The sequence below is a fragment of the Aspergillus pseudodeflectus genome (genome assembly GCF_044049435.1).
Source record: "Aspergillus pseudodeflectus strain CBS 756.74 chromosome Unknown BJX68scaffold_114, whole genome shotgun sequence".
Taxonomy (NCBI): Eukaryota; Fungi; Ascomycota; class Eurotiomycetes; order Eurotiales; family Aspergillaceae; genus Aspergillus; species Aspergillus pseudodeflectus.
Genome location: NW_027263890.1, coordinates 1 through 56,879, shown reverse-complemented (window position 1 = coordinate 56,879; position 56,879 = coordinate 1). Strand labels below are relative to the sequence as shown.

The 56,879-nt window shown below is 51.2% G+C and overlaps 22 protein-coding genes and 1 non-coding gene across 23 annotated transcripts; 14 read left to right on the top strand and 9 right to left on the bottom strand.

The window, feature by feature from the left end:
- Positions 1-4,951: 4,951 nt before the first annotated feature.
- BJX68DRAFT_250665 (uncharacterized protein) lies at positions 4,952-5,808 on the bottom strand (the record flags this gene model as incomplete). The annotated part of the gene is made up of 1 exon (XM_071042290.1): positions 4,952-5,808. A coding segment is annotated over one exon (352 nt), but the record flags the coding sequence as incomplete, so codon positions are not given.
- Positions 5,809-5,902: 94 nt separating this feature from the next.
- On the top strand, positions 5,903-6,867 carry BJX68DRAFT_250663 (uncharacterized protein). The gene has a single exon (XM_071042289.1). It carries the CDS (start codon positions 5,965-5,967, stop codon positions 6,562-6,564), a length of 600 nt encoding a protein of 199 aa, XP_070892117.1. The 5' UTR covers positions 5,903-5,964; the 3' UTR covers positions 6,565-6,867.
- A 226-nt stretch (positions 6,868-7,093) lies between these two features.
- On the bottom strand, positions 7,094-8,463 carry hem13 (coproporphyrinogen oxidase; the record flags this gene model as incomplete). Its single annotated transcript, XM_071043785.1, has 2 exons — positions 7,094-8,200; positions 8,251-8,463. The coding sequence occupies 2 exons, from the start codon at positions 8,461-8,463 to the stop codon at positions 7,094-7,096; spliced, it is 1,320 nt and encodes a 439-aa protein (XP_070892116.1).
- Positions 8,464-9,332: 869 nt separating this feature from the next.
- Positions 9,333-9,864, top strand: BJX68DRAFT_273490 (autophagy-related protein 8; the record flags this gene model as incomplete). The annotated part of the gene is made up of 3 exons (XM_071047476.1): positions 9,333-9,422; positions 9,545-9,777; positions 9,831-9,864. The coding sequence occupies 3 exons, from the start codon at positions 9,333-9,335 to the stop codon at positions 9,862-9,864; spliced, it is 357 nt and encodes a 118-aa protein (XP_070892115.1).
- Positions 9,865-10,391: 527 nt separating this feature from the next.
- Positions 10,392-12,231, top strand: BJX68DRAFT_250658 (putative mitochondrial GTP/GDP transporter Ggc1). The gene is made up of 7 exons (XM_071042288.1): positions 10,392-10,693; positions 10,762-10,799; positions 10,865-10,906; positions 10,971-11,084; positions 11,136-11,269; positions 11,320-11,497; positions 11,548-12,231. The coding sequence occupies exons 1-7, from the start codon at positions 10,606-10,608 to the stop codon at positions 11,881-11,883; spliced, it is 930 nt and encodes a 309-aa protein (XP_070892114.1). The 5' UTR covers positions 10,392-10,605; the 3' UTR covers positions 11,884-12,231.
- A 1,504-nt stretch (positions 12,232-13,735) lies between these two features.
- Positions 13,736-17,946, top strand: BJX68DRAFT_273488 (NACHT and WD repeat domain-containing protein; the record flags this gene model as incomplete). The annotated part of the gene is made up of 4 exons (XM_071047475.1): positions 13,736-13,924; positions 13,991-14,154; positions 14,210-15,752; positions 15,802-17,946. 4 exons carry the CDS (start codon positions 13,736-13,738, stop codon positions 17,944-17,946), a joined length of 4,041 nt encoding a protein of 1,346 aa, XP_070892113.1.
- Positions 17,947-18,233: 287 nt separating this feature from the next.
- Positions 18,234-20,567, bottom strand: hsp70 (molecular chaperone Hsp70). The gene has a single exon (XM_071049031.1). It carries the CDS (start codon positions 20,438-20,440, stop codon positions 18,521-18,523), a length of 1,920 nt encoding a protein of 639 aa, XP_070892112.1. The 5' UTR covers positions 20,441-20,567; the 3' UTR covers positions 18,234-18,520.
- Positions 20,568-21,814: 1,247 nt separating this feature from the next.
- On the top strand, positions 21,815-22,310 carry BJX68DRAFT_259905 (histone H2A.Z-specific chaperone CHZ1; the record flags this gene model as incomplete). The annotated part of the gene is made up of 2 exons (XM_071043784.1): positions 21,815-21,980; positions 22,126-22,310. The coding sequence occupies 2 exons, from the start codon at positions 21,815-21,817 to the stop codon at positions 22,308-22,310; spliced, it is 351 nt and encodes a 116-aa protein (XP_070892111.1).
- Positions 22,311-22,556: 246 nt separating this feature from the next.
- Positions 22,557-23,843, top strand: BJX68DRAFT_250649 (SNARE domain- containing protein). Its single transcript, XM_071042287.1, has 4 exons — positions 22,557-22,845; positions 22,906-23,103; positions 23,200-23,293; positions 23,362-23,843. Exons 1-4 carry the CDS (start codon positions 22,835-22,837, stop codon positions 23,563-23,565), a joined length of 507 nt encoding a protein of 168 aa, XP_070892110.1. The 5' UTR covers positions 22,557-22,834; the 3' UTR covers positions 23,566-23,843.
- Positions 23,844-24,169: 326 nt separating this feature from the next.
- On the bottom strand, positions 24,170-27,086 carry BJX68DRAFT_250646 (putative microtubule binding protein HOOK3). The gene is made up of 3 exons (XM_071042286.1): positions 25,211-27,086; positions 24,758-24,883; positions 24,170-24,640 (listed from the first exon to the last, which is right to left on the bottom strand). The coding sequence occupies exons 1-3, from the start codon at positions 26,897-26,899 to the stop codon at positions 24,446-24,448; spliced, it is 2,010 nt and encodes a 669-aa protein (XP_070892109.1). The 5' UTR covers positions 26,900-27,086; the 3' UTR covers positions 24,170-24,445.
- A 159-nt stretch (positions 27,087-27,245) lies between these two features.
- Positions 27,246-28,171, bottom strand: BJX68DRAFT_250639 (uncharacterized protein). The gene is made up of 4 exons (XM_071042285.1): positions 27,853-28,171; positions 27,766-27,793; positions 27,698-27,707; positions 27,246-27,636 (listed from the first exon to the last, which is right to left on the bottom strand). Exons 1-4 carry the CDS (start codon positions 28,108-28,110, stop codon positions 27,531-27,533), a joined length of 402 nt encoding a protein of 133 aa, XP_070892108.1. The 5' UTR covers positions 28,111-28,171; the 3' UTR covers positions 27,246-27,530.
- A 30-nt stretch (positions 28,172-28,201) lies between these two features.
- Positions 28,202-31,281, top strand: BJX68DRAFT_250637 (putative mRNA cleavage factor complex component Pcf11). Its single transcript, XM_071042284.1, has 5 exons — positions 28,202-29,076; positions 29,180-29,623; positions 29,674-30,377; positions 30,428-30,623; positions 30,674-31,281. The coding sequence occupies exons 1-5, from the start codon at positions 28,909-28,911 to the stop codon at positions 31,088-31,090; spliced, it is 1,929 nt and encodes a 642-aa protein (XP_070892107.1). The 5' UTR covers positions 28,202-28,908; the 3' UTR covers positions 31,091-31,281.
- A 176-nt stretch (positions 31,282-31,457) lies between these two features.
- Positions 31,458-33,000, top strand: BJX68DRAFT_250634 (Gfo/Idh/MocA family protein). The gene is made up of 4 exons (XM_071042283.1): positions 31,458-31,608; positions 31,676-31,696; positions 31,749-32,279; positions 32,362-33,000. The coding sequence occupies exons 1-4, from the start codon at positions 31,575-31,577 to the stop codon at positions 32,934-32,936; spliced, it is 1,161 nt and encodes a 386-aa protein (XP_070892106.1). The 5' UTR covers positions 31,458-31,574; the 3' UTR covers positions 32,937-33,000.
- adk1 (adenylate kinase ADK1) lies at positions 33,001-34,323 on the bottom strand. Its single transcript, XM_071042282.1, has 4 exons — positions 34,020-34,323; positions 33,911-33,963; positions 33,692-33,846; positions 33,001-33,642 (listed from the first exon to the last, which is right to left on the bottom strand). Exons 1-4 carry the CDS (start codon positions 34,180-34,182, stop codon positions 33,234-33,236), a joined length of 780 nt encoding a protein of 259 aa, XP_070892105.1. The 5' UTR covers positions 34,183-34,323; the 3' UTR covers positions 33,001-33,233.
- A 210-nt stretch (positions 34,324-34,533) lies between these two features.
- Positions 34,534-36,486, top strand: rpn8 (proteasome regulatory particle lid subunit RPN8). Its single transcript, XM_071042281.1, has 3 exons — positions 34,534-34,976; positions 35,034-35,305; positions 35,360-36,486. Exons 1-3 carry the CDS (start codon positions 34,793-34,795, stop codon positions 35,963-35,965), a joined length of 1,062 nt encoding a protein of 353 aa, XP_070892104.1. The 5' UTR covers positions 34,534-34,792; the 3' UTR covers positions 35,966-36,486.
- A 509-nt stretch (positions 36,487-36,995) lies between these two features.
- BJX68DRAFT_t162 lies at positions 36,996-37,067 on the top strand. The gene has a single exon. It is a non-coding gene; the product is annotated as a tRNA-Cys (tRNA).
- A 1,600-nt stretch (positions 37,068-38,667) lies between these two features.
- On the top strand, positions 38,668-40,974 carry BJX68DRAFT_36150 (Cupin domain protein). Its single transcript, XM_071049029.1, has 5 exons — positions 38,668-38,825; positions 38,913-39,070; positions 39,128-40,288; positions 40,343-40,591; positions 40,640-40,974. The coding sequence occupies exons 1-5, from the start codon at positions 38,761-38,763 to the stop codon at positions 40,843-40,845; spliced, it is 1,839 nt and encodes a 612-aa protein (XP_070892103.1). The 5' UTR covers positions 38,668-38,760; the 3' UTR covers positions 40,846-40,974.
- Positions 40,975-41,040: 66 nt separating this feature from the next.
- BJX68DRAFT_36175 (TBCB family protein) lies at positions 41,041-42,445 on the bottom strand. The gene is made up of 3 exons (XM_071049030.1): positions 42,381-42,445; positions 41,644-42,204; positions 41,041-41,564 (listed from the first exon to the last, which is right to left on the bottom strand). The coding sequence occupies exons 2-3, from the start codon at positions 42,134-42,136 to the stop codon at positions 41,236-41,238; spliced, it is 822 nt and encodes a 273-aa protein (XP_070892102.1). The 5' UTR covers positions 42,137-42,204; positions 42,381-42,445; the 3' UTR covers positions 41,041-41,235.
- A 590-nt stretch (positions 42,446-43,035) lies between these two features.
- On the bottom strand, positions 43,036-44,679 carry BJX68DRAFT_273476 (uncharacterized protein; the record flags this gene model as incomplete). The annotated part of the gene is made up of 1 exon (XM_071047474.1): positions 43,036-44,679. The coding sequence occupies one exon, from the start codon at positions 44,677-44,679 to the stop codon at positions 43,036-43,038; it is 1,644 nt and encodes a 547-aa protein (XP_070892101.1).
- Positions 44,680-45,048: 369 nt separating this feature from the next.
- Positions 45,049-46,079, top strand: BJX68DRAFT_250614 (uncharacterized protein). The gene has a single exon (XM_071042280.1). The coding sequence runs from the start codon at positions 45,054-45,056 to the stop codon at positions 45,387-45,389; it is 336 nt and encodes a 111-aa protein (XP_070892100.1). The 5' UTR covers positions 45,049-45,053; the 3' UTR covers positions 45,390-46,079.
- Positions 46,080-52,447: 6,368 nt separating this feature from the next.
- On the top strand, positions 52,448-53,888 carry BJX68DRAFT_36060 (MYB DNA-binding domain protein). Its single transcript, XM_071049028.1, has 2 exons — positions 52,448-53,326; positions 53,390-53,888. The coding sequence occupies exons 1-2, from the start codon at positions 52,830-52,832 to the stop codon at positions 53,820-53,822; spliced, it is 930 nt and encodes a 309-aa protein (XP_070892099.1). The 5' UTR covers positions 52,448-52,829; the 3' UTR covers positions 53,823-53,888.
- On the bottom strand, positions 53,721-55,102 carry BJX68DRAFT_36036 (tRNA (carboxymethyluridine(34)-5-O)-methyltransferase). Its single transcript, XM_071049027.1, has 3 exons — positions 54,915-55,102; positions 54,725-54,849; positions 53,721-54,559 (listed from the first exon to the last, which is right to left on the bottom strand). The coding sequence occupies exons 1-3, from the start codon at positions 55,014-55,016 to the stop codon at positions 54,073-54,075; spliced, it is 714 nt and encodes a 237-aa protein (XP_070892098.1). The 5' UTR covers positions 55,017-55,102; the 3' UTR covers positions 53,721-54,072.
- A 306-nt stretch (positions 55,103-55,408) lies between these two features.
- BJX68DRAFT_250600 (uncharacterized protein) lies at positions 55,409-56,754 on the top strand. Its single transcript, XM_071042279.1, has 2 exons — positions 55,409-55,476; positions 55,575-56,754. Exons 1-2 carry the CDS (start codon positions 55,421-55,423, stop codon positions 56,461-56,463), a joined length of 945 nt encoding a protein of 314 aa, XP_070892097.1. The 5' UTR covers positions 55,409-55,420; the 3' UTR covers positions 56,464-56,754.
- Positions 56,755-56,879: the final 125 nt, after the last annotated feature.

Below are 56,879 nucleotides of genomic sequence, written 5' to 3'. Positions count from 1 at the left end.
TTTCGCCCAACGTCTTGCTCCGGGGTATTTCGTAGAAAAGTGAGAAAAGGAGAGAGAGAAGCAGACGAAGTGGAGGGGGGAGAGGGGAAATAAAAAAGTTACTGGGCGGGAGAGAGGACGGGAGCCAGAGGTCCGGGGATTTCGTCTCGAGACTCCGATACGGGCTCGACTGGTATGGGTATGGTATGGCGCGGTACAGCTCGTTGCGCTGGTGGGAGAGGGCTCGACTGCTGGATGATCGTGAGATCACGGGCTGGGAGGGGGGGTGTCGGACAGCCCACCTTGAATCTGGAAGACTAATGAGGGAAAAATACAGCAGTGGAGATCGACGACAATGCCTGTCCACCGTGGCAAATTCCCGTTTGCTCTCCAGGGCATAGGTGAAAGTAATTAGTGCGCTGTAAATGGCCTACAGACTACGAGGTGCAGACGGAGAAGAAAAAGAAATGCAGACCCTTTCCGTTGCTGCAGTCAAGAAATACGCAGCAACAGGCGAGCAACACAAAGCGTTTTCGGCGGCTTCCGCTCCTGGCAACAAAACATCCGCCACAACTTCCAAGTGTTGCGCTGGAGGGCCAGGAACGTCTTCACATGCGACGAGCCCATCAATGTTGTTAATATCTTCCATCCACCCATCTTCAGTTTATGCCAGCATTGGCTGTACAAATACCCTTTGAATGCGCTCGGCCCATGCCGTCAGGGTAAGTTCCTCCATCATGAACAGCGTGTTTGATGCAGCTGGACGCACTCCAAAGCCTGGGGAGCAGGTCAGAGATAAGAGGGCAGCAGCCAATCAGGACACTGGCTTTTCAACCTTTTAACCAAGAAGATTAGGTTTCTCCTACGTCAAGATCCAAGCCAGTGGGGCCAGAAAAGCAAAGCGCTTGTGAGGGGACGCTAGTGGGAACCTGCTGGTATTGGAATTTCACAATATTTTACACGCGTCTCTCGGCAGCGCTGGCGCCGATTCTCTGTTCAAATTATCCTCTGTGGCATGCTAGAGTGCATCGCCCTAGGTGGTCGTTTGAAAAGGCACACGGTGCAACTACTCCGCATGGAATGCTGATTCAGGTCAATTTTCGGTGAGGACCATTCCGTGAACACCCGGTGTATACTCCTAGGCTCGCCGCAACGAGTCTCCATCCGAGTCCATCGGCCCAGGCAACCTTAAACCACCAGTTCCTGTGGTTCAGCCATTGGCTGGCCATGGAATACTAAAAATGTTCAAAAGAAGAAACGAAGAATTACTGCAACTCAGGCATCGAAAGAGAACCGAAAATTAGCCTGAACAGATCAACAAATGGTATGACCCATGTTGATTCTCAAACTCTTGATTGGCGACCCAATGCACTGCTCATGAGACTCAGACAGAACGACCTTTGCGATGGGTCGCAGGCGCAAATCATGGCGTCGACTCGGATAATAATCCAGGAAGGCAGGCAACGGTGTCCTTCGAGGTCAAGCTGTGCGCAGTGAGTCAGACTCGGGAGCCCTCTTGGATTTGCCACCTCAGCCGAGTACTCTGTTTCATGATCTGTGCTCCTTCTTTACCTCCTCCGGACGGTCTGGAAAGTCGACGTGGACAGGAGACTCTGAAGGACGGCAGCCGCTAGCTTAAAGTAAACAAGCGCAGCGTCGACAAAACACTTCGTTCATGCTTCTTGCTTTCTTTTTTTCTTCTTCTCCGCCCTAAACGAGATCAAAAGTCCCGGCTGAATGCATGATTGGACACCATGGCAGTGGGGCAAGTACAAGGATGCAGTGCTTATCCCACCTGTGGTCCCAGGCACTTGGTCAGCATGCATTCTCAACGGGAGTGCACATGGTCAACTCTTCTTCTCCAGGAGGCACAAACAACCTGAACAAAGTCGGACGACACGAAGATACGAAAAAAAAGTAAGCCCGGTTGTCTGAGAATCATCCGTCTTGGCAGACAACGACGCTGGAATCCGCAAGGAGGCAGAGACGCCAAGGCTATGATCGCAGCCTCGCAGAGGAAAGACAATTTATTGAACACGTTGGAGTCGGCTGAGACAGCCAACAATTTATTATTCCGAGTTTACTTCAAAGGAGCCCGAGAAAGCAGACACTTATGTGAAGGGTCCAGCTTCCCCTCTTTTGCGCAGCGTGAACAAACATTGAGAAAATACGGCGAGCACGGAGTAATCTGCGTACGCGGCTGGGCTTAGAAGCTCCGAGCGAAGGCTTGGTGGCTCATGCCATTGATAAAAGTGCACTGGGCAGTTGGTGGTCTCAGGGCAACCGACAGGCGCAAAGGACCCTCCGGCAAGGCGCTCGATTTCCCCTAACAAAAGGACTTGCATACCCCACGCCCAAGTGCATTCCGTCGGGCGATCAGTGGTTACTTGGCCCTTACTAGCCCATACGCAGCTGCGAGCAACATATGTATTTTTGGCACCGCCGCATTGGTCAATTACTGGCACGGAGCGGTACAACGTTACAGCTCCCGCCAGGAGACTCTGCTTCCGACAACGGCCAAGCTGCGCGCTATCCCTTTCCAGTCCGGAACACCCCCCTTTCCTGAGTTTCCTCCCTCTTGTCTTCTCCAAATCTCCAACCCCTCCCCGACCGGACTCGTTACCTCCTTTAATCTCCGAGGCGTCAGCCAGGGCTTCCCCTCTTCTCCTCCCCCGAAATCGGGGCCCCGAGCCGCATTTTGTCTTTCAAAGAGGGATCCGGATTGGCCCGTTGGGCTTTCCCCAGCACATCCCTCCGAGCCATTGACTCACCCCCTTCAAGTGAATTCAGCTTGACTTGCGACAATAATCTCACTTGTCTTCACCCGATGCCAAATCAAACGGCATTGGCATCCATAGTTAGACGCCTCGACTTGATGTCGTAAATCCATTATCTGTTGTCCATGACGACGGGTTCCCCGGCCAGCCCTCCACGCCGGTGGAAGCCCCGGCCAATAGGTGGCCTGCAAATTCAAAACCCCGGGAAAGTCGCTGAGCGGTCCGTTCAATACGGGAAACCCGTACGAGTAATTACGAAAATAGATGAACTTGGAGTCTTGGACTCGACTCGACACTGCATCCTTCGGGTGACTCGAAGCTAGGATTCCCGAGCTTGATAAGAACTCTGAGATTTCAGATGATAATAATAATACATAAAGCAAACCACTTCCATTTCCCCCATGCCGGGTCGTGTGTCCCTTTCCTACTGGGCACTAACTCACTAATCTGCTCAGTGTTCGGAGCAACAGCAGCGCAGCACACCAGCAGGATGGATCTATTATTGTTTCTTGCTGATTGACTCTATCATGATTGGGCCTCGCAGTTGCTACCCCATATCCACCGCTTTCCCCCGTATCCAACTGCCTGCGGTGCTACGATGACCGGAAGCGGCCTTGCTTCGAGTTGCGACTGAAAAGCGTACTCCGACCACTGTCCAGTGTCCAGCAACATACGACGATTACATGACCCACCAGCAACAACGGGTTCAGCGTTGCCTGACCAAATTTTCTCTTGATGGGGTGACTCGACGCTTGGAGAGAGACAATCATGGAACCCAAGAAGGCACCCAATTTCCAAGCGAAGTCGCTCTGCTCCTAGCCTCGACTCTCACGCTCCGGCTGCAGCGTCTCAGTGGTGCTCGCATCGGGTGCGTCTGCGCAGCCATCACATGACGGGCGGAGATGCCAATGCTGCCCTCTCTCCGAATTTACCCGATATCCTCTCCTCGGTCTTGTCCGCTTTAGGTTCACCGACTGCGTCCGCGCAGGTGGAGTGAGAGGCTGCAAGAGGTCGGGGAAAATCGGGAAACGATCAAACGGCCGAATACCGGACTTCTCGCCCTGTTTGCAAGAGGGACGCCTGCCTTGTCCGCCACGCACAGCGTCACCGAATGGCCAAGTTGCCAGATTGCCAATTAAACGAGGGCCTTTATTCAAACGACTATGATGGGTCTTCCTGCTACTCCGGTACCCGAGCTTGAAATGGAGTTACCCAACGGGCAATCAAGGATGAACAGGGCAGCAGCGGTCTCCATATGGCATTCAGCTGGCCGTCTAGGGGCTGTCATGTCTAGTAGTATATGCCCAACCCAGCCGCGAAGGCCGTTAGAAGCTCGACTCCAACTTCGAAGTCTCAGGTTTGTGGGATTTCCCCTTGGTCTTCATCGAGTGCGCTTCGTCTTCTCGTTCTCGTGTCTCACAACAAAAGCACCAGGCGAGGGTCTAAGGAAGGAGGATTCAATGCAGAGGCCCATTACTATTTTCTGACTGCAGCAAGCCCCCTGCTCATCATCTACGATCCATCACTAGCTGCAGAAGAGTTTTCTCAAACAAGCGCGAGTGCACGCGACTTTTGGCTCCTTCTTTGTTCTCCAGATGCGCGGTGAAAGAAAGGCAAAATCTCCCAGTTCCATCGACTGCCTACAAGGACAGGGCTGCAAACCCTACGAGCAAGACGGTAAGATAACTGCTTGGGGCTGCTCTGTAAGCGACAGTTGGTGTGCGATGTTGATTACAGTACTCCAACGATAATAAATTGAGAGCCAAAGTCTTCCTCTTTGGGTAATCCAATCCGAGTTGAGAGTGGATATGAGAGCTCCTTGCCACTTTCTCAGGTGCTGTGATACAGTGGCTCGAACTCAGTAAGTGACCGGTGACTATGATTACTGACAGACTTTACTTTTACAACATTGCAGAGAGGGTCAAATCATCACTTAGTAAATCTTGTAGACTCCGAGAGGATAGCCCTATGTCATTCAGAAGCCAAGGCGTTCTAGCACATCCAAAGCTCAACTCCCAGTCAGCACCTAGTCAAATCAAAATCAAATCCAAACCCAATCATCGTACTCCAATATAATCGATTGTCCATGAGACAGGATATGTAGCTATCCATCACAGCCAAAAGTAGGGCAATTAGGCCTTGACTTCCCCGCGCCGAGCCTAAATCCACCGCTTAACTTAATTTCTGACGGGGCTCGCGGATCTTTGTTTTGATCCTCAGCAAAAGCCAGCAACCGCATTTCAACACGGCAACCGAGGCCAGACATTGTCGCCATCTCTCTTTTCAATCGTTTCTTATTTACAGCGAGGTGGAAATTGATGCTGCCGGGCGGCTTTACGACCTATTGAATTGGAAGTGAGGGCGAAAGTGCTTTGACACCGCCTGCCTGTGAGGCGACGAGGAGACGAGATACAGAGTGTCAATTGAAAGGATAGGAAGGCTATCGACCATATGGACTGCATCTAGGTCTCCCTTATTGAGCAATCCTCCTGCTAGTCGCCTATCTACCGAACAACCCTTCTGAGAGTTCGCAAAATGCTCTCCCTTCCGCTCCTCGCACCACGCGACGTACGTCCCTCATCTCCCACTACCAGTCTACCCAATCCTACATGACAGTAATACTGAATCAAACTTGAAAATCCAGTCCCACGACCTTTGGTTCGGCCCCCGCACACCGCAACCGCACCTCACTGAACCATCTCAATCCTCGAACCCCACCTCCGCAGCGCACGTACACGCCCAAAACCGCCGGCATGGAACATCGCAGTACCGCGCCGGGACCACAGCTACGCACGCGGGCGGCATTGGCGCCCCGAGCGCCCTAAACCCGAGCGACACGCTCGCGTCGCTGGTCCTCGAGGAGCGGGCGCTGCGCGCACGCAAGAATAACATTGCATCGTTTGGGTGCTCGTGGATCAAGCCGGCAGGGTGTCCGAAGACGATGCTGGGGATGAAGGAGGAGGAGGCGGAGCGCGAGGAGGCAGCCGCGGCGGCCGATGCGGAGTTTGCGGCTGCTGCTGCGGCCGCCGCCGCGGCTGGGGGTGAAGGCATGGATGAGGATGGGGAGGAGGGGGAGACGGGGATGGAGAGGGATTTAGATGCGGATATTCCGGATGCGGAAGTGGAGGGGGAGGGTGATGAGGAGGGGCTTGTTGAGGATGGGGAGGAAGGGTTGGAGGAGGATGAGGCGGTTGATGAGGAGGGGTATATGGAGCGGGATCTCGACGATGATATCCCCGAGGAATTCGCGGATTACGATGATGACGACGAGGAGGATTTCGATAACCAGCCGGACTTGGACGACGAGATTCCCAGTGCCGATGAAGGGGTCGAGTACATGAGCGAGCTGGAGCACGAAGAAGAAGAAGAACAGCGCGATTTAGACGACGACATCCCCGAAGCCGAGGAACCCGGCGAAGAAGAAGAGTGGCAGCACACCGACACAGACGCCGAATTCGACGACGAGGAAGACGAAGTCAGCTTCACACAGCATCCCTTTCGCACGAGCACGGCGAGCAGCAGTGCACGCGGTCTCCCACCGGTGCGCGAACGAGTACGCGAGACAGAAGCGCAGAGACGCTTCCTGCAGCGCTGGAGCGGAGGCGGCGATGCCTTTGATACGAGCACCATGAGCGTGAGCATGATGGTCGACGAGTACGACCGTGATCACCACAATGACCATGGACGAGCTCTCCGCGCGTCTCTGGCGAGCCAGACGAGCCGGCGGAGCTCCGGGGGCACCAGTGTCTTTGGACGGTTCCCGAGACGGCGGGGGCGGACGATCCCGAGGGATAGTCTCGAGTATTAGCCCTCACATACAGCCTCAGGGTCCATTCATTGGCCCTTTGGCTATTGTGTCGACATGTGGCGAACCAGGTCAGTGCTCGTATGCTTTTTTTGTTCCGGTTTCTGTTCGAAAGTGTTTTATATCTTATTGCTCTCTACGGGATGTACCGGTCTGGAATGGGTAGGAGTTTGTTTCGCAAGGGAGGTGCATGGTTGGAGTTCGTGTTTATGGCCAGAGGTATTGCCAGGCTTATAGCGAGCCTTATATTTATAGAAAGCACGTGTATCATTAGACGTTCAAGCAATCGACCATGATGCCTTAGAGGGTACCCCAGCTTCCGAGGTTTCTACCATGGCTGATCTCCCCCAACGAGGGGTTGACAATATAATTATGCCAACTATCGTCGGATATACAGCTGAATACATTGACGGCAATTGTCTCAGCATGTGGTGTCGACACAAGCTACAGTGGGCCCCAAACAGAATCATTTATTTTGGTATCATTTAGCTTACATATAGTACATATACAAAATATCTAGCTTTTAGAGAATCTAAACCCACTGCCGGGGATGCTTAAGAACATCAAGCATCTCCTTCTCAGCAGTCTTGTCCTCGACCGCCGTCTCCTCATCCTCGGCGTGCCCCTCGGTCCGTGTACCCGACACAGGATCCATGTACGCCCATGACGCAGTGCGGGGTAGACTCATGAGGATACTCTCGACCCGGGCGCTCGGGGTCCTCAATCCGAAGCTCGTACCGCGGTCGTAGACGAGGTTAAACTCGACGTAGCGGCCGCGCCGGAGTTGCTGCCATTCCTTCTGCGCGGGTGTGAATGGCATGTCCTTGCGGCGCTCGACGATCGGAGTGTAGGCGGGAAGGAAGGAGGCGAGGCAGTCCGAGACAAAGGAGAAGAGGGTCTCCTGCGGGTTTTGAGAGGAGGTGGAGGAGCTTTGGAGGAAGTGGGCGTCGAGGTCGTCGAAGAAGATACCTCCTATGCCGCGGGATTCGCGGCGGTGTGGTATGTAAAAGTACTTGTCACACCACTCTTTGAACTTTGGGTAGTAGGTTGCGTCGTGACGGTCGCAGGCGTCTTTGATGGTTCGATGAAAGTGCTGAGCATCCTCGGGGAAGAGGTAGCTCGGAGTAAGGTCAGTGCCGCCTCCAAACCACCAGTTCTTGTCGCCGTTCATGGGATCCTTCGGGTCTGAGGTCTCGAAGTAGCGGTAGTTCAAGTGGACCGTCGGAGCCATGGGATTATGAGGGTGCAGAACAAGGGAGAGGCCAGCCGCGAAAAAGTCTAGCGAGTCAACATCGGCGCCGACGAAAGACTTGTGGTCGGCTCGCATTTTCTCAATGGCAGGGCGTGGTAGTTCTCCGTAGACAATGGAGACATTGACTCCGGCCTTTTCAAAAACATTGCCGTCTTGCAGAACGCACGAAATACCTCCTCCACCATTAGGACGTGTCCAGGTGTCCTGCTGGAATTGCTTTCCATCAATCCGGCTGAGTTCCTCCACGATCTTCTGTTGATGGTCCTTGACCAATTTCTCCATACGCAGTCGCATCGGCGAGTTTTCGCTGATGACGGCCTTTTCCTTCAGAACCTTGTCAATCTCCGCAATTGACGGCGCGTCGAGGTCAGTCACTTCTCCTGTCATCTGCGCCGTAGAGTTAGAAAGGTTATCAGCTGCGCGAGTCGGAGTAGTACCATGGAATAAATAAGCGCTCCAATGAACGGAATCCCAACGGCTAATCGTAGGTACGGACGCCAAACAGTAAATTCCTCTTTTTCGGGCTTCGGCTGCTGCGAGTAGTACCTGCGGAATGGCCCTTGAACGTTGCTCGGTCTGCGACAGCTTGGTGCTGAAATCTGTCGCAGCGACCTGCGGAGGGTCATACTATATGACCGAGGTAGAGCCATCTTCCAGGCGGTTCTTCGGGAATTGGCTGATTCGCCGAAAAATCAGGTGGTTTCGCTCACGCTTGCTCCGGTAATGGGACCACCTGAAGCCGAACAATGGCGAGGAACAAGTCGTTGCAGGTGAACCAACCGAGTATGGGACCACCTCGGAGAATATGACTGAAGTTTGCACTGTTTGCTAGTCATATGTGTTTGCACTGTTTGTCTTGGTCAAGGGCCAGTGACTTGTCAAAGAGTGAGACTCAGACTGAAGAATGAGGCTCAAAGGTGAGTCAGATTCGAAGATATCGTCCGTATAACTGGCCACTCGCTGTCGAGGACGATGACTCTGCAAGAACCGTATCCTCGTTCTTCGAATCGGGATGACTGCAGTCTGGAACAGCTTCTCTAGCCGCTGATCAAGTGGAGGCTCCAGCCGTAGCACCGGAACTCCAAAAGTGGGCAGGTCCACATACATACTCAGCCATCATGACTACGGTCACTGAGCAAGTACATCACATCCGCGTGAAGATATGACGGGATATTTCGACTGTCATTTGAGCGACAGAGCGTCTTTTGAGTATCTTCATCTGACCAATTGTGGCACATGACCGTGACTCACGTGTGGGGCTTCACCGCCTCCGCCCCCCGTGATCCGCAGTCTTATCAGCCATCTTGTCTTAGTAACATGACGCGGGGCTCAGCTTCATCATCTCTGCCTTGAACCTTCAGTCATCTTCCATCCATCTTCCATACCTACATCCCGACTTCATCGTCATCAGCAGCACCTTAACTATCTTTTATCAGCCTACTCAGCTACAACTGCTACTTTTCTGACCGACGAGTCTGAACTTTCGTTCTCCCTTATCCATATCACGAGCTCCACAACAATGCGTTCCAAGTTCAAGGACGAGCACCCCTTCGAGAAGCGCAAGGCAGAAGCTGAGCGCATTCGAGCAAAGTATGCCGACCGCATCCCGGTATGTATCTAATCTTATATCCATCTCCCAGCATCCTTTTTGATTATTTGTGTTGTGCTTCGTCGAAACCTGCTCCCGTTCACCGCTTGTTCCACATACTAACCTGTGTTGGCCATCCACAGGTAATCTGCGAAAAAGTCGAGAAGTCAGATATTGCAACGATCGATAAGAAGAAGTATCTGGTACCCGCAGATCTCACCGTCGGCCAGTTCGTCTACGTTATCCGCAAGCGTATCAAGCTGTCCCCCGAAAAGGCCATCTTCATTTTCGTCGATGAAGTCCTGCCCCCAACGGCTGCTCTTATGAGCAGCATCTACGAAGAGCACAAGGACGAGGACGGTTTCCTGTATATCACGTATGTTCCCTCTGCTATACTTGTTCGGCCGCGGCTGCTAATCTACATAACAGATACTCCGGCGAGAACACTTTCGGCGACTGCTAGGCTCGGACCTCCCGTTGTCTTCCATGTAATTGTCCGCATCGTCAAGACGTCTCGTTTTGCAAGATCATGCTTTCGTTCCCGGTATAAGCTCGGTCGGCCCTAGGATGAGGCAGTTAGACGCGCGGTGACTCCGTATACGCAGGCGTTTTTCCAGGAGTTGTATGCTTTTCTTTATGGATTCTTGGCGGATTTTCTTTGCAGTATTCTAACGATCAAATGGCACAACGTTCGATGCAGTCCTGTTCTTAGTTGCGCTCTAATTCGGGATCAAGCTGTAGCCTTAGTCTGAATAGCTAGGCTTGGTACCACTCTAGTACTAGAATGGAATCTTGAACCACTTACTATCGCCAATAGAGAGACCTTATCTAAATAGTTCCTCTCTGATGTCCTTGGGCATCTTTCAATGGTTATGGCGGATAATCGTCTCCGAGTCTCCGACCAGGTCCCGGAACTAATCCTACAAAGGACTAGCGTAATTCTTGGCCTTCAGGGCCGATCCAGTGTCGAAAAAGTTCCCGTCGGGGCTGCGATCTCGCTCTCATCTCTTCTTCGGCTGGTTTGCTTGCGTCTTTTTTTTCCCTCGTTGACTACGATCTTCGCTTTTCACGGCTCTGGTTGTCGGATCCTTTCTTCTTGGGTGCTTTTCCTACACTCTCATTTTTATTGCTTTCCGTCTCTCCGCGAGAACAGAAAATTATAAAAACGTTTGGTCATACGACTTGAGAACAAACGAAAATCAAAATGTCTCCTGCTCTTGCTCACGCCGGTGCTGGCGCTGCCTCCAAGGATGTCAAGAGGGAATCCGCGACTGCTCGTCTTCTCGGTTCCGGTATGTGTGCTGCGTGCCTTTCTCTACCTCAATGTCTCTCACATGGCGGATTGACTGACAGCCATTAGGAACCGCTGGTATTGCGGAACTCCTCGTCTTCCACCCTGTACGATCTCAATTCCGAACAATTCACCGCATATATCGCCATTCGGCATGCTAATTTTCTTCAAGGTTGATACCACGGCGAAGCGTTTGATGAGCAACCAGACCCGAGTAAGCTACCGCAATCGCCGTCGATGATGGGGGAATTCGATTGACTGACGGAACTATAAAATAGATCGCGTCTGCCAGCGCTTTCAACAAGGTCGTCTTTAGGGAGTTCGCCGACGCGCCTGTCGCCCGCAAGTTCACTTCTCTCTTCCCAGGTCTGGGTTACGCCGCTGGATACAAGGTTGGTGCGGAACAGAGCTTTCTCGGTTGTCGTTGACTCACACCACCCCAGGTTCTCCAACGTATCTACAAGTATGGTGGCCAGCCATTCGTTCGCGACTACCTGGCTAAGCACCACGGCTCCGACTTTGATAATGCATTCGGAAAGGGTACTGGCAAGGCTATCATGCACGCTACTGCTGGAAGGTACGTACTCGTGGTGCATGGGGATACTTTTCATTTTTAACAATAACCAGTTTGATCGGTATCGGTGAAATTGTCCTGCTGCCCCTCGACGTGCTCAAGATCAAGCGCCAGACGAACCCCGAGGCCTTCCGTGGCCGTGGTCTCTTCAAGATTATCTCTGACGAGGGTATGGGACTGTACCGTGGCGCTGGCTGGACTGCGGCTCGGAACGCTCCTGGGTCTTTCGCTGTATGTTCTCAACACCCTTGCTTGCTTCAAAGCGATACTAACAATAATAGCTTTTCGGTGGATCTGCTTTCGCCAAGGAATACATCTACAGCCTCAAGGACTACAACGCTGCTACATGGGGCCAGAACTTCGTCGCCTCCATCTGCGGTGCCAGCGCTTCTCTCGTCGTTTCCGCTCCCCTCGACGTGATAAAGACCCGTATCCAGAACCGCAACTTTGAGAACCCCGAGTCCGGCTTCCGCATCGTTTCCAACATGCTCAAGAACGAGGGCGCCACTTCCTTCTTCAAGGGCCTCACTCCCAAGCTGCTGATGACGGGACCCAAGCTCGTTTTCAGCTTCTGGCTGGCTCAGACGTTGATTCCTGCTTTTGGCCAGGTTGTATAAATGCGCGCTCCGAGAACGACAATTTTCTAGATTTCACGGAAAGCGATATATGATATATGGAGTTTTAATAGCACGTCTCTTCTTTCTCGTTCGGTTCGACTTTCAGGCTGTTCGGTGTGCTACGATAGAGCCTTTTATTTCTTGTATTTGATAGACATTTTTATCTTCCAGCTAGGCGGGTTCGTTAGGATATCTAAAACAATCATCTCCTCTTAATTCCTATACATTTTCGGCGGCTTTGTACAGTCATCCATCTGTCCACATGAGTCTCGGGCTTCCGAGAAGTCACGTGAATAAAAATGACTAGTACGAAATGAAGCTTTCAGTCAAGCTCTGGAAATTTCCCTGAGCTATCTCCACAGGAACTATTCAAGCGTCTCTTCCTCAGGCTACAAATAATATAAAGCACTCCGTACCTCATTCCATTCTCAAAAGATTCCTGACTTAAGCAAGCAAACAATTCACGACTACCCAAGTCCTTCCCTCCCATCTTTTCTCCCTTTGGCTACTATCTTCGGGTTCCAACACACCCACAAAACTATATACAATGCCGGTCTATTTGATATCCAAGTAAGTCCTGACTCTCTCTTCCTACTCTAGCAGTTTTTGTATCCTCATTTCTTCAATCAAACTCGACCCCCATTTCCACGGTCAAACTGCACCAAGCCAAACTCAAAGCTTCCTTTTCCACTTCCCACTTATTCGCCTCCATTTCGCATGCATCCCAATTCAAACTCCACCGCCATCCTCATATGCACCCTACAATCCCAACCCCCTTCCCTCTCCCAGCGTAACTCACCGCACTTTCTCCCCTCCAATAACCCCCTCAAATCAAAAACTCACAAACAACCCCAAAACCAGAGCCGCGGACCCCCTCTTCGCCATGACAATCGGGGCCTCGGCAGCCCTAATCCGGATCCGGCGCGAAGAGAGGGAGAAGCATCCCGAGCGGGCGGGGGAGATTGGGTTGGGGGCTGTGTTTGGTACGGGGGCGGAGAGGCTGGGGAGGTGGTGGAATGGGGATTTTGATGGGAATGCTAGTGGTGCTGCGGGGGCTGCGAAGTGATTGCTTAGAATAGTACTCCGTACTTACTAGTCGATGTCATCGGGATTTAGCATGGTTGCAAGGTGGCCGGGAGTTTTCTGATCATGACTGCCCAAAGAGATATAGTACCATCCTTAGGTGGGACATTGGCAAGGGGCGAAGTGATTTATTCCCGGATTGTTCTGTCCGAAATATCAGACGTCCAGCGAGCCCTCGACTATGAAGTACTTCAGCCTTAGGGCTCCTTGATGCCGGAATAGCAATTCCACGAGAGCGGTTAAGAGCAAGCGCGCAATTTACTGATCTTTTTGAAACCTTTTGGGGTTATGCAAGTGCACCGGAGTCAAAGATCATTGGATGATAGTTGTTTGACGGGCCCAGCGCATATTGAGGATCAACGAATTCAGAACACCCTCTTCGTTTTGACTTTTGAACTCCAAAGTATAGAGGTGATACTTGTAGACTTCGACATAAACTACAATGCAAGCACTTGAATTGGTCCTCTTATTTTTTTTTTTTTATGAAAGCTATCCTGGACGTACTCTTGTATAAGCAGATACTAAGTGGTCTCTTGATACTCCAATCATAGATGATATCACATCTCTAGCCTCGTTACAAGCGCTTGCCCCTCACCACAAACGCGTTGGGCAGGACAAGTTAAAAAAACACCTGTATTTCCCTGTGCCTTCCATAATTTGTATCTTAAATTGTATTTTAGAACTCTCTTGTCTCATGATCTGAAGATTCTCAACGTCGATCGTCAAGTCTTCACGCCAAATACGCGAATGCGTTCAGTCATATACTGCGATGGATCCTGGGGCCATTACTGGCCTCGTTGTGCTGGCAGTGCAAGTCGCATCTGCCTGTGGAGAGTACATCAATGAGGTTAAGGATGCATCTGATCAAATGGGTCACTTGAAGAACGAAGTCGTGCTCCTCCAGGATATACTCGAGTCGCTCGAGAAGCTTCAACTGGAGACCCCAGGAGACCAAAGAGTGATTTCCCTCAGTCGCCAACCCGAGTGCTTTGAATAGTGCGGCAAACTACTCGAGGAAGTGCAGAAAAAGCTCAATCCAGGACCTTCTTCAGGTACTCGAGTGTCGGTGATCAAAAACGCATATCGATCTCTGAAATGGCCGCTGGAGAAAAAGAATGTGATGGAGCGTGTCGAGCAAATCCGTCACTACAGCATCACGTTCAGTACCGCCATGCAACTGGAGCAGAAGTGAGTGATACTGCTTTTATTTGTTCTTTTGGTACCATGCTTACTTGTTTGTTAGCCATACCATCAATCGGATTGCATGGGAAATTGATGCACAACGGCTGAAAATCGCGCAAGAAGCAGAGATTGATTTCAGTGAGGACACTATGCAGTGCCTTGACGGGACCAGGGGAGAGCTACTCGACCAAGTTGAGGAATGGGCGAAATCCTCTCAGGGAAAGTGTTTATTCTGGTTGTCTGGAGCGGCAGGGATGGGGAAATCCACGATTTCCCGCACAATATGTCAGCGCCTCAAGGATCAAAAGCTGTTGGGAGGAAGCTTCTGCTTCAAACACGGCGAAACGGACAGAGCAAATGCGAAGAGGCTTTTCCCAACCCTCGCCAAACAGCTGGCGGACAGGGTTCCCAGTCTGAAACCCGAGATACAGCGTGCCATCCATAGCGAGCCATCCATTTCAGACAAAGCGCCTTTGGAACAGTTCAACAAGCTCCTCCTCGAGCCCTTCCAGAACGTGAAGGTTGGTAAAGAAGTGACTTTGGTGCTCGTGATTGATGCACTCGACGAGTGCCACGCAGACGTGGCGCAAAATAACGTCAAGACCATCCTAAGAATATTACCTCGTATACAGGCAATCAAGTGGGTAAAGCTTCGCTTCTTCCTCACCTCCAGACCTGAGCTTGTCGTGCGACTGGGGTTCAAAGAGCTCAAATGTGACGATCTGCGGAACATGAAGCTCGATGACGCTTTGGAAACCGCTCGGGACATTTCAATATTCCTTCACCATTCGTTCGAGAACATCCGTTCCGATTATGGCTTTTCAAGTTCTGTGAAATGGCCTAAACGCGAGGAAATGGACATCCTGCTTGACAAGACGGTGCCGCTCTTTATCTCGGCGGCGACCTTGTGTCGATTCATTCACAACGCTCCCAACCCTAAAAGACGCCTCCAGGACATCCTTGCAGACAAAACCAGCTACGTATCGCAAATGGCCGCAACCTACCTACCGATTTTGAAACAGCTTCTGGTTGGTCAAAGCCGACGAACCATCAAGGACGACGTTATCTTACCGTTCAAACTGATTGTGGGCTCAATCATCCTGCTAGCGACCCCTCTCTCGATCAACACACTATCCGGCCTCCTCGGCCTCGAAGCAGAGGATATTCAGATGCGATTAAATCAGCTTCATTCGGTTCTAAACGTGCCTGAAGATCTTGATTCAGCAGTTCGACTATTCCATCTATCATTCCGAGATTTTCTTCTGGATGAAGAAACCAGGGATACAGACGAGAGCGAGAAATTTTGGATTGATAAAGAGGAGATGCACCAGACCCTGACTGAACGATGTCTTCGGATCATGGATGGCCAGTTGGACAAGAGCATCAGCCCTCAGTTGATTCAGCAACACCCGCCTTCAGAGCTTCAATATGCTTGTCGTTATTGGACTCAGCATTTGGCGCAGTGTCTTGATCCGACAAGTGCATTGAATGACGCAATTTCAGTTCTCAAAGTCCACTTTCTTCACTGGATGGAAGCAATGAGTATCATGGGCCTCATTTCCGAAGTCATCGAGGCGGTTAACCGATTACAGTCTGTGTCTTCTGTAAGTTCCTGGAGTATTCGAATACATCCGCAACCGCTAAAAATAATAGAAAAATGAACAGACAGGAGTATCGGAGTTCCTACACGATGCTCGCCGATTCGTTCTCAAAAACCGGCACATTGCAGAAGCCGCACCGTCTCAGCTATATTTATCTGCGTTGATGTTTTGTCCAACAAGCTCGATTATTAGAGGATTGTTCGCAAACGAGCTGACGGATTGGTCTCTATTCCCCGAAGCCGAAGAGTTTTGGGGTGCGGAGTTACAGACCCTAGAAGGCCATGCTGATGAAGTTTGCTCATTATGTGCCTCATGGGATGGCCAGCGATTGGCTTCTGGTTGCCGAGACGGGACTATCAAACTGTGGGACTCTGCCACAGGGCAGCTGCAGCAAACCCTTTCTGGCCATTCTGATATAGTTAGGTTGGTCAACTTCTCACATGATAACCAACTACTGGTATCTGCGTCAGTTGATGAGATCATCAAGCTATGGGATGCTACTACCGGTGAACTGCAAGAGACCTTTGAGAACCATCCCACTTGGTTATACACTGTTGTTTTCTCACCAGATAGTCAACAGCTCGTGTCATACTCAGAAAATGGGACTATGAATATGAAGATCTGGGAAGCTACAGAAAGAAAACCTTTGCAGACCTTGAAGGAGCGTCCTGGTCCAGTTGACTCAATTGCCTTTTCACCAGATGGTCAGGAAGTAGGTTCTGGATTAGAAGAGCACACTTTCAAGCCCTTGGATTTTGACTTGAGGCAGCGCCTACAGACTCTTGGGGAAGAATCTGGCTCGATTGGGAGTGTTAGCTTTTCCCCAGATGGTCAGAAACTCGCATCCAGCTCAGAGGATGGCATCATCACGCTCTGGGTTCCAACTGCAGATACGCTACGGCCTGTGAAAAAATTCCAATCCAGGGGGCCTGCGTTGCTTGAGTTTTCGCCGGATGGCCAAAAGTTGGCAGCCGCCTCAAATGGCATCGTCGAGTTATGGAATATAGAGAAGGGGGTGGTTGAAGGGACTTGCGATGGCCGGTCTCACAGACCAGATGAACATGGTCGAATAACCTCACTCAGCTTCTCCCCGGATGGCAAACACCTAGCCTTTGACCCTTTCGACAAGACTATTAGGGTCTGGGATTTGACAGATGATCCGCCAAAGATACTTTCAGGTCATACTAGAAGGGTTACCTCATTCGTGTTTCTACCAGGCTGTCAACAGTTGGCATCCGCTTCTGAGGATAGAACCATCAAAATTTGGGACCTTACTGCAGGCAAGACCCAGCAATCCACAAACGAGAAGAGTTTCTCGGGCTCCACCAGGTCAATTGCTTTCTCGCCTGATGGCCAGCAATTGGCAAGTGGTCTCACTGACGGAACCATCAAGCTCTGGAATCTCACCACTGGTGAGATGAAGCCAATTCGGAACGCCCATGATGATGCCGTACAATCTGTTGCATTCTCCGTAAAAGGCTACCACCGACTTGTACTGGCATCTGGCTCAGACACGACAATCAAGCTTTGGGACCCCAAAACGGGTCAGAAAGCGTGGCCCCTCGGCCAGTTGAATTCGGCAGGGGTTCGATCACTTGGTTTCCTACCAGATAACCGACTAGTATCTGGCTGGAGCGATGGAGCCATCAAGGTCCGGAATACCAAAATCTGGGACATCACTACAAGCGATATGACGATCAGGGCTCATGATGCCTCAGTCGAGTCGATCAGCTTCACGAAAGATGGCCTGCTGGTTTCCGGCGCATACGATGGGACCTGTAGGCTCTGGGATCTTGCACGTTCAGCAGACCAACCAGAGCAAGTCTTCGAGGGTGCCGTTGGTGATTTTGATGGGTCAATACGAACAATTTCCATCTCACCAGGAGACCAGCAACTGGCAGGCAGCGCGCCGAACGGGCCTACTACTGTCTGGAACCTCAACCTCTCCAAAGATCTAAAGGATCCGAAGGATCAACGTCGGCAGATACATGAGCGCCATTCGAACTGGGTATGGTCCAAATCCGGAGCTGGGATATCTATACTAGACGGCCAGTGGCTTTGTCTCAACGGTGAAAGGAAACTATGGCTCCCAAAGCAGTATCGCGCCGATTGCATTGCTACTAGCCATGAGAGGATTGCTCTAGGTCATCCGTCTGGGGATGTCTCCTTTATCATGATGCCGCAAGCACATGGTTGATCTACCTGGGATTCGGAAACCTGCACCTTGATGTTGGAATCTCTTTCGAGGAACTCAGGCTTAGATAGTCGCCATCCAACCTCTTGCCTTCTTATTGCTGTACGACATCAGTAGCTACAGTCGACCGCATCACGGCTGCGGATGTCGAAAGAGACTATGCCGGCCACAATTTCTCAAGTCTCTTGAGTCGGAGTTGGCTCGGTCGCATGGGATCTCGCGGAAGCGTATTGATTATGTGCAGTAAGGGTCGTGGCATGAGTGCTGCTGTTGGTATGGTTAATCCCTTTACTATGCAACTACGACTCAGAATGGCTATATACACACTACAGCTTACAACTAGACCACGTAGAAAGGTTTGAAATATTATCTTGTATCATTGGTACCGGAACTTTTCCCTCCCAATCTGCATTGCAGTTCGTGTATCAGAAAACTAGAATCTATGCAATCATTGCGCAAAGAAACCCCATAAGTTCGTAACAAAGAGAAAACGCATAAAATTAAGACAAGGAACCAGTGAAGAAAAGGTCATTAGAGGCCGAATAATAACAAACACGTCTGAAGGCTTTCATTGCGTTTAGTCAAGATCATCGTTCTCCTCGACAACACCATCGCTGCGGGTGGCGCCAGGAGCGGCACCGCCGGGAGCGGCACCAGGCTGGCCTCCAGCAGCAGCGTAAGCAGCGGAGATGATGGGGTTCGCGACAGCCTCAAGCTCCTTCTGCTGGACCTCGTACTCATCCTTGGAAGCAGCCTGGTTGGTGTCGAGCCAGCTGATGACTTCATCAATTTTAGCAGTGACCTTCTCCTTGTCGGAGTCGCTGATCTGAAGCTTGCCCTCTCCCAGAGTGCTCTTAAGAGAGTAGGCGTAGGACTCAAGACCATTCTTGGCCTGAATGCGGGCAGTCTCGGCCTCATCCTCAGCCTTGTACTTCTCGGCATCAGCAAGCATGCGCTCAATGTCCTCCTTGGAAAGACGGCCCTTGTCGTTGGTGATGGTAATCTTGTTGGTCTTTCCAGTTCCCTTCTCAACAGCGGAAACGTTCATGATACCATTGGCATCGAGATCAAAGGTAACCTCGATCTGAGGAACACCGCGAGGGGCGGGGGGGATGCCAGTGAGTTCGAACTTGCCGAGCAGGTTGTTGTCCTTGGTGCGAGCACGCTCACCCTCGTAGACCTGGATAAGCACACCAGGCTGGTTGTCGGAATAGGTGGAGAAGGTCTCGGACTTCTTGGTGGGAATGGTGGTGTTACGCTTGACAAGAGGGGTCATGACACCACCGGCAGTCTCGATACCGACGGAGAGAGGGGCGACATCAAGCAGCAGGATCTCGTTGGTGGACTTGGAAGAGGTGTCACCGGAAAGGATGGCGGCCTGGACGGCGGCACCATAGGCAACGGCTTCGTCGGGGTTAATGGACTTGTTGGGCTCCTTGTTGAAGTAGTCGCGGACGAGACGCTGAATCTTGGGGATACGGGTGGAACCACCAACCAAGACAACTTCATGGACAGAAGACTTGTCGATCTTGGCATCACGAAGGACACGCTCGACGGGGTCCATGGTGCTGCGGAAGAGGTCCTGGCACAGCTCCTCGAAACGGGCACGGGTGATGGAGGTATAGAAGTCCTTGCCCTCCGCAAGGGAGTCGATTTCAATGGAGGCCTGAGCAGCTGAAGAGAGAGTGCGCTTGGCACGCTCGCAAGCAGTGCGGAGACGACGGAGAGCACGGGCATTGTTGGAAATATCTATACCCTGCTTGTCCTTGAAGAATTTGGCGAAGAAATTGACGAGGCGGTTGTCAAAGTCCTCACCACCAAGGTGAGTGTCACCAGCGGTAGCTTTCACCTCGAAGATACCCTCCTCGATAGTCAAGAGGGAGACATCAAAAGTACCACCACCAAGATCAAAGATAAGAACATTGCGCTCGCCCTCGACCTTCTTGTCAAGACCGTAAGCAATGGCAGCAGCAGTGGGCTCGTTGATGATACGGAGAACGTTCAAGCCAGCAATAAGACCAGCATCCTTGGTGGCCTGACGCTGAGAGTCATTGAAGTACGCGGGGACAGTAACGACAGCATTGTTGACAGTTTCACCAAGGAAAGCCTCGGCAGTCTCACGCATCTTGGTCAGAACCATGGAAGAGATTTCCTCGGGGGTGAATTGCTTCGTCTCGCCCTTGAATTCAACCTCAATGACGGGCTTTCCGCCCTTGTCGACGACCTTGAAGGGCCAGTGCTTCATATCAGCCTGAACCTCAGCATCTGTAAAGCGACGACCGATCAAACGCTTAGCATCGAAGACGGTGTTGAAAGGGTTCATGGCGACCTGGTTCTTGGCTCCCTCGCCGAGCAAACGCTCAGTGTCGGTGAAGGCGACGAAGGATGGGGTGGTGCGAGAGCCCTGGTCGTTGGCAATGATATCAATGCGATCATCGCGGAAGATACCCACGCAGGAGTAGGTGGTTCCCAGATCGATACCGACAGCGGGGGCCATGATGACTGTGTGTGTATGTAGGAAGGAGGGGTTCGTTGAAAGGCGGGGTAGAAAGAAATTCGTGAGGCAGGAAGAGCGGGACAAAGAAAGAGACTGAAGGTGATGAGAGGTCTCTGAGAATCTAGTTTCGGGAGAGAATAGAGGGATGTGAAAACTTGAAGATGGGGCAGAGAATTGTGCGAGGAGCGAGGCTGATATACTGGTGGGCGGTGTGTTGCTGCTCCAGCGAAGTTTCTAGCAAGCGACAGCTTCGATGGGCATCCATCGGGTTCGATGGGCTTCTACAAGCGGCGACTCTGGCGGCCGTCAGTTCTGGGCCTTGTGGTTGGTTTGGACCTCCTTCACTTTACTCCAGAGTGGCCCTTTGTTCCAATTCTATTATTTGGGTAGCATCTTCTTGAGTCCTCGCGCAAAATCTCGCCAGACCCAGAAGGTTCAAGTAGATTGAGGGGTAGTAGTTAGTCTATCTATCATGATGACGCTCCGGAGAGAGACGGCAAAAAAAGAAACTACGTGCTGATGACGTAAGGAAGCCTTAGCTTTGGGTTTTCGGGTCCCTTCGATGTTTGTGTTCCACTTCGTCCCAAGGAAACGGCAGATGAATTGATCTTTTTGTCACCCCAGTAACTCTCCCTCGAGCCCACTCTCCGGAGTATGCCTCAGGAAGCACCCATCAGGTTCACCGTTGAGGCAGGCTGCAATCGACCATGTTGGCTTGGATTATTACATCCATGATGCATAAATCACCGACTCTTTGTGGAAGGACACCTTCCGACCTCCATACTTTTAATGATCTGTCCCTCGAACCCAATTGAAGACTTACACATGCTGCAAGGCGTTTGCTTCTCTCTATCTGCTATTAAGACATCAAGATACTGTTCTCGGGCAAATTTGATGCTCTTGTTGAGCCTAATCCAAGCTATCTTCCTAAACTACATCAACCTCGAAGAATCTCAATCCAGCTAACGTAGCCCAACTACAGTAAGAGCTCGCGTCCTCGTTGTTTAGACATTTGTACCACTCTCAGTAGTTTCTCAAGCTTCTTCAAACAACTAATCCAAAAGGAACCTCTTCCTGTGACTGTTCGCAGGAGCCCTGGGCGGTCTGTGATGCCCAGCTTGAAGAGGACAAGCGCTGAGCGCTTCTGATCGGCCACCCCTCGCAGCCAATCAACGCAGCAACCGCCTCCAAAGGTTCGAGTGATTCTCCCTTGCAACAACAGCTGAGCTTCGTCTTTCACTCATTTTTCTCTCCTTAAACTCCTTCCTGTTTATATCCCTGAAATCGCCGTCTCTTCTGCATCCCGCAGCTTCTTCCAAAGCCCCTCCTCCCTCTCTTCAAACTAGACTCCGCTTTATCAACCACACCGCCGCAATGGGTGACAACAATCAATCCACTTTCCCTGGCAACGACCCCGCTGCTTATCCTCCCGATGCTGCTGCTCTGGACAAGGGCAAGGGAAAGGCAGTCGAAGATCCTATGGATGTGAGCATGGACGAGGACGACGATGACAGTGAAAGTGAAGCCGAGGAGCAGGTATGTTGTTGCAATCTAGATTTGAAGAGGGACCACGCTAATCTTCATCATCCAACTTAGATGGCCGATGGTAATGACACCCCAATATTTCACACTCTCACCTTTTCCGGTCTCAATAGACGTTGCAAACTGACTGATGACATTTACAGACGACGATGATGAGGGTGACAACCTCGAGCCCATCTCAACCGATAACATCATCAACGGTGGAAGGCGCACGCGCGGCAAGAACATTGACTTCCAGGAAGCCGCTGAGAGAATCAAGGAGGATGAGATGGACGAGGATGACGATGACGATGAGGACTTTGAGCCCACCGACGACAAGAAGCACTGATTCATTGGGGTATTTACGACATAAACAAGCGAACACTTGGGAACAGGGCGCGACACTCGGATGTTCAAAAGGCGCATGGTCATTGGGGGTTTTCTGATTAACAATCAATTCATGGATCTAATACCGTGGCATATCTGCGATGTTGCATGACCGATGGAACATAATTGCATGCTATCCTAAGAAATAACAACAAACAAATCAAGTCTGGATTTTGACTCGAGGCCTCAACTAAGTAAATGATTTGCCTGGTTCACGTGCCAGGGAGACCCTGTCCGGCGCGGCGTAGGCGCTCATGTGGCAGCCACGGTGTTCTTGAACCAACAATAAACTCGCCGCAAGCAGACACGAATACAGACCGCTCGAGATAAGAATATCAGGCGAGACCATACTACGATCTGGGTTTTCAAATTTTCGCCCATTCATCATGTGCAGCAAATAAGCTGATGGCCTCAATAATTCATCAATAACACGACCCAGTCCACCAACCTCCTTTATCTCCGCCGCATCACATACATAACTCCGCTATGGCTTCACGGTACAGTTTATTACTCTTGACTATCTTACTACGCTTTGGGGACATTCTAACACTGTCCAGCCTTCACCGCCGTGATCCCCGCGCCTCTTCCTCCCTCTTTGATTCCTACGGTGGCGATTCCAGGCCAGCGAGTAGATCCCCGGGCAATGTCGGTGGATATGGTTATGGCGGGTATCCAGGCGCTGGTGCTGGTATCGACAGACCGATGAACGGAAATGGGAGTGGGGGAGGTTATAGGAGTGCGACTCCTAATGCAAAGTTCGTACTTCCGAGCACCGTGGCCGAGTCGTGTGTGCTACCACGTACCCCGGCCTGGAGTCAGATGGATGGAGCTAATGAAGCTGGGTGATGTAGGGGTCATTACTCGGACGCCGTCTTATCACATCTTGAATCGCAGAACGATGAAGAAGTCGAAGGGATTACAGCCAAGGTCAAGATGTTGAAGGATGTGAGTATACTACGAATCCTTGGCTACCCTTCATGTCTCCGAATTGTCGTTGACGTTTGTTGCGCTAGATTACACTTGCAATTGGCGATGAAATCCGTGACACGACACATATTTCGGAGCTGAACGATTCGTTCGAGAACACCCGGACTCGGATTCGTGGGAATATGAACCGCATGCTACGGATGGCGGAGCGCACGGGTGTCGGGTGGAAGGTGTGGATTGGATTTTTCGCGGCTGTGTTCTTGCTCTTCTTCTACGTCTGGATTACTTGATGGCGTTGCCCTCTCCTATACCCTCTTTCCGCCCTGCCATTCGACCGAGCTCCTACCGGCTTACCTGTGTTGCGTACTGCCCCGTTTCGGTTGTGGCATTTAGGGCCTCATACACGCCTTATCTACATCTACCTAATCCTTTCACGAGGTCACGCATTCTAGGAGTTACGTTTGCTGCTTTGAGACTGCATGGCTATCTCGACTGTTCATCTTGCTTTGGGAGATTCCAGTTTACTGTATATAATCGCTAGACAAAAGAGTCTCTGGTTTGATTGAAGCGGAAGTATTACTTCTAGTAAGACCGTACAGCACTAATCATCAAATCTCGTCCTATTCTTCGCTATTTGAATTGCTACACTTTCAGCAAAAGCACAGTGACACTGCCAAACAAAACCTCGCTGTCTTGACACTAAATCAAGCATCATCAAACCCGCAAAAGTACGCTTTTCGAACGATAATCGGCATAAAAATGCAGGGTCGGGTCATCAATGAATCAGAGTGAGTGATCTATGCCCACAAAATCTCTATCAGTCGTAATCCCAGCAGCAATAGAGCTCGGTCAGCCAGCCTCGTTCTGTGCATCTGCGTGAGAAGATACCCACTCCACCTCCATCTACACCTACTACTATATTCTAGCTTGGATCTATGATGAGGGTTGAGACCAAGTACCTAGTATATCCTCATTCTATCTATTACGACCAGTGACAGGTATATCTTTATACACGATTTATGCCCCGGTAATGAACAGCAATGCCGCCGCTAATCTATAAAAATTCAAATGCAAATAGTTGAGGGGTATGCCTATATAACAGAAGGAAATGAACGAAAGGGGGCAAGGAAAAGGGAAGGATTAAGGAGACTAGATCTCTCAAGCGGGCCATCATCGACCAGCGACTGCACTCCGCTGTCTAGCCAGCCAGCCCTTCTGGGCATCGACCAGACCCGCAGACCCATGGCGGTACCTTGAGATTGGGACATTATTGGTGTTGTGTAGCTTGCCCTGTAGCTCGTACCAGGATGAACTCATGAGCGCGAGTTCGCGGGAAAGGGAGTCGATCTGTTTTTGCAGTTCGATCTGTGGTGTTGGCTGGGTTAGCAACAGACAGTACAGGAGAAATGCAGAATTATTGAGTATCTCGCGGACAATATTCGAGGTTGTAAGCGAGATTAGAAAGCAAAACTGCCTGCTCACCTCGCGCTCTTTGCTGATGAGATCTTCATTGTCGCCGTCACTGGCCTTGGCTTCTTCGGCTTCCTCCTCGAGTTGGCTTATCCGATCTCGAAGCGATTTGATCTGTTCGTTTTGTTGGTGAATGTACTATTGAAACACGAGGTCAGCAATTTTTCTTCCTGGTTTCCCTACGTCCAAAGCTAGTGAGGAATTGTCGTCGAAGGTGACCTTGATGGTCACCTCCCCGCGCTCGAACCGAAGACTGGGGCCACGAGAACAAAGCTGAAGGGAAGGGCTCGGGTCTCTTGAGTGCTGCGGTGTAGACACGCGCGATGCTCTCGAGGAAGTCCATGAAGACGACCTTCTAGGAGGTCGTGATGATGCTCTCGGAGAACGACCAGTGTCTCTTCCGCCCAAACTCCACTCATCGTCGACGTGGGTGGATAGCCAATTCTGCAGGAGATGATTACTAACCTGTGCGCGTTGTGCCAGCCTTTCGTGATCCTTCTCTATCAGTTCAGAAATCTGCTTGGTGAGATCCTCCAGTGATTGCTGCAAGGCCTCCGAGCCCTCGCCGGTATGTGAGGTGATGAACTTTGCCAGGCGTTCTTTTGCGTCCTCGACAGGCTTCAACATTTCTTGAATAAGCCTTGCCTTGTCTTCTTCCTGCATTGCCAGGATGTGCTCGTCCATCGTCCCGTCCAACTCTCCCTTGACACTTCCAGCCTGGTCAGTGATTTCAGGCTTGTCCTCTACGCCCAGGGACAGAGTCGATTCCCCTAGACCAAGGGCTTCAAGATCCTGTTGGAGGTTGCCGGACAAGTTGGGTGTAATCGTACCCGTAGTAGGAGTCGGGCTGCGGTTAGAACCATCAAACTCGTAGCTTGTATCCTCCGACTCACCGGGCCCTCCTCTGAGCCGATTCATACCCTCTTCCAGACTGCGTACTCGATTCTCCAGTTGAGCATTTTGGATCTCAAGGACCTGTCGCATATTTCGAGATTCGTGGAGATCCTGTTCGCTTTGTGACAAGGCCTTGCTGATATTCTCGAGTCCTTTTTGCTGCTCCGCCATGAATCTGATTTTCAGGTCACCATTCTTCAGATCTTCTTTGAGTTGCTCGTTTTCTTTCTTGAGCGACTCGTTCTCCTTGGCTACCCTTTGGAGGTCTTCCACCTTTGTGCGCCACTTGATTCCGGCTTCTGCCTGGTTGCGGAGCTTGATATGATCCTTCTTCATCGCGTCATATTCGGACTTTAGATCAGTGTAGTTGTCCTTTACAACACGGAGCGTCTGAACTTCTTTCTCCAACTCATTGTTCTTCTTCTCAACCGAGCCTAGTGCCTCCTCCAAGTCTGCAATTTTGACCTCCAATCTCGAGCGTTCCTGCTGGTGTAACCGCTGTGTGCCAGATTCATAATTGCCTTTGCCGCTCCGGAGGTTCTCGATGCGATCTTTCAAAGTCTTCTCTTTCGTCTCGTGATCCTTGATCACATCTTCTGCTCTGGACAGCGCCTGTTCCTTCTTCGTAACCAGCTGATTCAAGTCGGCAACATCTCGCATGAGACGGTCGTTCTCTTCGATCAGCTTAAACAGGTGTTCCTCAAACTTTAACGGACCATCATCCAGCCAGGGCTTCTTTGTCTCCGACTCTTCAATAATATTCTTCAGCTGATTCGAGTAGCGGTGGTCCAGATTCTCAATCGAGCTCTTTAATTTCCTGTTCAATTCTTCTCGTATTTCGTCCCGAGCCGGATCACCCTCGGATGGCTGCACAGCCGCAGACTGGATGGCAACAAGCACCGCGATAAGGACAAGCTTGAGCAGCTTATTGGTGTCCTTAGCCGAAGTGTTGGTCGCGACCTTTTCCAGGTCCGGCTTCTCGCCCAGCCCATTGGGAATACCTGAGGAGCGTTCCTCAAAATATTGTACCAAGAAATCATAGATTTTGTCCAGATTCACTTTCTTGTGCTCCCAGTTATCGTAGGTGTCCGTATACGGAATGTCGCCGAGCTTATCGGCGTCGATGTGCTGCAAAATCTCCCAAATCACTTTTCCGTCAGACACTTCTTCTGTCGTTGGGACGGTCTCCTCGACGAGCTCGCTGTTGCTGATCCATGCCAGCAAGGCTTTGGTTTCCGTGGCCGTACGCTGGTACTCCATCTCGGCGACTCGGCGACGCGGGGAGCGGCGAGGGGGAAGGAAGGGGTAAACGTGGTGGTCGATGTCAGGAATGCTCGTGCGTAGAAGGACGTTCCTGAATATATGTTTGATTATTCGCGTCCCTCAGCGGGAGAACCAGTCGGGGTTGTGTTAAATGTAAAGAAGTTCGAAGTTCTGACGCGTGAGGGTTGTCGCGATTTCGAGATTAGGCTCTCGGCAGTTCCGCAGGAGTACGGAGTACTAGGATTGGGGTACTTCAGGGATCTTCAGAACTCCAAGATGTCAAAACTCTTCAACCATCAAATTAGAACAGGGGCTGAAGTTAATCTACGGCATCGAAACGAAGGCTTGGTCTAGGGTTTTATATCTTGCATTCAAGGGGATTTACAAAGGTGATAAAGGCCATAGTCCTGACAATCGACAAAGGTCATTCAGCATTCTCCAGTTCCAAAACGCCTTGAAAGAATCGTCCTTGCCTGAAGTATAGCCAGGCTAGACAACAGTGTCTCTGTTCCAGTAGACCGTCCAAACTCCCGTCGTTATTCATTATAATGTACCCAGAATTCCCAGTCATTCATGTGCTCGTAACAAAGCAGGTAGCAAGCGAAGGTGTTGTTCGCTTAGTCTCCCTTCATGATATTGAAACAGGTTGGTCCTGCTCAATCGTCGGTTTGTACAGGGACGATTGTGTGGAAACCTGCTGGATAGCTGCCTCGGGTGCGTCGGCGGCAAATCCCCTGGGAGTGTCAATAAAGGTACCGGATCACCGATAGAAGCAGTAGAGTTGGATTGCCATACTTTATCACCACTAGAAGAAGCATGTTAGCTTGTAGACCCAGGGAACTAACTGATCGGGAATCACTTACAGGAGTATTCATGAGTGATGATTCCGCCCTAGAACAGATTAGGAACCCGTATACCGTGTCTTAACAAGCAGCCAGAATATCACGTACAGCCTTTCTGATGGAATCTTTTGCTTCATCGATAACCGAGTCTGGCGTATCCTTTGGGTAAGTGACGAGCACTGAGTTGGCCAGCGCAAGCGGGAGCAGGGTGAGTGCAAGACCGGCAGAGAGTAGCTTCATGACTATGAGACGCCACAACAGTCGGTAGTTATGGATATAAATCTGGTTTTGCGCGATCGATAGTGTGTAATATGAGCAGCGAGTGGTTGTCGTAGTTGGATGGTGGTGAGGTCGCATTGCATGCATCAATCAGATGACGGCATAAAGCCCGCGGCACGTGACTAGCCACGCTCAGACTTCCGCTTGGTTCTCACCCTCGAACCATCTCACCCTCTCCCCAACTCTCTCTCAACTCCAGTCGGCCCTCATATACTTTGAATTCAGCCCTCCTCAATTATCTTCGAGCTCGCACCGCCCAGTCTCTCTCTTTCGCTCAACATCAACTCGCCATCCTCAACCACGTGTCGTAGTCTCCCCTCTTCGAGCGGATATCCTCCGAGTTTGCGCCTTTGTTCCGCCGCTGAGCCCCCTTGCTAGTTGCTGTCGTTGAAGGAACATTCATCGCGCGGAATCTCATGCGGTAGCCTAACAATCCAGGAGTGGTGGATCATCGCGGGTTTTTCTTTCGTCTTTCGTTTCTCGTTTTTCGGAGATACAGGTGCGGGATTGGCGTCTACGTCCTCTAGTTGTTTTCTCGAGTTGGACCAAGATAGCTAGCAACCATTTTACAAGTTTGGACACCTTTCTCCTTCTCCGAGTTCCCGGAAGACAGGGCGTGAGAATAGAACCACTATTTCCACCTAGTGCAAGCGGAAAACCAAGTCTGCAACAAAGAAAGAGAAGAAGAAAAAGAAGAGCAAGGAGAAAAAACAAGACGAAAAGAGAAGGAAAAAAAAGATAAGAAAAGAAGCATCAAAGCCTGAGAAGAAAAAAGAAAAAGAAGTGCTTGAGACATAAGATACGCTGGGAGGCTGACATCCAGACTGTCTCATCGCGAGTTCCCTTTCATCCTTTCCATCGACCACTTGTGTACTCCTCATCATCATGTCATCCGGGCTGGCCTCCGATGAAGTCGCCGAGGACTACAAGAACTCCTTGGAGGATCTAACTACAAATGACAGGTTTCAGATCAGCAACCTGACTGTCATTGCGAAGGAAAATACGGAACATGCAATGGCCATATCTCGAGTCCTGGAGAATCATATTCGAATAGTAGGTGACAATCTTTTTAGACCCTTTGACTGCGTTTGTTGCTCATGGCGATGCCCCAAGTTGTAGTCCCTTGGCATGAACGAGTTCTAATCTTGCGCTGTAGACACCACCGGCTCAAAAGCTGCCTGCATTGTATGTAGTCGACTCGATTGTGAAGAATGTTGGGACCCCCTACACTCTGTTCCTCGGCCGGAACTTGTATCAAACGTTTATGAACGCCTACACCTTGGTCGACTCGCAAACTCGCAGGAAGTTGGACGAAATGCTGAAGACTTGGAAAGAGCCTGTACCAGGATCTCTAGACACGAGACCTGTCTTTCCTCCTGAGATTACCCGCAGCATCGAGAATGCATTGATTAAAGCTAGAACTGCAGCTCTTCAACAACAACAGGCTCGGGGTCAACAGGATGTTTACAGTCGGGGCCGGGTTGGGACGCCTCCTGGCTGGCCGAACACTTCTACGCCACCTCAGAACGCTGCTCGGTATCCTCCTACCTCCAGCCAGCCTCTCGGTCGGACAGGGTCTGCTAATGGTTACCCGCCTGCGGTAAGTTTGTGTTGGGATTTTGAAGAGACTCATGACCTAACTGTCAATAGGGCGAACAAATGCCCGTCCGCTCCACGCCGACACCCCAGCTGCAACATGATGTTGACCTCTCAACGCTGAATCGGGACGTTGAAGTCCTCATCGCTGCTGCTCGAAATGAATTCGCCAACAACCCGCTGGACCCATCCATACAGCAACGGTTGAAAGCGCTTCTGGACCTTCAGGGTATCATGCAGCGTCAGCAGCTTACCCAAGAACAACTCAAACTCGTCCGCGACCAGGTCTCAGCTCTTGCTCCCAAGCCCACCCCGGCTAGTCAACCCGCTTCTTCCCACACCCCGATCACATCAACACCGGCAATAGCTACTCCGCCTGTCGTGCAATCATTTTCTCAACCACTCCAGCAGCTCCTCAATCCAGGAACACTTGCGGAACTTATCAAAGCGACGGCCGCAAGGCAGCAGCCCACCCCACCACCGCAAATCCGTCCTGCTCTTCAGCAAATGCCTCTTACCAGCAGCACTCCACAAATACCTACATCAGCGCCAGAGAACCCTCTTATTGCCGCCCTCAGAGCGAAGGGGCTCCTGCCCGCTACATCAACACCTCCAGCTGGTGCGCCCAACATGGCTTCTCCGTTCCCGTTCATAGTGCCCGGTCAGGTACGATACACACCTCCAGTTCCCACGCCACAAATGGCGAGTATGGGAGAAGTACAAGTAAATGTTCAAATGAACACAGCATCCATCAAAATGTAAGTCGTACCTAGTAAAGCCTACTCATGGTCTCTAATCTTTTCCGTAGACCACGTAGCATGTTGATTTCCGGTCTATACGACGCACGGCCGAATAGATGTGGGACATGCGGCCGTCGTTTTCCCGCCACAGAGGAGGGAAAGGAGAAGAAAGCCCGTCATCTTGACTGGCACTTTCGCACGAACCAACGGATGGCCGACGCTGCCAGGCGTGCGCAGAATCGCAGTTGGTACGTCGACGAACGGGTAAGTTGTCCTTCAGTCTACTACCACGTTCCTGGCTGATTTTTGAGTAGGATTGGATCAAATCACGAGAAGTGGGAGACGATCAGGTCATCACGGAGACAGAGGCTACAAGCGAAAGCGCCGGTGCCGACGGAGCGTCGTCAAAGAAAGGACCAGCTAAGCAATGGATTCGGGCACCAAACGATGCTACTTTGCGCAACACACCTTGTCCTATTTGTCAAGAAAATTTCGAGTCCACCTGGTCAGAAGACGTCCAGGATTGGATTTGGCAAGATGCCGTCAAAGTCGGCGCTCGAGTATATCATGCTAGCTGTTACGCAGAAGTGACCAAGGACGGGCCGAGGCAAGCTCATCGAGACACGCCATCAGGACGGACCGGCACCCCAGACTCGGTGCTAGGCAAGCGCAAGGCCGAGGGAAGCGACTCGCCGGGCCAGAATGTGCGGGTCAAAACAGAGCCTGCGTGAACCCTGACTCGAGATTTGGATAAATCTTTTATTCAGCATACATCTTCTCTAGGGTATCTTGATTTTACGGCTAGGGAGCGTGCATTTAGCCGGCGGCTGTTTCGCATTGGGCAGAGGTTCAATTGATGTTGTACGGTGTTGTGTGACTTTCTATAGCATCCGGTTTGTATATAGATATAGCCTTACTCAGGCAAATCGATTTATCTACTAAAACAACGTGGCTCCACATAAATGCAGCCCACCAGTGGCTCTAGTGCCCCTGTCAGTATCAGCTTGTATGACGTCGGGAAATAGTATACGACCCGACCCACACGGCGCAACTCCGTGGTAGGAATGGAATCGCTTAGTCTCCTGCGCTGCCATTATCTTTCATTTAAAGCTTAGAGTACTCCAATCGTCTGCACTTATACCCCTCTCCTACGTTTCGTTCCCTTCATCTTGTAGCGTTTATCCCAACCCTTCCAGTACTACTACTACTCCCAACATGGCTCCATACAACGTGAAGTGGGGTATCCTGGGTATGACCCCTCTCCCCTTTATGCTTTCAAACAACATAAGCACTAACAGTCGAATTGAATGATACAGCTACTGGCTGGATCGCTGATGGTCAGTCCCTCCACATCCTACCTCCCGCAATCACAAAAGCTAAACAAAACAGTCTTCGTCCGCGACCTTCTCCGCGACCCCGCAGCCCGCGACGCTTCCGACGTTTCCCACACCGTCGTCGCAGTCTCGTCCTCCTCCTCGGCCTCGCGCGCCGAGAAATTCATCTCAGAAACAGGCATTCCCTCCCCCTGCGCGGCTTACGGCTCATATGAAGACCTCGTCGCCGACCCCGACGTCGACGTCGTCTACGTCGCAACACCGCACTCACACCATTTCCAGAATGTCATGCTCGCCCTGGAAGCTGGGAAGAACGTCCTCTGCGAGAAGGCGTTCACGGTGAATGCGGCGCAGACGCGCATCCTCGTTGAGACAGCGCGGAAGAAAAATCTGTTCCTCATGGAGGCCGTTTGGACGCGGTATTTCCCGCTTAGTATTGAGGTCCGCGAGTTGATCAAGGCGGGACGCATTGGCGAGGTGCTGCGTGTTACCGCGGATAATAGCTTTGGTGACAAGCCTGAGGAGAAGTTTGGGACGGAGCATCGCATGGTTAATAAGGATTTGGCGGGAGGAGCGTTGCTTGATTGTATGGTTCCCATCCTGGCATCCTCGAGCTGCTGACGCGGTTGGTGTGCTGTGCCTGGGGGATTTGATGCTAATCTGTGCAGTGGGCATCTACTCCCTGACCTGGGTCTTCCAAACCCTCTACCACACCCTCCCCAAGGAGCAGAGGAAGCCCCCCTCCCGAGTCTCCGCGCACATTACGCCCTACCACCTCACGGGCGCCGACGAGGCAACCACCATCCTACTCTCCTTCCCGACCAGCACGCCCTCGAACCCCGAGCATCCAGGTGAATCCCAGGCTGTTGCGTCGACTCATCTTCGTGTCTGGACAGACCCAGATCAGCAGAACTCCGCCCGTCCTGCGATTCGTATCCAGGGTACGAAGGGTGAGATCCAGGTTGATGGACCAGCGTTCCGCCCAGAGGTCTATCGACTTATCCCGGCAAAGGGAGAAGGGGAAATCCAGGAGAAGAAGTTCACTTTCCCAGCCGATGGTAAGGGGATGTATTGGGAGGCTGATGAGGTGGCAAGGTGTTTGCGCGATGGGAAGTTGGAGAGTGAAACGCTCTCTTGGGAGGAGAGCGTTGTCATCATGGACGTGATGGATGAGGCGAGAAGGCAGAACGGGCTGACTTATCCAGAGAAGATTGAGTCTACTGTCTATCCTACTCAGCTGTAGAAGTTTAGAAGTTCTAGGCTTATTTAGGGTTGAACCAAAACAAGGCCGGGTTGAGTTTTATTCCCAAGCATGGGCTCAAACTATTGTACAAAACAAGTGCTCCCAGGTAGGTCTTCTGTATATCAACCGGCCCCCGGAAACAACTCTATTCCTAACAAATTCGGTCTTCATAAAGACAGAAGGAAGCCAATTACAATTCTCCAGAATAACCGCTCGTGTCACTGCGTCAGGAATCGTGGCAAACCACACGCGCACAGCTTTTAAACATGACTGCGTTTAGTAAACAAAGGAAATGATCTAGTTGTTCTGGAAGACTCCCAGAAGGCTCTTCCACACCTGACCAGGCTCCTGGCTAGCGTCAATGCCGCGCCAGATACCGGTCTTCTTGTAGTAGTCACAAACAGGCGCGGTTTGGGCGTGGTATGTGGCCAAGCGCTTCTTCAGTGTCTCGGCGTTGTCGTCGGAGCGCTGGATCAGAGGCTCACCGGTGATGTCGTCCTTCATCTCCTCCTTGGGAGGGTTGAAGATCTTGTGGTATGACCGACCGGAAGCAGGGTGGACAAGACGGCCGGTGATACGCGCAACGAGGAGAGCATCGTCGATCTGGAGCTCAACGGCGTGCTGAAGCTTCTGGCGGCTAGCTTCAAGCATATCATCGAGACGCTCGGCCTGGGCAACAGTACGAGGGAATCCGTCAAGGATGAAACTAACACACGTCAGCCTTCGCTTACCAGAAATCATGACCAAATACGCACCCGTTCTTGCACTCGGCGTTGTTTTCCAATTCGCTCTTAATCATGTTGACCATGATTTCGTCACTGACCAGGCCGCCCTGGTCCATGATCTTCTTGGCCTCCCTTCCGAGCTCAGTCTTCTTCGCGACCTGGGACCGCAGCATGTCTCCGGTGGCCTAGCAAGAAAATTATTAGCCGCGCAACTTCTTAAACCCGAGTTCAGAGTCGGCGAGCACTTACCAGATGGCACACGCAGTACTTCTCCTTGATCTTAGGCGCCTGTGTACCCTTGCCTAGGTTATGTTAGATCTTGCTTCAGGAACGTCCTTTGTAAGTCCTCTTCGCATACCAGCACCAGGAGGCCCCATGAGAATCAGGCGCATCTGCTCCGAAACGGACTTGGGCTTAGCCTCCTTTCCAAGGAGGCGGTTTTCAAGATCGCCAATGCGAGCTTCGAGCTGTCCGATCGTGGACTTGAGTCCAGCGATCGCGTCGTCTGTGATGGGAGCCATTGCGGAGAGATTAAGGGAGGGGAAGAAGAATCAAAGTCTCTAGCGAAAGAGCTTTTGCGAAAACGACCGGGAGGAGAGGGTGGAAGAGAGGAGAGTACAAGCAGGTTGAGGCGCAAGGACGGGGAAATGGAAGGGAAGAGCGGGAAGCATGTTGGGGGTGAAAAGTACAGCACCGAGAGCGGAGGACGTTCCCGCTGCTCCGAGGCTTGTTCCCGGATTTTGTCCATGCTAAAACTGCCGGGTTTTCAACAATTCAGAGCTTACTTGGGTATTGAAACACTAGTAAATTCAAAAGTGAGAACATGTGCGGTAGAATAAATGCAGTCCAAAGTAAACTCCAACTCGAACTCGGTCAATTGTAGGGACATGTTCCTGGGTGCCTCAGGCGCTAAGGCACCAAGATAGCTTACACAGCCATATGTGGCTCAAGCACAGCTCCAACACCAGACAAACAGCCTGAGCTTCCACCTCTCATCGTCATCCTCCATCCGCCTGCCATCCCTCCCCTCTCCGAAGCTATTTACTTTCACCTCCTGGCCGCTTCTCTCCAGCGCTTGCTATTGCAGACTTTAAATCACGCTTAGCCCTTCCTTGCATTCCATCATACGCCATGCCTGCCACGACGGCGGACACCCTTTCCCTTGTCACGCGGACCGTTACGGTCGCTCCATTAGTACTCCTCTCTGTCGCAGATCACTACGGACGCTCGGCCAAGGGGACCCGGAAGCGTGTTGTCGGTGTGCTGCTAGGTGAACACATTGGCCAGAATGTCAGGGTATCGAACAGTTTCGCCGGTATGCAGTCCACCCAGTCTCGCCCTGTCTGAGAGTCCACAGCTGACATTATCTCAGTCCCTTTTGAGGAAGATGAAAAGGATCCGTCGGTGTGGTTCTTAGATCACAACTTTGTCGAGTCAATGCGAGACATGTTCAAGAAGATCAACGCAAGAGAGAAGTTGATCGGATGGTACCATTCCGGCCCGAAGCTACGAGCCTCCGATCTCGAGATCAACGAACTGTTCAAACGATACACACCGAACCCGTTGCTAGTGATTGTTGACGTGCAGCCAAAGGAGGTTGGCGTGCCCACTGATGCTTACTTTGCCGTTGATGAGATTAAAGATGTAAGTGCTGCCGTGTCTACAAGGAAGAAAACTAGCTGATCAATCGCTCTTTAGGACGGTACCACTACATCCCGGACATTCGTGCATACTCCATCCACGATCGAAGCGGAAGAGGCGGAAGAAATTGGTGTTGAGCACCTGCTCCGAGACATCAGAGACGTCGCCGTCGGGACACTCTCAACTCGTATCACATCGCAACTGCAGTCCCTCCAGGGCCTGCACCTTCGCCTACGTGATATCGGACAGTATCTCCAGAAGGTTCTCGACCACGAACTACCAGTCAATCACGCCATTCTCGGCAACCTTCAGGATGTCTTCAACCTCCTCCCCAACCTCTCCACGCCCACTGCCAGCTCCCGCGCCGGCGGAGAGCCAGAACCACCAACAGATAATACGGAGCTGGCTCGCGCCATGAGCATCAAGACAAATGATCAATTAATGGCTATCTATTTGAGCAGTCTGGTCCGTGCCGTCACCGCATTCCACGACCTTATCGAGAACAAGATCCAGAACCGGCAACAGCAGGAGGAAAATGACCAGAAGAGGGAACAGGAGGCCAACGCTGCCAAGGGTGAGAAGGATGGCGCAAAGAAAGCCAATGGGGCTGCGGCTGAGCAGAAGGAGGATCAGGAGTCCAAGGACAAAACAAAGAAAAGGTAGATAAGCTAAATGCGATATGATCTAGATAACCGTCCATTGGAGTGTACATTACATTTCTCAAGGCCGGCTTAAATATGTCTGGGGAGTTTCCACTTTCCTTGATATACAATAGGTCTGATTTGTGGGCGTGCCAGTGCATGCCTGAATCAGGAGACTCTACGTAGCATGGTTGTGCGTAGTCTGAAAATATGTAGGTTCGCTTGGGTCTGCACAGGGAGCCTATCCAGCCTCTTGCTATGGAACAGGGAGAGGTCGATGGTATCTTCCCAGCCTTAGGATTAATACTCAGCCTTTCAGGCAAATCTCACTCACATCTCACTCACCATACAATGTCCTAGCTTTCTTCTAAGGGCCTAGTATCTTAAAAGCAGTGCTAGTCTATGTCTCATTTTCCTTCCCATTCAGCTGTCATGTTTGCTCTCATTGTTTTCAACACTCTGCGCGCCACGCTTAACCATTTTAATCATACTGGAGCCACGACACCATCTGCAGTAATTAGAACAAGCACGAACCGATTGCCAGTTTCAGATCTAGGATATACTGAGAGCGGGGGTCTACTCCTTTTATGCCTCGTCAATATCCATGTGGAAGAAAAAAATGCGAGTCATCAAAACGCAGATGTGCTTAAAATGTGGTCACGTGGAGGTTGAAGCCCTTCTCGACGAAGAGGGACTTCGTGGCCTTTGCAGTGACCTCGCAGGAGCACCACAAGTGGCACAGTCTCTCATAAAAACAGTAGTGGGAAATATAGAGAAGCCTATATATAGATCTAAGAAGTAGAACTGACTGCAGTTCAGTCCTGTCTCCCGTTTCACGTCTCTCGTTGCACGAACGTTGCTGGTGGGGCAACTGGCTCCTTCGCGGGATAGGGACCACAAAGATATATTGTAAAGCCTTGATCGAAGCCTTGCAAATTCAAATTAACCGAATATTTGTGATCCGCGTGTTTTGATAGCTCAGTGGCGATGTAAAGCGGCTGCAATATCACGGGTGTTATAAGTCCGCCATCAGCGAACGTTTTCAACAACAAGCGTCAGTAGCTCAGTGGTAGAGCAACCGGCTGCAGTCCGGTAGGTCATGTGTTCAATCCACATTTGGCGCTTTCTTTTTTCCTCATTTTTGGAATGTCTAGAGCCTGCGTGGAGCTGCGAAAGTGGGGGGTGTCCCCCCTAGATCGACGGGAGTAGCTCAACCACCCAACGCTGTTGATGTATGTATCTGCGTGGTTTCCTCTTTTTACACATTTTTTCCACTCTAAAGTACAGCAAAAGGACTTTGTTTCTTAATTGGTAGGGCTCTCAAGTGCCGGTTATAAGTTCAATCCTTAAGCTTTCGCCGCGTTTTATCACTTGACTTTATGCTCATTTTTACTTCACTTTGCATGTTTTTAAGCCTGTGATTCTTATATCTAGCCAGGTACGAAGTATACAGGAATCAGAGCCTCCTTGGGCTGCCAAACCTCGAACTTGACGTTGACGCCGCGTGCTCGGCTCAGTTCCACCAATCGTTTCTATTTGGCTCTCACTAGCGGCGGCAAGGAGCGACGCTAAACTCCTTTCGATCGCGAACAACTCGAGTCAGGAGCCGAGTGGGAGGCTCTCGACTCTTGAGACTCAAACAACACTTATGAAGGTATTGAATACTTATATTATTCGGGCTTTCAGGCCTCTGTACATCAGTCAGTGGAAAATTCCGCTCTAAGAGTGCAGCGACCTAACAGTATCTGGCCCATCCTTGGTTCCATGCTGACACTGTACTTATCAAGCAAGTATACCGACCTTTTTTTATGTTGTATAATTATATACTTTCATTGCCGTCGGAACCTGCCACTAAATGGTGCACAACCCCTAGATGGCCAAGAAATATCCATACTACGTATGCCATTGACAAGTGACAACACAGACAGGGAATTCCCTTTCTATTCCCTTTCCTCCACAGGGTGCGCGACGCAGTTTAAGATGGGTAATGCCCCTACTGACATGTCCCTCAGCCGTCTCTGGGTCCTGACCTGTGTAAGCCCCAAAAGGGCATATAACGTGTGGACTGGAAATCATGATACCCAAAAACTGAGAAATTTATAGTTCTCGCCGTAAACGAGGGGCGATGCCTGATCCTGGCTTATAATTGAAGGCGTAGTCGTTCTGTGATAAAGATGGAGAGTGTCCAGCCAAAGTATCCAGTATCAGCCAGATGATTGGGTGCGGGCTGGGTATACCGCGGAAGATGGGTCAAAGGAGCAAAGCAAGAGGACAGGATAATGGCGAGAAGGACCTATACCCTGTTGTTAGGGACTACATTATCCCGCAAGCGATGGTGTTGGACCCCTAATATCAAAGATGCTACCGCAAGGCCTCAGGCACCAAGACGATTGAAGCTAGCTCAGTGGTTATCTGGAGTAGGGAAACGTTCACCACGAGATAATTATTAGTACGTATGTGATATATTGATATATAAATGATAGCTTCAGAGAAGTAATAGTGATGAAGCTCGCAGGTATGTACTGGAGAGGTAAATAATGGCCAATTCGTACGGAGTAACTTGGGCAGTACTATGTACTCACCTCCGGGACGCGTCTCAAACGATTCCGGACTAGCGGCTTCGCGCGTCATGAATTCCAGGTCCCCTCCAGCGTTCTTTCAACACTTTTCTCCCCAAGTTATTTCTCTCTCACCACCTTTCTACGATAACCGTTAACACAATCCTCGTCGTGGATCGCCTTTGCTGCGACTTGAATATCCCGGTTGAATTTCGTGCCTGGTCAGCCAACGCCCGGCTGTTTATCACAAACCGCAACGATGGCTCCCCGGGGCCAAGCAAAGGCTCGCGACCTGGACTTTTCCAACGTCGGAAAAGCTGGAAGGTAAGTCTCCACGTTTCTTGATTTTAAATACATCAGATCTAGCTTTTCCGGTATAAATATCGTCACGCAGTGGCTGACGGTCGGCAGGCGCACAGGTATCACCCTTAAAGAAGGCAAGCGAGATGAGCACGGAATGGAAGAGGTCGATGGAATATTCTCATCGCCCGAGAAGTCCCCCGTCAAAGAGAACGGATTTGACAGAAGCGATTCTTATGATGGCTCTGATGGAATGTCCATGGACGAGGGTGTGTATTTTTATGCGAGGTCGCGGCCATGGCGGTTCTAATCACAATTCACAACAGGCAACGGTCTTGGTCCTGCCGATTTTCTCAAGGGCGCCAATGGCTCACGCACACCTCATCTCCCGCCCCCCGTCGCGCGCTCCCCAATAAAATCAGGTATGCCTGGATCTCCGCGTCGGACACCTGGATTGCGCTCCTCTCAAAGTCCGCAACGTGACCTTGCGTCATCGAGTCCCTCCGACGGCAGGAGCGCGAAGGCCGATTCAAGGCGTGATGTTTCCCCGCTTACCAGTCGCTCCATCAATGCTACACCATCACTAGATCATTCGAATGCCGCACGTAACAAGGGAAACAAAAGGGCCCAGAAAGCAGCACAGATATCTTTATCCGATAGCGATGGTGATGCGGATGAGAACGGAGACTCTCTTGATCAGGCACAAGACGACTTCGGCGACAGCTTTAACGCGGATGACGACACCATGCTAGGAAACAATTCCGACGACATGGATGACAACGATGCGGAGGAGATACCGGCGCAGTCTACTGCGGCAGAAAAGCGCAAAGGGCCTGGGAGAGGCCGCAAGCCAGCAGGAGGTGCGAAGGGCGCGAAAGCTACCTCATCGCAAGAAACAACAGAACCCCAAGGGCCCGCACAGAAACGGAAGCGCGCGGGCCGGCCACCGAAAGCCCAAAACAAATCCACGGAGAACGCAGAAGGGCAGCGGCCCGCGAAGAAGGCCAAAACTTCAGAACCGAAACGGCGAATCACAGGCCCTTCAGGTGACCCCGAGTTGGATAAGGTGGTCGAGAACTACGTCAACCGAACTGGACCGCTCAGAGGAAGGAGCCTATATATCCTCAAACGCGAGGCCCCTTCTGATCCCGCGACAACCCATACGCGCTCAGGACGTGCTTCTGTCAGACCACTAGCCTACTGGAAAAATGAGCGGTGCGTGTATGGTGACGAGGAAGCCGCCGAAGGCGAACGATTCCCTCTTTCAAAAATCAAAGAGATCATTCGGACGGAAGAGCTGGAGCCCGAGAGGAAACAGAAGCGCCGATCCAAAAAGTCGAAATCAAGAAAGAGCAAAGACGATGAATCCGAGGACGAGGATGAACAATACCGCGACCCGTATGAGGAGCAGGGTGGCGTTCTGCATGGCTATATCAGAAAATGGGACCCGGAAAGTCAAACGGCAACGAACGAGGAGGAGGTGCTTGGTAGGTTTCTCGTTTAAAACCTTATGCTGTCCGATACTAATTTGACAATCACAGATATTGCTTACGCTCCTTCTGGCATTGAAACTCGCGACGTCAAAGGAGCAACCTTTCGATTTGCGAAGCTCCTTAGTTCCCCCTTCATCGGCTCCGGCATCGTTGAACTACCGCCCGGTGGAGTCAAAAAACCAAAGAACTCGAAGAAGATGCACATGGTGTTTTATGTTGTATACGGACGAGTTCTGGTCGATATTTCTGGTGTGCAGTTCAGCGCAGGGAAGGGGTGTGTTTTCCAAGTTCCTCGAGGTAAGTCAGTTCAAGCTCTTGATCCTTTCGAAGCTAATAACCTCTCAGGCAATTATTACAGTTTTGCCAATACCTACAGCAAGGACGCCCGGTTGTTCTTCACACAGGGCTGTGTTCCTACAGAAGGCGACGAGACCCCCGGGTCTGCTTCCAAAGCCGACGCCCTCGACGGCGAATCGAATACCCCGCCAGCTCGCCCGAAGGCTGCCTCCGGCAAAGGCCGACCAAAGGGGAAGCAGAAGGCCGCTGCCTGAGCCCTAGGGCACATCAACCCTCTGCTTATCCTCTACATTCCCCGACTCCGTTGTGATGTCTTCTTTATTTCACCTTTTGGCATAACTTTTAACCTCCCCTCGGCTTTACTTGTTGGTGTGATATCAGACCGTCCCCCGCATCCCTTCACTGCATTTTTGGTTCTCCCATTTAGCGACTCATCTTCATGTTACCCCGACGCGCGGTGTTTGTTATTATTTGTCCCTGCACACTTTTATTCCGAGCCTTATGCATTGGATTATGGATGAGTGAACAAGGGAGGTGGAATTACTGTGCCTGCCGGATCTACATAACCGAACTCAATGAGAGTTTCGAACGAATCTGACACATTATCTTTCAACTTTTTTACTATCATCGCTTGGGGATATTGACTATATTTCCTCCATATCCTCATCCAACTCATCGTCCAGTCCGAGCGGCGGGAAATCTCCTACCTGGACCTTCTCCGGCTTAACAAAGACACCCGTTTTATTGGGACACGTGAAGTATCGTTTTCCACCGACGCTTCCGTCGTTCTTCCCCGTTGGCTCATCGAGCTCAATACCGACCCAAATGGGTAAAGGCCCGGAGGGATCAACTGTTTCTGCATCGACGCCGGCAAATGGGATCGTAGGGGCTGGCCCGACGAAGCGGACTGTTCCTCGTCGGATGTGCGGTGGTGATGAGGGAAGAATGATGGCGCGTTTTGAGACGGTTATTTCTAGGGAGAATAGCAACTGTTAGCGAATCTCTCTCGCCTCTCGAACGAGGAATAAGACGGAGTAAAGGGCACAACTCACTTCTCTTCTCAACCTCCTTCGCATCTCTCCGAGCCTGCTCAAGCATCGCCTCTACAGGCGGAAGCGCACTCGGATCAAACCGCCCCAGCTTCTGATTCTTCTTCCAAGCAAGGACCGAGTTCGGGAGGCTCTCGTACGTCTCCGTTGGGAGAACATACTTTTCCACAGCAGAGAGGTCACTAAAGTTGACTCTCGCCGCTTGCGGACGGGTATCGTGGACCACGAGCTCACTCCCCTTCATCAGTCCCCAGTCGCCGATGATTGTGTCGTCGGCGTCGAGCCACTGGTCGGGCCGGCCGTGGGTCTTGAGGAGGAGGCGTTGGCTGCTCGGTGGGATTCCGGTCATGGTCTCGAGCTTGCCCTTTGTTTGGAGGACGGTCCATGATGGGGTGATGCGGCGTTCGGAGAGGAGGCGCGGTTCGTCGGTTGTTGGGGCGGTTGAAGGGGTGGTGATTGTGACGGCGATGTCGCTGGGGGTTGGTTGGAAGGACATGGTGGCGGTTTGGGATGAGGTTTCGTGTATTGGTATGTAGATGGTGTTTACTAGAGATTGGTCCTGGGCTGGTGTAAGTTGAGCTCAAGATAAAGTATGTCAAGTACCAAAAAGGCTGAATATGGTGGCCAGCATTCATCGTGCGGGGAGTCTTCAGGGACCAGATCGCGGAGTTCTCAAGATTCGCCAATCACTTGCCCACAAAAACGAACAACAGTAACGAAAATTGAGTGGTAATTCTTACACTTGACTAAAGTTAAGCTCGATGTAAAGACAAACAAGCTGATTGCGGTTCAGTTGCTGTTGAGGATGTCGGGGACTTGATAAGAAGAAATTCATGGCGGGGTGTGGTTCGTGATAAGGCGTATGTGGGACGCGAATCGGTTTAATTTTGGCTTGACCAATCAGACATCCGTTCCTAGAAGGCCGTCGGCCGCCTGGAAATAAGCCAAGAAAGGGAGTTCTATCTCCAATATCATTGGTGATGCATCTCTCATGAGCACCCTGACTGACCTGGAGACTTCTAAACTCCTAGGACCCTTGCCAAAATTTGACTGTCTAGTTCTTGCCTTGGAAAATTTGGCGCAATATGTGCGAAGATTTGCGCTCGATCCCTCTACGCAAGGAGTCGTCTACTGTCTGAAGTATAGCTATAAATTATTCCTTGAGCCCTGTTTCTTGATAACTCTTACTTAGAATCTGGGTTCTATTATTACCTAGTGTGTTTCTAATCTTTTCGAGATCCATGCCCCTCTGTATCTGTTTTCTATATAGTGATGTGAACCTGCAAAACGCCCAGGTTGATCAAATACAGCCAGCCACAATCTCTTGATTGTCGACGCCTTGAACAATTGAAGTAAATCGATGTACAGTTGATGATACAAGTGACTTCCTCAGGCTTAGGATTCAGGGATGAAAGTCTCAGGTCGGGCACTTCTCGCATATGGACGTACCGGCTCGCTATCGTCGTCGGAATCGTCCAGCATGATGCTCGCGGGTTGTATATCCATTGGGCCTTCCCGTTCCGTGGGGCTTTTAGCTTCAGAGTCCTGATCGTCGGTATCCATCTTTTCTACGAGAGGAGCTCCTGCTTCATCTGCTGCATCGTGCTCGATCTCGTCGTCGGGACTCGGTTCCTCAGATGCCACCACGATTGGCGCCTCAGACCCTTCTGTACCATCCGGCCGCTGGGGCTTCTCGACTGGATTGATAACTTTTGGCAGGACAGCCTCACCCGGCCGGGGAACACCCAATACAGTAACAATCGGAGGATCCGGAGTCTTCGCCCGCTTGGGCTCTGCCTTCTTCTTTGCAATACCAGTGCCCGTTTTGGATCCCAGCGGACGTCCGCGCTTCTTGGGAGGCCCGTCACGCACCTTAGCTTTCCGCTTATTCTTCTGCGTGAGGGAGATGTAGGCCTCGCCCTCGAGTACTTCGCCTGTCTCCGGGGATGTGAACGTGAGACGGAATTTGGCGCGCTGCGTCCTTGCTTTGCCCTTTAGGTCAAGGAGGCGGTCTACTCCGACAGGGAGTGGGAGGTGCTGCTTGACTGTCCATTCGATTCCGTCGCGCAGGTTTATGACTTGCTCTAGATTGACTCCGGAGCCGCCAGCGACCTGGGCGATGGGCGTGCTTGGTTGATTTTGTCTCGCCATAGGGGCGATGGGTGCTGTCTGGATTGGGATTTTCGGGACTGCGGGTCTCGAGGGCGTTCCGTTGAGAGGGAGTCGGCGGTAGGCGAGTATGCGTGCTAGCTGTTGAGCATCAGCTGTGTCCAAAAGCTTGTCGAGCGTCAATTCATCGGTAACAAAGTTGGTATCGACAAGTGCCCATTTGCCACCAGGGCCTTTAACCGCACTTGCATACTCGCCCTCTGTAGCGGATTTCTTGTGGAAGATGATCGAATAGAGCTCATAGCGAATTTCCCCTTCGCCGGAAGATCCAGGGTATCGCAGCTCATTGGATATAGTCAGTGTTTCCTCGAGCTTGAGACGGCCATTCAGCTGCCCTCGGTGGCCATAGTAGGCGACGTCGACAAAAAGAATCTCCGGAAGCTTCTCGATATGCTTGGTAGACAAAGTAGGCTCGGCAGAGCCGTTATGCTTGTTTGATTTGAGACACTTGTCACAAGCCCAGGGTAGTGTAGCCTGCTCCATGTTATGCTGGATTGCTTCAGCAACGTCATACCAAGGCGGCTGTCCGTTGATCTCAGGAAATGAGGCGCGTAGGAGTAGTCTCTCATCACCCGCTGGGGTCTGAATCCCGCACTCTTTGCAGACAAGGCGCGTCTTGAGACAGACTCGAACAATCCGCTGCAGCTCCCAGTATTTGTCGGCGTCAATCTTAATCTCCATTGTAAGTTGCTCGAAGAACGCTCCTAGGAAGTCTTTGATGTCTTGTGGCTTGTCCAGGTTCGCACCGCTCCATGTCGTCGCTAGTAGCTTGTTCCATACTCGCTCCATACAGAACTCGTGCGTCTTATGTTGCATGTCCCCAAACCAGTAGAATCCAATAAGGTGGTGCATGGCGCAGAGAAGGCTCATGTTTGTCGTTCCACAGCTGTGTCTTGCTGGGTGGACCTCTTCAATCCAGTTCAGTAGAAGAGATGAGTGGAGGAGCGTGATGAGGGCGGCGTTGCGGTAGCTGAGCCTACCAGGGTTCTTGAAAGCCCTGGTTTGCGTGCTCGAGTATGAGGGACCCCATTTCGAGGATACTGAAGTTCGATTCTGTAAGTGGTTAGAAGACAATTGTGAAGTATACGAGGGAGAGCGTTGACTTGCTCCTTCTTTGTCGGTTGTATTTCCCATGGCTCCGAGTTGCGTATAGTATATGCCTTGTTATGTGTCCAGTCTCTGACTGAATATTATAAGCTGGTAATTTGTGTATATGCTTCTGATATGTCGAAGGCATGGCTGCGATGAACGTCGAAAGATATAGGGCTGATGATGACGTCTCTGAAAGACATGAAAGCTCGTTGTTCTTGAGCATCTTGCTCATTGTCTTGCGGATGTTGCCTTTGACGATGTTGGAATGCTGTCAACGGAGAAAGAAAGTTCGAATAAGGGCAAAAGCGCTTGCGGTGTCGAGTATTATTGGGCTATGGATTGCCTTTGTCGATTGCTGCGTCCTATGCTTTGCTCATGTATCAGGCCCGATGGAACAGGAGCTAGGACAAAGCTTTGCTAGTCGCGACTACTTGTACAAAGACACGAGTGCCGCAATTGAGAGAGCACGAAGATCTAGAGATTGCTAGAATAAGTCGTTAAGTATTGTTGAGTACTCTCCGCTCCAACACCACACTCCATACAATCTACGCAAATGCACTTAAGACCAAGCCTTTCTGTCGAGGTACAAACCAACGCAAAGCAGTTTGGAAACGAGTAAGTCAAGCCTGATTTGCGTGGGGGCAGGCGGGCTGCTTTGGAAGAGGATTCGTCTTTGTTCCGTCAACCCCGATGATGTCAAAGAGCTCGAATCGCCCCCACCACATACCTCAAGCCTCAAGGCTCGAGTCTCGACTTTGGCGTTGTCAGGCCCACGAGAAAGTCAGCCATCACACTCGATTCAGGAATGCAGGATTCGCGCCGTTCATCGCCCACAAGAACTTGCCCTAAGATCTGGCGGGGCTGCAATCCTCCCGGCCGGGGGATCGGACATCGGAATCACCAACAGTGAACAACAAAGGAAATTCATGATTCCCACCGTCTCCAGCGCCCTCAACGAGTCATCGATGCACAGATCGTTGGCCCCAGCGGACACGGGAAGTTTCTGGCAAATTAGACGCGGAATTTGGTCACATTATTCGCAGACACGGCATTGGTGGCGTTGACTAAGTATAGGCTCAGCAGGACCTCATCGCCCCTCATTTCACTGAAACACCATTCGCTCTTGAGTGATTTCGATGAATATCGCAGGGCGATATAGTCACAAGAGCAAGGGCAACCTGAGAACCTCACGATAATTAGACCGGTCTCGACCAAATGAATGGCTCTGCGCAGTGTGTATGAGAGATATTATGAAGGCTGGATCGGATGGATAATTTCCCTATTTCCCCACATTTCTCACCTATTCTCGTTTCAGGTTTGGTGAGGCGTGAAGTGGAGTACTCCGTAGACGATGGCTGCGAGGACCGCCGACACAACTCGTGCTGTGTGCCCCTCGAAAGACCCCTCGCCCCAGCCATTGGATTTGGATGGATCAGGTTTCCAATCCAGAGAGGTGGTGCAATTGGCCTCTCTTGCTCGCGGTGGCCTGATCTTTGCAGAGTCGCCGACGCACTCTGCCTGGAGCCTGGAGCAATTTTCGGAGATCGTCGTCTTGGACAGCAATGTAATCTGGAGGATCCGGTATTTTGAGTTCAGCCATATTATCGCTTGCAGCGCTCGACGATGCAGGGTTGCGCGTTGTAATAAACTTCCCAGCTCACAGCGAGAATGGAGGGGGAGACAGATAGTACAATAATGCCGCAGGATCTCGGCCATCAAGGTTCCATTGAGGCTTGAGCAACGCTGATTAAGATGCAACAGTGCACGCACATGGTGCAGCCCGGCTAGTGCGATCGCTTCGATCCACGCAATCTCGTGTCACTTATCCCGGCCATTATCCCTCCACGGAGCGCTGCCGAGTCGGTACTGGTAGGTAAACAAGTCAAGCAACTCCTTGGCAGATGTGTTTTTTCTCTCGTGCTGTTGTTGTCTTGCTTTTTCCCACGCGAAGGAAATCGCGCGATTGATCAATCGACCACGTCCGGGCGAATCATGATCTCTCGGCCCTCAGATCTCGAGATTGAGCTGTCCAGTGATGAGAGTTAGGTTCTTGCACTCTCCTCAGCCTCCTTCCTAAGCCCGATGGTTAACCGTTAACCGAGTAAGCCGATTCCCTCCCATATCCTTGTTGCCATGCAAGAGCCTTGGATCCACTTTGTTGGGCATCGTTTCTGTCGACCGTTTTCCTCCGCAGCCTGTCCACCTCAAGTAAACAAGTTGGCTTGGCTGCGAGTCGGCGACTCTGTGAGGCGGCGTCGGTCTGCGTGGTTTCAACCTTCTTCAAGCTGCCAATCTGCTCACCTACTTCCTACTCTAGAATAGTCCAGAAGAGCTCAGAGATACATAGCTCCACTTGCATTCAAGCTGCAGCAGCCCCGGATTTTGCAGTGATTGGTCCAGGATCTCCAGGTGCAAGACCCGGGATGCCATCCGCACACCGCGTGTTCTCACCTGAGCTTTGTGAGCGATTATGATTGAACAGATCGATGAGAGTGCAGGGTCAATCCCAGTCTATTATTGACCAACACAGCCCAGCGGATGCAGCTGAGCAACTGGCTGTGGACAGGAAGGGATGGGGCGAGATTACATCACCGCCATGGTTAGTCGGATATTGGGCCCGATCTGAATTGTGCCCTGAAGTTTTGCTCCCAATCCCAATCCTTTGACCTCGGGGAAGGCGATAAACATGGATCTACTCGAGCGTCAGCCGGAGCAGATATGACCCAGACGAGCGTATAACACAAGGCAAAGTGTTGTGTGTCCGAGAATGCTTTTCAGTCCTGCCATAGGAGTGAGAGGTGTTCAGAGGTGAAAGCCGGTGAACTTGATTGTTTTGTGGAGGATGATTACTGTTGCAAGCCAGAAATAGAAAAGCGTTAGCAGCGGTATCCCTGTCGGACCCACTTGTTCGCAGCCCAATGAAGCGGTTTGAGGTACGAGGTCAAGTTTCCAGAGATCATTTCAAACTTCCCAGTCAAACGTTTGAGGCAGCTCCGAGATCTGTCCCCTTCGTGGCTGGAACCAAGTATGTTTCCATCCTACTTCGACAAATCATACCACGTTTCTCAGAAGTCACCGTTCACGCCAAATCCCAGCAGGCTTCGAAATATCAAGTCCAGCGGAGTTTCCCGTGGCCAGTGGTCAAAGCTTCTGGGGTGTTGAAACACAAGGAAGACAGCCGCTCGCGAATCAGGAAGCTGATTTCCGATCAGGACCTTCAGCTTAGCCTTGCGCAGCGCGCCCATCGAGGCCTCCGACCAGGAATAGCCCCTACTGGGCTTGGCCTTTACTTCATACTACTACTTCCTCGCGGCTCTCTGCCGAATACCGACTGAGTTATCTGCGATTGTATGGGAATTTTTCGCAAAGCAGACCCTCGCAGTCCCATTGTTATGAACCTGGACCGGAAACTTGACGCGCGCAGCCGAATATCCTCCGCCCTGGCGTCTCCTGCCGGGCGAGATGCGTCTCGACAGCGAACCTTGGAACTCGAAACTGATGCACAGAGGGAACATATGTTCTAGGCCCTGCTACGTTACCCACCGCCATCTCGCTCTCTCTTTCTCTATCTGACATCTTCGCCAAATGTTATCACTAGCAAATCCACAATAATAAGAGATGGTCGCGAAACTGAAAATGGAACCTAGGCGGAGGGACAATCATAATCTTAGGTATACAGGCTTCATGATACATCGAGTTAGCTACAGCAGAGATCAGCTCCCCGTTGTTGACAGAGCATTCTCGCAAGATGATGTATCTTGCGGCGACTTACCGCATCGCAAGCTCTCACAAGCTTCAGGGCGGATGCGCTTCTTGCATGCCTCGCGTCGCGTCATGTAATCTGGTGTTTGCGCTTTGCGCCTGCAATCTATGGAGTCTTCTTGGTGAACTCGGACTTACTCGCACAGTGGTCGCAGTTCCATGGTACAAACAACCTGCTAAGAGAAGCAGCCTTCCGGACTTTCTGTTGAACCAACCTCGGTTTGATTGACTTGTGGTATGTGCGCGTACGACCGAGGTGGGCTCGAACCATCATGGATGGTCCGGCTCGTCAGAGTAACATCGTTCTGAAGAATTTCCCTTTCAATGGTTTCATTTCTTCAGGCAGTTCCAGGCAATTTGAAGACCTTGAACTTCGAAACAGCCTGAGAAATTGAATGGCGTTCGGCGGACCCATGGCAATCTGGCCGCTGGCGTTGACATCCCCACTTGGCGGGTTCTAGTCCATCGCTCGAGAGTCGAAGACCAATGGAGCAGCCACTAATCAGTTCTCCTGTCGGACGATTAATGACGTTTTAGTTAAGGCAAGCCACCGTTTGCACTTGGACCGACCTGCTCGATCTCCACCTGTCCCTGAGTAATCTTGCAGAAGATGAATGTTTCGAAACACCCTTGTCCCTCTACCCGCCTGTCAGCCCCGCCGTTCGAAGGATACCTACCTCTAATACTTTCTCCGCAATTGCGAACATTACGATTATCATCCCTTTCCAGTTTCCACAAGAGCAGAATCAAGGAGATTATTGAGCATCCTTGTTCTCGGTAGGGCGCGTCGCATTAGGGGGAGACATAGTAATTTCCGTCCTGCGGTGGGTTTCACTGCGGCGCCGCCAGAACAACTTGAACCACGAAAAGAAAGTGTTCTAGATTTTGGGGGGAAACAAGCGCAGGCGCGGCGGCAAGCTCCTGCTCGTAGGGAGACTGTCCATGACAATCTCCGAACTGACAGCCACTCTTGACCCAATGCGAGAAGGACTCGCCTTGCGACTTTCACGAGCTTTCCAGACTCATGCGACCGAGCCGTTGGAAGATCCCCCCGAAATGACTTGCTGTCTGAGCCCTTTATTCAACGGCTCACCGCGGGCACGGGCGAGCTAGTATAGCCGAAATGACCAGGCTCAAGCGAGGTAGATCACTGGGACTATTGGTGAAGGGTCGAGACCTGGGTTTCGGCAACCCTCCAGACTCTAGTAGTAAACTCGGCGGACGAACACATGTCTCGCGCGTAAACCACGGAAAAGATGTTTCGAAAGTTGCCGGGTTGGAAGAAAGGATGCAATGCGGTGCAAAAGCAGAAGACAACAACACGCACGAGAATCGATCCAAAGAAGCTCATGCAACCTTCGCAGAGAGCCAGTGCGAAGCAAAAACCCTTCCGAGCTGGGTGACACGAACTAGGACGAAATCAGCAAGACTCCTGTTATTGTTCGGAGAATTTTGCACTGAAGAAGAAAAGTAGCGCGTGGGTTTCACCAGGGTCTTCCCGAGTTCCCAGCAATAATAATAAACAAGCTTGTTTATTCAGTTTGATTAAGGAACCTGCCTCGAACTCGAGACCCGATCGTGACCTCCATTGACAGCTGGATGCATCACTTTTCTAGATGAAATGGTAATGGATTGGACGCTCCTGGCCTATGGTCTAATTTATCACCGCCATTTCGCTGGCAAGGTCGGTGTGACTGAGCCATCTCCAAGGCTCAAGCGAGGTAAACGCTGCTATTTCCTACAAAGTATAGTGTATGCCATTGTGCAGACGGTGGCGGAGAGAGATCATGACGAACATCGAGAAAATCATCAAGGCGATTGGAGACGGCGACGATGATGGCGGTGGCTGGCTTCCGTTTTTTTTTTTTCCCTGGTTAGCTCGACATAATATGCCAACCAGATGGGCGATGATGAGGTGCACTGATGAGCTGCAGTTGGACTGTGAACAAAGGCGAACAGTCGCTAAAATAGACCCCAGATCCCAGCTAGTGTCGTGGCTAGCGATATTACCTAGGCCGATACCTGCCGTTCGAGGCTTGGGTTCGTAGCCGTTGAACAGATCCATCGTCATGGCCAAGGACTAATTGGCCGGCCGATCCCACAGCCGTTGGAACTTAGTCGAAGTGCTCGCCCAGGACGGGAAAATGCGAGGGCTGCGAAGGCTGCGATGGAGTCACTCCGCTGCAAGTGTGAGGTCAACAAGACAAGCACTTTTTTTTCTCCGTACTCTCCCCGTGTCGGCCGATGAATTGTTAACGATGTCTGCTATTATTATTTCCTTCTCCATTAAAATGTGCCCAGTTTAGGATCTGGCGCCGTTGAACAACGTCAGCCCCGTTCGTTTTCCTCCACTCCGGTCTGCTTCTCCACTGCGAGAGAGAACCATGTTTCTGTTGCAAGTCGCGCAAGCATTCTCTTTCGCTCTTTGCCGCGTCTGTCTCGCTGCCAGCCAGGAACTGTATGACCTGTTGCCTGTCTGCCTCTCTGCTAATTAAGAGGCGTTTCTCCTATAGGGCGGCAATTCCCCATTATCTCGGAGATAGTTAGCGTCGCGATCTATCATGCATCAGTTAAGTTAACCATGTTGCAGCTTGGTTGATGCAGAACCGAAACCGCGTTGCTGATTTGCCCCATCCTCTTGCAACAAGATCCCGTCCCAAGGGCCCTCGTTCGGCCGTTAGATTAGCTACGTATTTTTAATAATCCTCGACCAACATTCCGCCTCTTCGTCGCTTCAAGCAAGCTGGAGTCGACTCCCGAGCAACCTCCTACCAGTGCCATCATGGAAGCTCAACGAGTGGAACCGTTTGATAATCGCCGTTAATATTGACCATTTCTACTTGGATCTTCACTCCTATTTGCTGTGATTTCTGATTCTGGAAAATATGGGTTTCAGCCGAGTCTTCTGCCTGATGGATAGCGCAAGTCAGGCGTCTTCTTCAGGCCAGTCTGGTATACTTGGAGGTCCGATGGAGGCGAATATTAAGACTTGTCTTCAGAACCACGGTTCTTGTTCGCCCGATGAACTATTCTAAATAGATTAAATTCTTATTAGCCAGCCAGGGCCATCTTCGTCATGGCAATTTTAAAAAGAGAGAGGGGAAGAAAGTAAAATTAAATAAAAGATGAAGGGAAAGTAGTAATTTAAAACGGTTTCTTGTACTTGGTCTCGCCGCTGGGTCCCTACTCGTAGTCTATCCAGAGTGAGCTCCTCACTGGCCCCTCGGCTGCTCAATCAGCTGTCATTGTCTCTGCTCTTACTGCTGCTTTACCGTTGCCGATGATCTCTCTCTAGGTACAGCCTGTGTTTCATCTCTTTCTCGTTCTCTCTCTTCATCCTCCAACGAACTTTCTTTTTCCTCTTGTTCCTCTCGCCCAACGCCCTTCCCTCGTTATTATTGCGCTGCATGAATCATCGGTCCTTCATCCTTTTGACGGCTGTCAGGTGGATTTAGATCTCGTGGTATCAAACGCCTTTCCTCGAAAAGATACCGGACCCGTTCTCTTTGGGTTTCAACTCCCGCTGGTGCTACAATCCCCATACTCATTTTTTTCCCCTTATCGTCTAGATACATTCTGTTCACATCGATCCTCTGTTGTGTATTTGGCTCCCGGGGTTCCTGCGCTTTTGCTCTCTATCCTAAATCATCAGTGTGTGCGCGCTGTTGGCCTGTGATACGATACGCTCCGACGACTCAGCCTCAGCAGGGCCATCTATCCCACCTTGTTAGTCAAGTCAACCATACCTGAGTAGTCAAGATACATCATCCACAGCTGGACCTATCGCCCTGCCGCTCATTTCGGGACTAGAGAACCAAGGAGACCCAACGAGACTACTTAGCGTGCTGGGTACTTATTATACGGTTTTAAGGTGGCCTTCTGTTTGACCTAATCCTTTCTGAACCCGCCTGTTTGTCCTACTCGATCTGGCCTGTGCTGTGAGTGGACTACTTGAACTTTCCCTCTTGCCACTGTCAAGAACGGTGTGCGCGCCTTCTTCTACTACCTAAATATCGGGCACCCAAAAGGATCAGCCGCAACGACGAACTTTCTCTTTTTACATGCTGCTGCTGCTGCTTTTGCTGCCTCGCTTCAGATACGCCCATCACCACACAGCCGTACAAACGAACGAAAGCAAGATAACTTCAACGCTGTGAATCGCGCATATGATTGCGTTACAAAACCCGCCTATCCTACCACCTCCTGCCAAAGTGGATATCTCACTGCTGTTGAAGCCCCAAGATGAAGAGGAGGCAACCCCCATGAGCACTACGTCAGCTTTCCCACCTGCTCCTGTGATGCACCCGATGCCCCCAGTGGCATCGATTGCACCACCACCACCGGTCGGACTGGCGACCCAACCATCGGTGCCTTCGGCGTCCTCGGTGCCCCCGCTTACTGCCAAGGCGCCTGTTGCTGGAACAAAACGCCTGCAGCCAGCTCACACTGCGGAATCACCGGCGAAAAAGCAATCCAAGTGGTCTCCAGAGGAGGACGCTCTGATCATCGAGCTGCGAGGCAGCGGCATGAAGTGGGAGGATATCAGCAAACGACTACCCGGACGAAGTGCAATCAGCTGCCGTCTTCATTATCAGAATTACCTGGAGCGCCGGAGCGAATGGGACGAGGACAAGAAAAACAAACTCGCTCGACTTTACGAGAGGTACCTTGGGACAATGCTCGATTTAGAGTTTTGTGGATTCTGATTGCTGACGTGATGTAACAGGTTCAAGGCGGAGATGTGGTCGAAAGTGGCAGAGGAGATGGCAATTCCGTGGCGGGCTGCAGAAGCCATGCATTGGCAGTTGGGAGAGCAGGAGATGGCCCGTCGAGCTGGCGTGGTCCCTTTCTCACTATCCAGTTCGGCGATCGATCCACCTACAACCAGGACACGACGAGCCAGCACATCTTTAGCCCGTCCAAGAAAAGGATCAGCTTCACGATCGTTACATCCGCCTCCTCAGCTACCGTCCGTTCAAGAGCTCACCGCTGGAGTTCCCGCTGCTGGCATCCCAGCATTCGCCCCTCCGCTGCCCTTTCCACCTCCTCCCCATCCTCCACGAGACGCCTACCGAATAGCACGACCGCCGATGGACCTAGGGGGGCATCCTGGTCACTTGGCACCCAACCTCGGACTTCCTCCCCGGACGCTTCCTTAAAAGGGTGCCTTGTTTCTTTCTATTTTCTTTTGTTCGATTTTTGCGTTGTTACGAATTGCATAGCGCTGGTGGTATTTTGATTCACAAGGAGGGATTCTCAATAGACGATATTTGCGAAATACTCCTCATCAATTATGAGGGAGGTTCTGATGGAGCCCCGATAGGGCGGCTTTTGACTGACACAGAACCGATACAGGGCGTCGGAAACCCTGCTTCGAGGCTGGATCTCGAAGTGATGGACCGATTGTGATTATTTCTCGTCGACTCGAGTCGCAATCGCCCACCAGTTGTCCTTGTCGTATCCTGATTCCAGCACCCGGCCGCCCGCTTTCTCGACGTCACGCTCCAGCTCAGCGGATTCATAGAGATGATAGTACCGGTGGAATACCTTGGGCTCGGCATCAGGAGTGGTATCGGATTGCGGGGTCTTCAAGACCCAAGGAACCATGATATCCTTATCGTCGCCCTTGTCCCAGCCTCTGCGGCTCGATTTTTGTTCCAGGGCCCAGACATAAACGAGGGCCCTACCGCCGGGGACGTCGCCAGAGGCGGGCCTCAGCTTTTGCAGAATTTCATGGATCGCTTGGACCCTTCGGTCGGGGGTAGACAGGTGGTGGATAACTGCAATTGAGATGGCGAAATCAAAGAAGGCGTCCGGGTGCGGCAAACTTAGAATATCAGCCACGATGGTTGAATGTGGTTGATGCTGGCGGGCGATTCGCGCCAGGTTTTCGGATCTGATATAGTCAGTATTGGATATCAATTCGGATATACGAAGGTGAATGACATGTAAATTTTTTTTTTTTGGTTTTTTGGTTATTTTTATTGCAAGTCGCAGTGTAGATCAGGGAAACAAACGAAACACGCCGCAGGACAAAAGCTAAATCCTAGAGTATACGTACCGATCTGAGGCGACGATAAAGACGCTTTTATTTACCATTAGGTACTTGCCATTACCGCATCCTACATCTAGTCCAATGGTGCCGGGCTTTTGTTCCAGGAGAAAGCGTTCCACGACTGGCCATGGCTGCCATTGTCAGCTGAGCTGTACTGCCATGCGATGGCGTCGGGGGTATAAGCTGGGAGGCTTACCTTGTACCTCGTGGCGGAAAAATGATTCGCGATCTGCTGATACACCTCGTGCACATTCTTCTCCTCGTAGGCTTCTCCTTGAGCCTCACTTCCAGATGCCATGTTGATCTGTTGACCACGGTCCGGAATGCCGCGAGATGTCGGGTTCTCAAGATGCGGCTCGATCAATGTCGACCTGCTGGAGTTTCGACTTTCGGGTGCTGCTCGTCGGGTCTGCTCTGGAAACCCAAGTGGCGAGCAGGCAGGGCAGCGCACGCTCCAGTTTGTACTTCAATTCAGTTGGGCACACACTTAACCAGGCAAGTACAGTACATTACTGGCTCTTCCTGGTCGCTTCTTAAAGTCTGATATGGAATTCTGGTATGTACCATACCGAGGATGTAAAATTAAAGTTGAGACTTTTCATGCGCTTCGGAGAATTTCTGAGTAAGCGACTTTTTCCTTGCCTTGCCAAGCATCGCTTCTTGACGACGAGCAATGTTAAGACTTGCGACGTCTGTGATGATATGTGCAGTATTAATGGGTGGTCCATTGTGCTTTCCTGGGGTGTGAACCTCGTTTGGTATACTCTATTATCTCGGTCTCTGCGATTTTGACTATAATCCTCGACATGGGTACCGTGATTGAGCCTGACACATTTATATATAATGGCGACCATAGGACTGATCTCCCACGCACATCGCAATTTATCAATGACCTGCTATCCAAATTATCCCAGTATACGACGGTAGATACGGGCCAAAGCAGTGATGAGGAGGCACCCGAAGATGGACCTCCATATCATCACCACTACCACCAAAGTCACCAGCGGCCAATATCCACATTCCCACACTCACAGCTGACTGACATAAAACCGCTGATGTTGACTCTCCACTGCATCTTTCCCAACGAGCTCTTACTAGCCCTGGATATCCTAGACAGAGGGCTCATCAGGCGAGTTCTTACAGAGGATACGGCCATGCCAGCAAATCGTGAACTTGAAACATCGGAGACTGAGCCCGGAAAAAGAAGCGAAAGTGACGACTCGAGTATGCGAAAAGAGGACTTTTTCTTTGTCACATCGGCCTCAACGACATCAAATCATCAACTACTCTCGAACACACAACCCAAACCTCATCAGCAAAACCACTGGCAGACAAAGGGCTACGAAGTCCGCCTCCATGCATGGAACTGCACCTGTCCTGCCTTTACGCTGTCCGCATTTCGAAACCTTGGCCCTGAGCCATCATCGCCTCTCTCGCCATCACCTGAGAAAAGGAGGTCGGATGTGAACGAGCGTGTAGAGGACAAGTTACCTTCCTCCACCCCTGATCATGCAGGCGAGGTATGTGCGCAGGCTGACGCTGACGCCGGCGACACAGGCGCTTACTCCTTCGGTGGGACTTTCCCCATGCACCCAGAGTCAGCACCGGCAGTGTGTAAGCATATTCTCGCCTGCCTGCTGGTGGCGATGTGTCCGGGGCTTGGAGGGAAGAGTGGAGGGGGTGGGCGATTTGTTGCACCTAGGATGGAGGAGGTTGCGGCGCTGTGTGCTGGGTGGGGTGGGTGATGAGCTGATATGAATGCCGTTGTACGTGCGATGCCTATCGACAAATATCGGGCTGGACAGATATCCTACTAGCCATCAAACTATTTCTCCATCGACTTGGGCGTCATTGCTCATATCTGCTCCGGGTTGCAAATGCTGCTCCGTCATTGTTGGGTCTAGGTGTATAGATCAAACGTTTTACTGTAGCTGGAAAAGAGTAGGGAGAACGTACAGCACCCCGCCTATTGATTGTATTTCATGCCAGTACTTCGTATTTCCCGGCCAACAAGGTGCTGCTGGCTGGCGTTTTCCTAATATGCTTGACTACTTCCGCATCATGCGTAACCGACCCCTACGGTAACCTTCGGTGGTCGCGCCTTAGCGCGACCCCGCCAGCCATCCGGTCAGGTCAGCCATCCGGTCAATTATATATATTG

Bases quoted from the DNA above. Each gene is read 5' to 3' on its own strand.
- BJX68DRAFT_250649 (XM_071042287.1), top strand. The intron at 23,104-23,199 runs GTTCGTACTTCC...TGGGTGATGTAG, and splicing joins AGTGCGACTCCTAATGCAAA to GGGTCATTACTCGGACGCCG. The intron at 23,294-23,361 runs GTGAGTATACTA...TTGTTGCGCTAG, and splicing joins AGGTCAAGATGTTGAAGGAT to ATTACACTTGCAATTGGCGA.
- BJX68DRAFT_250639 (XM_071042285.1), bottom strand. From the start codon at position 28,110: ATGCATGCAATGCGACCTCACCACCATCCAACTACGACAACCACTCGC. The intron at 27,794-27,852 runs GTACGTGATATT...AATCTGTTCTAG, and splicing joins AAGATTCCATCAGAAAGGCT to GGCGGAATCATCACTCATGA.
- rpn8 (XM_071042281.1), top strand. From the start codon at position 34,793: ATGCCTGCCACGACGGCGGACACCCTTTCCCTTGTCACGCGGACCGTT. The intron at 34,977-35,033 runs GTATGCAGTCCA...ACATTATCTCAG, and splicing joins GGTATCGAACAGTTTCGCCG to TCCCTTTTGAGGAAGATGAA. The intron at 35,306-35,359 runs GTAAGTGCTGCC...ATCGCTCTTTAG, and splicing joins CCGTTGATGAGATTAAAGAT to GACGGTACCACTACATCCCG.
- BJX68DRAFT_36060 (XM_071049028.1), top strand. From the start codon at position 52,830: ATGATTGCGTTACAAAACCCGCCTATCCTACCACCTCCTGCCAAAGTG. The intron at 53,327-53,389 runs GTACCTTGGGAC...GTGATGTAACAG, and splicing joins CTCGCTCGACTTTACGAGAG to GTTCAAGGCGGAGATGTGGT.
- hsp70 (XM_071049031.1), bottom strand. From the start codon at position 20,440: ATGGCCCCCGCTGTCGGTATCGATCTGGGAACCACCTACTCCTGCGTG.
- BJX68DRAFT_36150 (XM_071049029.1), top strand. From the start codon at position 38,761: ATGGCTCCCCGGGGCCAAGCAAAGGCTCGCGACCTGGACTTTTCCAAC. The intron at 39,071-39,127 runs GTGTGTATTTTT...AATTCACAACAG, and splicing joins TGGAATGTCCATGGACGAGG to GCAACGGTCTTGGTCCTGCC. The intron at 40,289-40,342 runs GTAGGTTTCTCG...TGACAATCACAG, and splicing joins GAACGAGGAGGAGGTGCTTG to ATATTGCTTACGCTCCTTCT.
- BJX68DRAFT_250658 (XM_071042288.1), top strand. From the start codon at position 10,606: ATGTCTCCTGCTCTTGCTCACGCCGGTGCTGGCGCTGCCTCCAAGGAT. The intron at 10,907-10,970 runs GTAAGCTACCGC...ACTATAAAATAG, and splicing joins TGATGAGCAACCAGACCCGA to ATCGCGTCTGCCAGCGCTTT. The intron at 11,498-11,547 runs GTATGTTCTCAA...TAACAATAATAG, and splicing joins ACGCTCCTGGGTCTTTCGCT to CTTTTCGGTGGATCTGCTTT.
- BJX68DRAFT_250634 (XM_071042283.1), top strand. From the start codon at position 31,575: ATGGCTCCATACAACGTGAAGTGGGGTATCCTGG. The intron at 31,609-31,675 runs GTATGACCCCTC...TGAATGATACAG, and splicing joins CGTGAAGTGGGGTATCCTGG to CTACTGGCTGGATCGCTGAT. The intron at 32,280-32,361 runs GTATGGTTCCCA...TAATCTGTGCAG, and splicing joins GGGAGGAGCGTTGCTTGATT to TGGGCATCTACTCCCTGACC.
- BJX68DRAFT_250663 (XM_071042289.1), top strand. From the start codon at position 5,965: ATGGAGCGGGATCTCGACGATGATATCCCCGAGGAATTCGCGGATTAC.
- BJX68DRAFT_250600 (XM_071042279.1), top strand. From the start codon at position 55,421: ATGTGCAGTATTAATGGGTGGTCCATTGTGCTTTCCTGGGGTGTGAAC. The intron at 55,477-55,574 runs GTATACTCTATT...TGGCGACCATAG, and splicing joins TGGGGTGTGAACCTCGTTTG to GACTGATCTCCCACGCACAT.
- adk1 (XM_071042282.1), bottom strand. From the start codon at position 34,182: ATGGCTCCCATCACAGACGACGCGATCGCTGGACTCAAGTCCACGATC. The intron at 33,964-34,019 runs GTATGCGAAGAG...AACATAACCTAG, and splicing joins CATGGGGCCTCCTGGTGCTG to GCAAGGGTACACAGGCGCCT. The intron at 33,847-33,910 runs GTAAGTGCTCGC...TTTTCTTGCTAG, and splicing joins AGTACTGCGTGTGCCATCTG to GCCACCGGAGACATGCTGCG.
- BJX68DRAFT_250614 (XM_071042280.1), top strand. From the start codon at position 45,054: ATGAACGTCGAAAGATATAGGGCTGATGATGACGTCTCTGAAAGACAT.
- BJX68DRAFT_36175 (XM_071049030.1), bottom strand. From the start codon at position 42,136: ATGTCCTTCCAACCAACCCCCAGCGACATCGCCGTCACAATCACCACC. The intron at 41,565-41,643 runs GTGAGTTGTGCC...TATTCTCCCTAG, and splicing joins GAAGGAGGTTGAGAAGAGAA to AAATAACCGTCTCAAAACGC.
- BJX68DRAFT_36036 (XM_071049027.1), bottom strand. From the start codon at position 55,016: ATGGCATCTGGAAGTGAGGCTCAAGGAGAAGCCTACGAGGAGAAGAAT. The intron at 54,850-54,914 runs GTAAGCCTCCCA...TGACAATGGCAG, and splicing joins TTTCCGCCACGAGGTACAAG to CCATGGCCAGTCGTGGAACG. The intron at 54,560-54,724 runs GTACGTATACTC...TGACTATATCAG, and splicing joins TTTATCGTCGCCTCAGATCG to ATCCGAAAACCTGGCGCGAA.
- BJX68DRAFT_250646 (XM_071042286.1), bottom strand. From the start codon at position 26,899: ATGGAGTACCAGCGTACGGCCACGGAAACCAAAGCCTTGCTGGCATGG. The intron at 24,884-25,210 runs GTTAGTAATCAT...GTGTTTCAATAG, and splicing joins GGCTGGCACAACGCGCACAG to TACATTCACCAACAAAACGA. The intron at 24,641-24,757 runs GTGAGCAGGCAG...CCAACACCACAG, and splicing joins TCATCAGCAAAGAGCGCGAG to ATCGAACTGCAAAAACAGAT.
- BJX68DRAFT_250637 (XM_071042284.1), top strand. From the start codon at position 28,909: ATGTCATCCGGGCTGGCCTCCGATGAAGTCGCCGAGGACTACAAGAAC. The intron at 29,624-29,673 runs GTAAGTTTGTGT...AACTGTCAATAG, and splicing joins CTAATGGTTACCCGCCTGCG to GGCGAACAAATGCCCGTCCG. The intron at 30,378-30,427 runs GTAAGTCGTACC...TCTTTTCCGTAG, and splicing joins AACACAGCATCCATCAAAAT to ACCACGTAGCATGTTGATTT.